Source organism: Rutidosis leptorrhynchoides, chromosome 4, assembly GCF_046630445.1.
Source record: "Rutidosis leptorrhynchoides isolate AG116_Rl617_1_P2 chromosome 4, CSIRO_AGI_Rlap_v1, whole genome shotgun sequence".
Classification (NCBI taxonomy): Eukaryota; Viridiplantae; Streptophyta; class Magnoliopsida; order Asterales; family Asteraceae; genus Rutidosis; species Rutidosis leptorrhynchoides.
In genome coordinates, this window is record NC_092336.1 from 480,835,096 (window position 1) to 480,907,184 (window position 72,089).

The 72,089-nt window shown below is 32.9% G+C and overlaps 2 protein-coding genes and 1 long non-coding RNA gene across 5 annotated transcripts; 2 read left to right on the plus strand and 1 right to left on the minus strand.

Moving 5' to 3' along the window:
• Positions 1-7,410: 7,410 nt before the first annotated feature.
• On the minus strand, positions 7,411-9,716 carry LOC139842338 (uncharacterized). Its single transcript, XM_071832489.1, has 3 exons — positions 9,675-9,716; positions 9,254-9,355; positions 7,411-8,390 (listed from the first exon to the last, which is right to left on the minus strand). Exons 1-3 carry the CDS (start codon positions 9,714-9,716, stop codon positions 7,428-7,430), a joined length of 1,107 nt encoding a protein of 368 aa, XP_071688590.1. The 3' UTR covers positions 7,411-7,427.
• A 16,970-nt stretch (positions 9,717-26,686) lies between these two features.
• Positions 26,687-29,831, plus strand: LOC139844566 (DNA N(6)-methyladenine demethylase ALKBH1A). Its single transcript, XM_071834791.1, has 7 exons — positions 26,687-26,830; positions 26,955-27,106; positions 27,736-28,088; positions 28,537-28,675; positions 29,210-29,276; positions 29,380-29,501; positions 29,579-29,831. Exons 1-7 carry the CDS (start codon positions 26,721-26,723, stop codon positions 29,716-29,718), a joined length of 1,083 nt encoding a protein of 360 aa, XP_071690892.1. The 5' UTR covers positions 26,687-26,720; the 3' UTR covers positions 29,719-29,831.
• A 7,458-nt stretch (positions 29,832-37,289) lies between these two features.
• On the plus strand, positions 37,290-39,508 carry LOC139844571 (uncharacterized). Of its 3 annotated transcripts, XR_011758011.1 has the most exons (3): positions 37,290-37,962; positions 38,276-38,359; positions 38,479-39,508. It is a non-coding gene; the product is annotated as an uncharacterized lncRNA (long non-coding RNA). The 3 variants fall into 3 exon arrangements; XR_011758010.1 differs by having other exon boundaries at positions 37,290-38,189; positions 38,276-39,508; XR_011758009.1 differs by having other exon boundaries at positions 38,276-39,508.
• Positions 39,509-72,089: the final 32,581 nt, after the last annotated feature.

Here is a 72,089-nt window from a genome sequence, read left to right on the forward strand (position 1 = left end):
AGTTATACTGTAATATATATTTTTTAGAACGGCAATTTTGACATCGAATCCTTTCATTTGCCACTCACACACCTGTTAAAAAGAAACTTCCCGCATCAATCGCGCGAAGCGTAACCGGAATGCTTTATTTTAACTGTTTGGTCCACACAGAGTAAAGGATAACAGATGCACAACCTTGGAGAAAACTTTCCCCAACATTTAAACCTGCACATATTTTTTTCAACGATACAAGCCCAGAACTAACTGAGACTTTTTACCACTAAACCTACCAATGTGTAATATTGTTTAATCAAGTTTTGGCCAAACCACCAATTTTTGTGGGCCAAGCAACAGAACTACGGAGAACTTTAAAATCAAGAGTGTCTTATATCATTAGACCATCCATAAAGTGCTTGTGGAAAACAAAAGTGACATCCAAAATGTGATCTGGCAATGTGGCATCGAGTTGGCAGGTGTGTTACTCCCCTAACGCCTTTAGCGGAACATTATCTGTGACGAAAAATAGACGTCAGTCAAGTGGGTGACGGAACTTTTTTGAGGGGTCCGATTTTTTTGATAAATCAGGATTTAAAAAACATATTTATATTTATATCGGGCTATTGACTAAAACGCTAATTTTTCAAATGAACTATAACGATTGGCCCTCAAAAAGAAAATTGTCAAAATGTCATCGCAAGTCGTAAGGTGCCCCTGCGACGTGGTCTTGTGACCTTTCGATCACCGGGTCGCAAGGTGGTTTTGCGACTGGGCGCTACCGTAGACGATCGATAATTTTTAAAACGCGATAACCTTTTTATCTGTAACTCATATTTAGGCATCATTTTTTCTGAAAGTGTGTAATTTTTAGAGATCTATATATTTTTATTTAAAAACAAAGTCCAAATTTTTATTAAAAAAACTATCGCATATTGCAAGTTGCGATCTATGTACAATTGTATGATTTCGAGTTGTGTAATATAGTTTAAATTGATTGAGCATATTCCTCTAGTTTAAATTGATTGTGTAATATGCTGTCGTAATGCCGCTTTGCATGTTGATGACATTTAAAGGAGCCATTGATTAAATAATAAAGAAAGCGAATTTTTGCAGAGGTCTAAGGTAGATGAGAATGAATTTAAGATCGGAGTAAATATGTAACAGTGAATTTGGGCTTTAAATAGAGGAGTAAAGATGAACAGTCGAGGTTAATCGGATGGACGATGTGTTACCACGTGTCGGGTTTACAAATATGCGGGAAAAGCAAATTTAATTGAAAATAAAATTCAAAATTCGAAAGGTTACTTTTTGCAGACAATGATCAAAAAGCAACTGTTACCGCAGAAAAACAGAACGGTTGTGACATATTCATGTTCCCGAGGAAAATGCACTCTTTATTTTTTAGTTTACGACTTTATTTTTTACAAAAATAAAGGCATTAAACTGGGGGGACTTAAAGGTGTATCCTAAGGGATACACGCATAAAAACATGGTTTTCGTACAGAAGAATGGATCAAAAAGCATAGAAGATAACAACACTTAGTAGTTTTTGGCATTTACCGTCCAGTGTTCAGCAGGCCGCGCAGCGTCATGCGTAAGCCCTGTAGGCAGCTTCAATGTTTAAGCCCTTTAATTAGGCGCGTGAACGGCACGCAGCCACGTCAGTCACGCCAAAGTCGGTTCCGGATATTTCGCATAACTGAATTAATCAGCGTTTGACACGTGTTTCCCGAGAATTTCGGACATTCTACGCCTATAAATAGACCTCCTGGGTCACCACATTTGATATCTGAACTTCAGTCAGAGAGAAGTACACTTTCTCTCTCACACAGTTCTTTCTTACTCTAAAACATTAACCGCTTAGCAACAGAACGCTACACGGATCAATTCCAGATTGGTCATAAGATTGATTGAGGTCACCCCACGGATTTCTCATCCGTCAACCGGGTCTGCAGGGATTATTTCCCGAGGTCAAACATCAATCGGCAACATATCACTCAACGCTGGGCTGTTATTGTACTGTACTGCTACCTTTCACCCGCTATACGGAAAATAGTATTAACAAGAGTGAATCGTTATACTCGTTTGAAAAATAGATTTTTTGGTCAATAGGCCCTTTATATATATTATTAATCTATTTTCTTTCCACAAAAATTTTAATCAAAATTGTCACTCACTTAAAATTTAACAAACACTATTATCTACGTTCAATATGTGACATTACCAGATTACTCAAAAAAATTCCTAATTTGCTCTCCACATCACATTATGAATTAAAAGTGGTATTATAGGCCCAATTGAATTTTTTAAGGAGGTATCCAATTGACTTTTTGTCATTCAAATTAATGACCGAGTCAAACGAAAATCATTACACTTACAATCATAATTATAATAATATAATATAATAATTGCCATCCTTTTAAACATTATTATTATCACCGTAAACTTTAATTTTATTTTCATACTCCAACATGAAATTTCAAACCAAGTAGGCTTGTCCGAGCGGTCATTGAATTGTCCAATAAAGCACATCATTCGGATTCAATTCATGGCTATGCCAAATTATTCAAAAAGGGAATGTGATAAGAGGGTGCTCATAATGCGCAATTCATCTAGTACCAGGTCTCGCGCTTGGGAGGCTTGATTACCCGAGATTTTACCTTTGGGGGAGCCAATGTGCTCGTTCATAGGAGAGTTTCCTCGTTTAAAAAAAAAAAAAAAAAAACATGAAATTTCAAATGATATTATCCCCACGGGCCACGTCCTATATTTGTTGTCTTGGGGCGAAAATATGAATGTATTAATATTTAAACGTGTGATATTTATATAAATTTCATTAAATAATATATAACATAAACAAAAATATTTTAATACAAATTTGATAAAAAAGAATACTTAAAATGTCATGGACTATTAAATTGAGACAGATGAAATACATTTTGAGAAATTAATCATTAAACTATGCTTTTCGTTTTCTTCACAATTTTATCTTTACTCTAGATAGGTATCTTTGGGTCTTCAATGCATAAAAAGGATATAAAGGAACTTTACATCGTTTTTCTTTTCTATTTATAGAAGTGAACAATTAATCTTGAACATTTCAAAATAAAATACTGGACAATTTATTAGGGAGGAAGGGAGTATTAATTTTTCTTAACTAAAATTTTTCTCCCGTGTTCATGGACGTGGAAGTGTGGATTTATATTTTAGTTCTGGAAAAATTGTTTTTTTTGTTTAATGTTTTGCATGTACCACACATTAGGAAAAACTTAACATTATCAAAACAAGATTTATTTGTTGGTCTTGGTTATTTGAGCAATGAAATGTTTAGACTTAACATTAATCATGTGAATATTGACATTGCTTGTATGACAACTGTTAGCATTAATGATTCTATTATTTGGCATGCTAGACTAGGACATGTATACTTTAAAAGAATGGAAGATATGTCTAAAGATGGTTTAATACATGTCTTTATGAATAATGAAAAGTGTAAAACTTGTGTGTTGACAAAGATCACTAAGAAATCATTTCAAAATGTTGAAATTTTGGAATTAATACATAATGATTTATGTGATTTGCATGCAACTCCTACTTCAGGGAATAAGAAATATTTTGTGACTTTTATTGATAATGCTTCTATATTTTGCTATGTTTATTTGTACATACTAAGGATGAAACATTAGATAAATTTAAAATATTTAAAACTGAAGTAGAATTGCAACAAAAGACTTTGATCAAAAGATTTAGAACGGATAGGGGAAGTGAATACATTGACCAACTTATTTCCAATCTGTTAGTATTATCCATGAGACTACATCTCCTTATACACCACAACAAAATGGTATATCTAAGAGGAAGAATAGGTATCTTAAAGAGATGGTTAATTTCATGCTATCCTATTCGAGTTTAAGTGAAGGATTTTGAGGAGAAGCTATGTTAACAACTTGTTATTTGCTTAATAGAGTTCTCAACAAAAGGAACAAGATTACACCTTATGAACTTTGAAACAAAAAGAAAACTAACTTGAATTATCTTTAGGTATGGGGTTGTGGGGTTGATGTAAGACTGCCTGATCCCAAAAAGAAAAGTTTGGGTGAAAGAGGTATAGATTGCATATTTATTGGATATGTTGAACATTCCAACGCATATAGGTTCTCTGTTATAGAACCTAATGAGTTTGTCTCAATCAATTATGTGATTGATTCATGAGATACAATCTTTGATGAAAATATAATTTCATTTATACCTAGACCAAATGATATGATTTAAAGTGACAATGGAATCAATGAGGATTGTAATAAAGAAGTGTTTGAAAAGGCTGTTGATCAGTCCCTTGAGCTTCAAAAAAGCAAAAGAGGAAGGAAACCTAAATCATTTGGACTAGATTTTCAATTATACTTAATCGAAGCTCAAGGGATGATGTTTCTACCCAAAAGAGGAAGGAAACCTAAATCATATGGACCAGATTTTCAATTATACTTAATTGAAGGTTCCAGCGATGATGTTACTACCCAATATTCATATTGCTTCAATGTTGAGGATGATCCTAAAACATATGATGAAGCAATGAAGTGTCATGATGTTGCTTTCTAAAAAGAAGCCATCAATTATGAGATGGATTCCATCATGGGTAACAACACTTGGGTGTTGAGTGATCTACCTCTTGGTTGCAAACCTTTGGATTGCAAATGGATCTTCAAAAAGAAGAAGAAGGTAGATGAAACTATTGAAAAGATCAAAGCAATGTTAGTCATTCAAGGCTTTAGACAAAAGTCTGGAATAGACTATTTTGATACTTATGCTCCAGTGGCTCGTATCACTACCATTAGTCTGCTGATTGCATTATATGCAATTCATAATCTGGTTGTTCGCCAGATGGATGTGAAGACAACATTCTTGAATGGTGATTTGGATGAGGAGGTTTATATGAACCAACCTCAGGGCTTTGTCATGCCAGATAATGAAAGCAAGGTGTGTAATCTTGTGAAGTCCTTATATGGATTGAAACAAGCACCTATGCAATGGCACCAGAAGTTTAATGAAGTGGTTTAATCTAGTGGTTTTAAATTAAACTAGGCTGATAAATGTGTATATAGCAAATTTGATGATTCTGGTAAAGGAGTTATCATTTGTCTATATGTTGATGAAGTGTTAATCTTTGTGACTAACTAAAGTCAAGTTGATTTAGCAAAAGAATTTTTGTCATCGAAATTCTCCATGAAAGATATGGGGGAAGCTGACGTTATCCTTGGTATTAGGATCAAACGTGAGAGTAATTGAATTTCGATTTATCAATCTCATTATATTGAAAAAGTGAACTTGCTTTAATTGTACTCCAGTGAGTACACATGTGGATCCAAGTGAGAAGTTTATGCCTAACCAAGGTGAATCTGTATAACAACTTGAGTGTACTCAGGTGATTGGTTGCTTGATGTATGCCATAACATGTACAAGGCCAGATATTGCTCTTACCATGTGAAAATTGAGTAAATATACTAGTAATCCTAGTACTCGTCATTGGTAAGCAATTAAGCGGGTACTGAAGTACTTGAAGAAAACTATGGACTATAGTTTTCTTCGGTAATAAAAGGATACACTGATGCGAGTTGGATAACCAATGCTGAAGATCATTCTTCAACAAGTGGTTGGTGTTCTTGATTGGGGGAGGTGGGATCTCATGGGCTTCCAAGAAGCAGGCATGTATTACCAACTCAACGATGAAATTTGAGTTTTTTGCATTAGCTGTTGCTGGTAAAGAAGTAGAATGGCTTAGAAACTTGATCCATGAAATACCATTATGACCAAAACTTATAGCACCCATGTCTATCCATTGTGATAGTGATTCTACATTAACAAAGGCTTATAGCCAGATGTACAATGGATATTCTAGACACTTAAGTGTCAAACATAGCATGATTCGTGAACTCATCACGAATGGGGTAGTTACTATAGTGTTTGTGAGGTCACAACATAATTTAGTTGATCACTTGACGAAGAGAATGACAAGAGACTTGGTTGACAAGTCTGCTGTGGGGATGGTTTAAAGTTCACATAAATTCCTAATTATAAAATACCAAATTCCTTTCTGAAGAAAATCTGAAGTTGAATTCAATGTGAAAGCTTATACTTAGAAATTGGAGTACGTAAAATTTTGTTTCATCTCAAGGTAAAGTATGTACTTTGACCAGCTGAAGGTAAGGTTGAAGTTTAGCTTCTTAATGGTTCGTTTGAAAAAGTTTAAGAGTTGGTGCATGATTGAAGTGAACTACCTGTGTGAATGTGAAATTTTGCTGCTTCAACATAGCTTGGACTTTAGCTGGGGACACATGGCTTGTAAAGTGTCAGGATAGCTTTAGAGTATTTGAAAACTTATGTGTATGTTATTATCCGTTATTCAAATGGGTTGACGGGTTCAATTCTTAGAATGCTCTGATTCTCGAATATTTGGAATGTGTAATATACTAACGTGAAAATTCAATCTTCAAGATCTTTTCATTTATGCATGAGTTTTGTTTTATTTGTTTAATTCTCATTAAACGAATTGCATTAAATTGGGGAGGATTGTTGAAAATTTAGTGTAATTGAGGGATTTAATTTACACTTGTTAATAGATTAGGGAGGTACGGAGTGTACACCCATTAGGTGATAGATTACCCGGACTCAAAAGTGATTTTCCTTTATTTACTAACTTGACTTGGTCTACTCGATTTTGAGTTTTAGCTTGCTGTCCAATTTAGTTTTAGCTTGCTGTCCAAGTTAGTTTTAGCTTGTTGTTCAAGTTGAGTTTTTGCTTGTTGTCCAAATTTTCGTAAATATGTAAAGGATAATTCTTATATATGGAAAAGATTATTATCTCATGGAAAAGATTATTATCCTAACCACTTTGACACTTATGATATATTTGCGGAAAGGATTATATATATATATATATATATATATATATATATATATATATATATATATATATATATATATATATATATATATATATATATATATAGAAAGGATTATTCTTATATATGGAAAAGATTATTATTTTAACCACTAAGAATATCATGGGAGATATTTATAGGGAGTCAATCGATCAATTGATTCGAATATATCTTTTTCTATAATTATGAGTGACTATAAATACATATATGATTATTCACGAAAAAATGACACAATACAGGTGTGAGTTCGGTTGATATAAAGGTGTCATATAATTACACATCAATGTTCCATTAAAGATGTCAATCTAATCTCTTATATACATATCAACGTTCCGTTAAAGGTGTCGAAATAATGGATCTAAATAAAGGTGTCAGTTAATTACATATCAACGTTCCATTATTATTTATTATACAGACATGATATTATGGTAACAAATATTATTTGATCAATACAACTCAAATCAAAGCATACACAAGTGGAAAAAACTTTTCCATACAAAATCATATAGATTAGTATCAAGAACCAAACATTAAAGGTTGAGCAGTCTCAAATGATTTTCTCCTGACCAAAAGACAAATGATTTTCGATGGTTGAGCATGCGTATTATCAACACTACAAATCACAAAATCAGGCCGATGAAGTGCCAACGTTAATCGCTCCTTTTTTGGGTCCAGTTCGGTTGCATCTAAAAGAACATGCCAAGAATTTCGATGCGCCTCAGAGATCCAGTGCATCGAGTAACTAGTCCCATTCATATAAGCCGGATACGCAAATAGCCCTTTTGGACTATACTTGCTCTTTCTCCTAAAATATTGACTAAGTTGTGACCCTTTGATTCGTAAATCTAACCATGATTCGGGAGCCGCGATTACTTTAGAGTCTTTAGTACTCACAAATTCTCTAACATAGTCTTCTTTTTCACTTATAATACTCATGTAATAATTTCCTCTAAAAAAAGGGTATGATTCTCCTATCATAACCATAGCTTCCTTAAAAGTTGGTGTAAATAAGACAAGATATTCATCTTCTTGTAGTCCACAATTTTGTAATGCCTTGTTTCTTGCTTGAATTTCGGGTATTGACATGAAATTACCTTGAAATGAGGATTTTTTGTTTAGGATTTCAAGTAATTTTGAAGGCTCTAATTGTGTACCATCAAGATCATTTGTGGGACTAAAAGAAGAAGGTGAAGATGAGTCTTTTATGGTGATAACACGCGGGGAGTACTTTCTTTTGTCATCGCTTGTACTTGCTTCTAAACTTGATTCGTCGTTGCTACATATATTGTATACATCATTAGTCTTGTAGCTGTCTTCAGCTACAAGGCCGTTGCAGTATTCAGGGTATTTTGCGAAAATATATTGTTTGACGTATTCCATTTCTTGTGGCGTGATAGGTCCTGACCATCTTAGATCGAGCCCATGGAGAGTCGAGATTGCTTCGGCCACCAAGTGTGCTGGAAACACTGTATGTGCTTTCTGTTTTGTCATTGCATATACAAATATGTTCATCAGTTAGAGGTTCAAATCCTTTTGTAGATTAAGAAATTAAAAGGACATTTTTTTTTTTTTGAGAACATCAACAATTTAAGATGGTCAATTCAACAATAAATATAACATTTTAGCTATAGTTGTGTTATAAAACCCCATGAACTTTTCTTTTGCTACCTTCTCGCTATTATATATATTTTGCTTTCAGCTGTTCAAAAAAAAGTTATAGCTATGTTTTATAAGGACAATTTAAGACATTTTTTTTAACGGCAGTATCGGCATCACACAGAGGAGATTTAACCTCTTTTGCGATCATATGCCACTCACACATGCGTTAGGAGGAAACTCAAATCGCAACAATCCTGACAGTACAGTTGAAGGTTGGAAAAACCCCCTCCGAGAAACTAATTGTTGGCAGTACCAATTAGATCCCGACCATTGGAATCGAACTTGCGCCTACTTGATGAGGGCAAACAGGCCGCCACTCATATACCACTCATGCAATACTTCGGTGGTACAATTTATTAAGTCATTATAACACAACTATAGCTATAATGCTATATTATTGTTGGATTGAAGCTTCTAATTAAGCTGATTCCAAATTTAAAACTTACAATTTTCTTTAAAAAAAAACTCTAAACATATTTAAACACAAAAAGTAAGTACTAAAAAGAGTAATAAAAGGAATATTAACAATATAATTAAACCAAATGAGTTTATAAATCTTAAACAATATAAACCTCAACCGAAGTTATAAGGACTATAATTAGCAAATTCAGTTAATAATAACAATAACATAACAATAACAATAACAATACTATTTAAATTGAAGAAATAAATTAAGAACTTGCCTTCATGACCATGCTTGTTGGTCTGCTACCATTGTAATGATTTGGTGAATTTGGCAAAGAAGCTAACAATGATTTTCCGTTTTCAATCTCACCCATCTCCTCCTGACCAACCATAAAACCGAAGTTCGTTTACACGAGTTATAAAATTAACACAAAAATCCCATTAGATCGGTACGAATTTTGAACCTCAACAAGTGTATGTTTAAGATTACCTATAGGTTCATTTGGTAGTTATATATAAATCTTTGTAGTAGCATAATTAAGCTTCACTTCACATGATTAAACCATTTTTGAAAAAGTGAACCTTTTGCTTTCTTGTAATTATGTTACGCAATCAAAGATAAAGAAAAAAAAAGCCATATACAAATGTAAATTTTTTTTATTAATCCAATATTAACAAAAGAATTTAGAGTTTAATTACCTTAAATTGTGATTGCAGGACAACTTGTTCTTCACTTCCCATGTTTAGTAGTGTTTTGAGTTAAGGAAAAAAGAGGACGCAATGAATAATGTTGCCGTCAATCATATGAACACAACAACTTGTCACCATTTTCAAATATATTTATATTACTCTAATATAATAGTCCAAGGAGACGAATATCGACAATGGCGTCAGCTGGGCCACTCTTTTTAATAATCAGAATACATATAAACCTTTATTTAATTATAAAAGAAATTTGATAACGTATTTAATAAGTTAGATATATTTTACTCCCTAATTCGTCTAATGGTTTAGTTAATGTCTAATAGCTAGTGATGTGATAATAGCTTATCAGTAAAAAAAAACACTACATATATACAACCAAAAGGGAATTTAAATTTATTTTTTATAATAATAACGACCAAGTTTGTGATGTTTTTGAAATAGATAAAAATGTCCATTTGTAACTTTCTTAGAGCATTCCCAACAATCATGTTAATGTAATGCGAATGTCTAGCTAATATCATGTTAATGTTATGCCACTGATGGGAGCACTTGTCAATGTCTAGTCAATATCATATTGTCTATCATATTGTGAATCTCTAGAATTGTGATTGGTTTGTGATGGAAAGTGGGTCCATGTGATGGTATATCATGGTTGAGAGTGAATTGTAGAGTTAGTGATGGAAAAGAAATTGTTGTGTGGTGCTGATGTGACAGTATGTTAATATGAAGAAGAGTGTCATGAATGAGAATGGTCTTAGAAAAGAGCTACATATAAAAGTTTGGTTCAGTAAAACTATGACAACTAAAAATATTATGAATGGGCCATTATTGTGATGTAAACTGGCTGCCTAATCCTCTAGTCCAAGTTGTTGACGGAGGGAACAACAATATAAATTAATAACGTTTATGTATTAGAAAATAAACCATTTCAAGATGACACAAGATTGGCGTACTGCTTTCTTAAAAAAATTTCGAATGTGACTTAACACAGCTGAAGACGTATCAACTTATATTCTTACTAATGTGATCCTCATTATTGATGAATAAATTTGTATGAAAACAGAACTCTTTTATCACGGTTAATGACTAAAACGTCCTCGTGTGCATATGTACCATCGTTAATGACTTAAACGCCCTCGTGTGCATCTTTTTTTTTTTTTTTAAAGCAAAAAAGATTTATTTTATTATTTAAAATATAACAATACAAGTCCCTATATGCTACTATACAATGCTATAAACAAACGGAACCGACAGGAAAGATATAAGGAATTAATTAAACTATAAAATCGGAAGAGACGTATACTAGATAACACTGTGAGGGACGAACTTGAGTAAGAAAACACAAGCAGGGAAGGAGGGGGCAACAGTACCGATCAAGCGGCGACAAAGTTGACACACAACCAACCCATTTAATCTAACCCACATAGGCTAAATAGCATAACGAACAATGTCCGATTTAAATAAGCCTTATTAGCCGATTCCCATGCGGTTTGGAGACGCGTAGAATGACGGATTGAGAAGCCATTGGTGCCACTCGATAGGTGTTTTCTTTTGTGATCGGTTTGAGATCCAGCTAAAGCTTTGAGATTGAATCTCGGAGATTATCGCTGCGGGGTTCCATATTTTTCCGGAAAAAATCTTTAAGTTTCTATGCTTCCAAATAATGTAACACGCAATCCATTTAGTGGCTTGCCATATGGAAGATCCGATGGGGTTATGTGTGAAACCTTGATTGGAGATGATGGCTTCATTGATGTTAGAGATTCTTATGTTGTTTTGATTCCACCAATCAAGTAATTGTGTCCAAATTGAAGTTATTTTTTGACAATTTACCAACGCATGTTCAATGGTTTCAATATGATGCTCGCATAAGGGACATAAGATGGTATGAAGGTCAATTCCTTTTTTATCTAGTTCGCTTCTGACCGGAATTTTTTGTTGAATGACCCTCCATGAGAAAATGTAGATCTTTTGTGGGACGTATTTGTTTTTAGGTAATGATAAGTTTCTAGAGTTTGTGCCGTATTTAAGCTTGTTGATCAGATTTGACATTGTTGATGTAGTATAGATGCCGGATGCGTCAAGGGAAAATTTCCATGAATCAGGACGATCTGAAATATTAACGGAGATTAATAAGTTGTTGAGCTCCGTGAGTTCATCTATTGCGCGACCACTTGGGGGGCGGGACCAGTCCCAATTACCAATCGATGTGGAGTTAACGTTCAGAATTCTTTCAGCAACAGTTACGTCTTTACGGGATTCCAACATGAATAATCTATGGAATGTAGATTTTAAGCACTCAGAACCGACCCATATATCATGCCAGAAACTTATTGATGTTCCATTTCCTATGCGCTTTGTAATCGATGATGTGAAGGATGTGCCAATATTGTCAGCAACCTTTCCGGCTTTAATAATCTCTTTCCATATGGTGCGACCTGAAATGTTCCTGCATAAAAAGTTAGTATCCAACCCCCCCCCCCCCCCGGCCCATAAATGCTTTTGATAATTTTTACCCATAACGCGTTGTCTTCGTTTTTAAAACGCCACCACCACTTGCATAATAATGATATGTTTTTGGCAAAGAGGGACCCCACATTTAAACCCCCACAATCGTATGGTAAAATAATTTGATCCCATTTAATCCAATTAATTTTATTATCGTTTGAAGAACCTCCCCAGAAGAATTTTCGTCTTTTAGATTCAAGTACCCTAAGGATAGCGGAAGGTGCATGAAATAGAGAGAAGTAGTATAATGGGATGCTACTAAGAATAGATTTGATGATCGTAAGTCGACCTCCGAAGGAGATAGATTTGGCAGCCCAATCCGAAAGCCTTTTGTCGAATTTTTCAACGATTGGTTGCCAAGAGGAAGCGTGAGAAGTGGGAACACCGATAGGAAGACCAAGATAGGTGAAAGGGGTAGATCCCGCAGAACAATTCATGTAGTAGGCCATTTGCTCGGTTTCGGTCATAGAAGTACCAATACCGTAAAGCTTGCTTTTGCGGAAGTTAACTTTTAGACCCGAGATATTTTCAAAACATTTTAGGAGTTTAGAGATATATTTGGCATTTCTTTTATTCCATTCACCGAAAAAGATTGTGTCATCAGCATATTGTAGATGTGTAATGATAAGGTTGTCATGTCCGATCTTTAACCCATGCAAATGACCATTGGTTAATGCTCTTTTGACCAGAATGTTAAGACCTTCGGCAACAATGATGAACAGGAACGGCGAAATGGGATCGCCTTGTCGAATTCCTCTTTCGGGGAAGAATTCTTTGGTGGGAGAGCCGTTGATTAGAACAGAAATAGACGATGAGCAAAGGCATGCTCGAATGAATCCAATCCATTTTGAACCAAAACCCATGAATTGCATGGTTTTAAATAGAAAGTCACACTCGATGCAGTCGAATGCCTTTTCAAAGTCAACTTTAAAGATTAAACCTTTTTGCTTTTTACGTTTTAATTCATCAATTATTTCATTTGCAATTAGGACGCTATCGAGGATATTTCGACCTTTAAGGAAAGCGGTTTGTTCAGTTCCGATGACTTTATGAATAACCTTGGCAAGGCGATTTGAGAGTATTTTAGTGAGGATTTTATAGTAGCTACCTATTAGGCAGATTGGGCGATATTCATTTAATCCAATTGGATTAGGCTTTTTAGGGATTAAAGTGAAGAAGGAAGCATTACAGCCTTTGGAAATTTCAGAGTTGTCCCAGAACCAATCTAGAGATTTAATGAGGTCGGTTTTTATCAATTCCCAGTGTTTTTTAAAGAATTTCATATTGAAACCGTCCGGCCCAGGAGCTTTAGAGCTATCGAAATTACATATGGCTTCCCATATTTCGTTTTCGCTAAATTTAGCTTCTAAGAGTTGATTGTCCAAGGAGGTAATGTATTCGAGGTGAGAGACATTGTCGAAAGGGCATTCATCACGTAAGTGTTTGGATTGGAAGATATTGTTAAAATAAGAGTATGCTTCTTGTTTTATTAGATTAGGATCTTCAGACCATGTACCATTAATGGATAGACCGTGGATATTGTTTTTACTTGTGCATCTCACGTGATGCACACCACCGACAGGAAAATGACGTTTGTTACCAGAGACTAACGACGCAACATTTTCAAGCATTAGAGTCTCAGGATAGTACTTTAAGTTAGTCCGTGAAACTTTGAGCAAAATAGTACTTTAAGTAGTCCATGAAACTTTGAGCGAATATTAAGGACCAATAACATAATTTAGTTGTAAAACAACACTTGAAATAGAAGAGCTCACTAATTTTTACCCGGTGGATTTGTATTTTGAAAAAGTCAAAGTTTCTAAAATTTCTGAAGAGATGGTGATATGTTAATTGTTGAGCATCCCTGAGATGATGGAGTGATTACCAAACCTCACATGGGATTTAATTAAACAAATATTTATATTTATATTTATATATGCACATTATTTAAATTGAATCTTTTGGCCATGAAAATGATTTTTCTTGGGGTATGTTGATTATACGATGCAAACATGGTCACAACTGATAACTTTTATTGTTAAATAAATTTATTATTATATCTTTAGAGATAGAGATATAATGTTAAAGAAATATATACTACGGAGTAGTAGTCTTTATGTCAATTAGTGAAAATGTCCCACATTTGCTCTTTAAAAATAGGGCACGGGCCAATAATCAAAATTAGTTAAGTATTTTGTGTGGAAAAATACTAGGATAAAAAAAGAATATACTTATTATTATATATTTTCTATATAACTACATGATCATTAGATGCTAGTTGCATAACTAACGATACTTTTATGTTGGTGTGTATCATATATAGTTTGCGAGTTTTAGTGACACGTAATTTCATGTATAAATTGTTTGTACTAATTTATTTGAGGTATTAAAAACAACAGAGTATGAGCTTGTTCAATCTTTTCATACGAAAAATACCGATTACTAACATATACACACACGTTACTATCTAGAACTAATATATTTATTTTGTCTCAAATGGGACTTGAACCCACGTCCCCTTTTGGTTAACCAGGCCACCTAGATACCTACAATTTATCATTATTATCTTTAGATTACTTATATTTGGGTTAACAGGCCGGGCCAAGAGATTATGACACCATTGAAATGAAGAAAATATTTGAGTCAAACAGGTGAGGTCATTGATGGTTAACTACATGTGCATACTTGTTCCTTCTTTGGAGTTTTGTTACAATGGCATCTAATAACTTATTCCCTTCTTTTTTTTTTTTTTTTAACGGCTAGTTAGATGGTTAGTCTCCCACACACGCTAGAAAGAACCCGCTCTCGAATCTTCGCACTTACGTGAACCGGTTCGATTTTATTATATACCTACACCTGCCAGTAGCAAAGTCGTAGGGACCACAGCACCATAGGATGACTGTGTATACATAATATGCGGTAAACCTCCTCCCTTGAAATCGAACCCGCACCAATCGCGATGAGAGAATGCGGATCCACAGTCCAAAGGCTTGGTACCACTCAGGCAATGCCTCGGTGGTAATAACTTATTCCCTTATACTTTCTTTTGTAAACTTCAAAAGACCATAACATTCAAAAACTTTTTACAAACTAACAAGAGGTTAAATACACGGAGGCGCAGACGGGGAGATGTATGTGGATGCTTTGCCACCCATAACTCTTCAAATATATGCCTATTATAATGTATTAAAAATTGTAAATTAATGACCATCCCCTAATTATAAATGATGGAAAAATAGTCACAACGGACAATCTACAAAGCGGAAACAAACCCGTTTGACCAATACTTTTCCGACCCGCATGAACCCGTGAGGAAACTAACAAACAAGCTATATCAAATCCAACCCAAATCAGTCCCCAAATCTGTTCCAAATCAGTAGCAAAACAATAATCAAGCACACACTAAAACACGAGACTTTTTACGTGGAAAACTCCTCAAAACCGAGAGTAAAAACCACGGGACTCGTAAGCCACTTAAATTCCACTATCATCAACAAAGAGAGCAATACAATAATCCTTCTCTAGATCAACTAGAGGTATACAACATCATCATACTCTTGAACAACAATAATCAACAAGTATATGAAACAATTAAAGACAAAAGAAGAATTTCATCACCCAAAATTCTGCTACTGTTCGACCTGCTGTAACTCGAGCTACAGACCACTTGAGACGAATTCAACGGTTGAAAATGTTGGCACTGATGTCAGGAAGACACAGCCTAAAAATGAAGAAGATTCAACGGTCGGATCTCCGGGGATCGAAGGTTTTCTGGCCTGCTGTCACTGTAGACGGGAATTGGGGTTTCACACAATTTCTTGATCTATCTCTCTGCACTCTTTTGTGAATACAGCTGCACAACTTCAAATTAAAGATGCCCTTTGATGGTTGACCAAGTCAAACAATCAATTGGGCTTAATTTGTTGGGCTTGGGCTAACCACATAATTGGAAACCAAATAAAAAACCCAACAAATCTCCCCCTTTCCAATTATGAGGAAGGGATCGCCATCCCGGCGATCGAGCAACATACCTTAAGCTTCTCACTTGCTAAAGCCTTTGTGAACATGTCGGAACCATTATCATCGGTATGAACTTTATCAAGTTCAAACGAACCATCTTCAAGACGTTCTCTAATCCAATGATACCGCACATCTATATGTTTTGTCCGCTTATGATACATAGAATTTCTAGCCAAATGAATCGCACTCTCATTATCACAAAGAACCACATATCGTGATTGCTTAAACCCAAGATCTTGTAGAAACCTTTTCATCCACAATAGTTCTTTGCACGCTTCTGTTGCTGCCATATACTCAGCCTCGGTTGTAGACAATGCAACACACTTTTGTAACCTTGATTGCCATGAAACTGCTCCCCCTGCGAAAGTCATCAAATATCCAGAAGTGGATTTCATGTTATCTTTGTTTCCTGCCATATCTGAGTCTGTATAACCAACAAGCACCGGCTCTCCATTTCCGAATCAAATTTCAAACAAACATCTCCAATACCAACGATCTTTGATAACCCGGCATTACCCATCCTAGCAAATCCATAGTCACCTGGAGTGTAAGATGAGAAGTGATCTCTACAAATTGCAACATGACATGTAGCACCACTATCAACAATCCAACTCGTGTCATCATGAGTAAGATTGATCATATCATAATCAATACAAACAAAGAACTCATCTGTGATAGCGTTAACTTCAACCTTATCATCATCACCACCATCACTTTTCTTTTGTTTATTCTTATCATATGCCTTTTTCTTCTCATTCTTCAACTTTGGACAATACCACTTTGTGTGCCCCTTTTCATGACAATTATAACACTCAACATTAGCAAATTTACCTTTGCGTGAGCTGCTACGATGATTGTCTCTTTTACCCTGACCTCTACTATGACTTCTCCCTCGCGTTTCTGTGACCAAGATATATGACTGTGAAGAGGAACCTTATGACTTTCTTCTCATCTCTTCATTCAAAATACTACCCTTAGCCAATTCCATGGTGATAGTACCATTCGGTGCAGAGTTTGACAAAGATGTCCTAAAAGTCTCCCAAGAGTCCGGTAATGTACCAAGTAACCAGAGACCCTGAATCTCATCCTCAAACTTGATACCCATACCTGCAAGCTGATTTATAATACCCTGATATGCATTTAGGTGATCTGTAATAGGAGTCCCATCATGATACTTCAAAGCCATCATCTGCTTAATTAAGAACAACTTGTTATTCCCAGTCTTTCGCTCATATAACTGCTCAAGCTTTTTCCATAAGCCTTTAGCATCAGTCTCCCCAGTAATATGATTCACAACATTATCATCAACCCACTGCTGAATATACTCACATACTTGTCTATGCAAATTTTTCCATTGAGCATCAGATTTTTCCTCATGTTTATCCTCAGTAAAAACAGGCAAATAATAATCTTTCACATAAAGAAGATCCTCCATCTTGCCTTTCCAAACATGATAATTTGAACCATTTAAACTAATCATTTTACTTGTATTAGCTTCCATCTTTCACACAAGTCAAATCAAATAACCTAGCTCTGATACCAATTTGATGGAAAAATAGTCACAACGGACAATCTACAAAGCGGAAACAAACCCGTTTGACCAATACTTTTCCGACCCGTATGAACCCGTGAGGAAACTAACAAACAAGCTATATCAAATCCAACCCAAATCAGTCCCCAAATCTGTTCCAAATCAGTAGCAAAACAATAATCAAGCACACACTAAAACACGAGACTTTTTACGTGGAAAACCCCTCAAAACCGAGAGTAAAAACCACGGGAGTCGTAAGCCACTTAAATTCCACTATCATCAACAAAGAGAGCAATACAATAATCCTTCTCTAGATCAACTAGAGGTATACAACATCATCATACTCTTGAACAACAATAATCAACAAGTATATGAAACAATTAAAGACAAAAGAAGAATTTCATCACCCAAAATTCTGCTACTGTTCGACCTGCTGTAACTCGAGCTACAGACCACTTGAGATGAATTCAACGGTTAAAAATGTTGGCACTGATGTCAGGAAGACACAGCCCAAAAATGAAGAAGATTCAACGGTCGGATCTCCGGGGATCGAAGGTTTTCTGGCCTGCTGTCACTGTAGACGGGAATTGGGGTTTCACACAATTTCTTGATCTATCTCTCTGCACTCTTTTGTGAATACAGCTGCACAACTTCAAATTAAAGATGCCCTTTGATGGTTGACCAAGTCAAACAATCAATTGGGTTTAATTTGTTGGGCTTGGGCTAACCACATAATTGGAAACCAAATAAAAAACCCAACAATAAATTCTAACATCCCCTAATCTTTATATTGATATATATATATAATTTTCGAGAAATGTCACCCTTATCCGTAAATCTTGGCTTCGTCTCTCTGTGTATAGTATTTGTTTTTTTTTTGTCTTATATCACATCGAGTGTACAAATGCACTACGTTTAAGCAATAGAGAGTTTTCAAACTTGAAAATGATGCGAAACAAGCAAACAAAGATGAGTCAAACAACCATATATTATCTAATCAAAATGATAACGAGAACACTTAATAATAAGGCGGTAAGCCTTTGGACCCAAGCAAAATGCTAATTTTGACTCATAATTAAGCAATTTATGGTACAACTTTAGAACAAATTTGCATACACAACAAGAAATGATTAGTCACTTATTCCATTTCAGATGAAATATACAAAAACACATGCAGTTCAATAACTACTCGACGTAATCAGCATTATATACATTTACAATACTTTCGTAGTTATATTTATCTTGTATATGTGTTCATCGTTTTCAAGTGATGTATGTTATAGGAAGAATTTCATTCGAACATCACTCCTCATAGCACTATATACAGCCTGCACCTGTAAGAAATTATTAATTTTTTCATGTCATCATGATTTACTCTCACTTTGGACACTACATTGCTATATGTTTTCCCATGTATATATAACAAAAAGAGTAGGATAAATATATAGATATATAAAGAAAGATAACATGTTCACTAGAAATGACACGAACAGGTCCAATGTTCACCGAAACATATTTCCCACCTGACGAAACTCTTTGCTTCACATCACCATGTGGGATCGAATGTTGTATGATCGATTCCACAGCAACTACCATGGATTTCACAAAATCATCACCTCCAGTCCCAATTGCTGTAAACTTTCGAACACTTGGATAGGCATTTACCTGTCAAGTGTGTAGTATGTTTGGTTTAGGGCATTGGGACTAATGCAATAAATGGTCCGGGGTTCGAATCTGTTCCCAAACAATGTCCCCTAATGTCACGTGTGACTGTCTGGCTCTGTTGGGTTTTTTATTTGGTTTCCAATTATGTGGTTAGCCCAAGCCCAACAAATTAAGCCCAATTGATTGTTTGACTTGGTCAACCATCAAAGGGCATCTTTAATTTGAAGTTGTGCAGCTGTATTCACAAAAGAGTGCAGAGAGATAGATCAAGAAATTGTGTGAAACCCCAATTCCCGTCTACAGTGACAGCAGGCCAGAAAACCTTCGATCCCCGGAGATCCGACCGTTGAATCTTCTTCATTTTTGGGCTGTGTCTTCCTGACATCAGTGCCAACATTTTCAACCATTGAATTCGTCTCAAGTGGTTTGTAGCTCGAGTTACAGTAGGTCGAACAGTAGCAGAATTTTGGGTGATGAAATTCTTCTTTTGTCTTTAATTGTTTCATATACTTGTTGATTATTGTTGTTCAAGAGTATGATGATGTTGTATACCTCTAGTTGATCTAGAGAAGGATTATTGTATTGTTCTCTTTGTTGATGATAGTGAAATTTAAGTGGCTTACGAGTCCCGTGGTTTTTACTCTCGATTTTGAGAGGTTTTCCACGTAAAAAGTCTCGTGTTTTAGTGTGTGCTTGATTATTGTTTTGCTACTGATTTGGAACAGATTTGGGGACTGATTTGGGTTGGTTTTGATATAGCTTGTTTGTTAGTTTTCTCACGGGTTCATACGGGTCGGGAAATGCTTGTCAAACGGGTTTGTTTCCGCTTTGTAGATTGCCCGTTGTGATTATTTTCCCATCAAATTGGTATCAAGAGCTAGGTTATTTGATTTGACTTGTGTGAAAGATGGAAGCTAATACAAGTAAAATGATTAGTTTAAATGGTTCAAATTATCATGTTTGGAAAGGTAAAATGGAGGATCTTCTTTATGTGAAAGATTATTATTTGCCTGTTTTTACTGAGGATAAACCTGAGGAAAAATCTGATGCTCAATGGAAAATTTTGCATAGACAAGTATGTGGGTATATTCGGCAGTGGGTTGATGATAATGTTGTGAATCATATTACTGGGGAGACTGATGCTAAAGCCTCATGGAAAAAGCTTGAGCAATTATATGAACGAAAGACTGGGAATAACAAGTTGTTCTTAATTAAGCAGATGATGGCTTTGAAGTATCATGATGGGACTCCTATTACAGATCACCTAAATGCATATCAGGGTATTATAAATCAGCTTGCAGGTATGGGTATCAAGTTTGAAGATGAAATTCAGGGTCTCTGGTTACTTGGTACATTACCGGACTCTTGGGAGACTTTTAGGACATCTTTGTCCAACTCTGCACCGAATGGTACTATCACCATGGAATTGGCTAAGGGTAGTATTTTGAATGAAGAGATGAGAAGAAAGTCACAAGGTTCCTCTTCACAGTCAGATATCTTGGTCACAGAAACGCGGGGGAGAAGTCATAGTAGAGGTCAGGGTAAAAGAAACAATCATCGTAGCAGCTCACGCAAAGGCAAATTTGCTAACGTTAAGTGTTATAATTGTCATGAAAAGGGGCACACAAAGTGGTATTGTCCAAAGTTGAAGAATGAGAAGAAAAAGGCATATGACAAGAATAAACAAAAGAAAAGTGATGGTGGTGATGATGATAAGGTTGAAGTTAACGCTATCACAGATGATTTCTTTGTTTGTATTGATTATGATATGATCAATCTTACTCATGATGACACGAGTTGGATTGTTGATAGTGGTGCTACATGTCATGTTGCAATTTGTAGAGATCACTTCTCATCTTACACTCCAGGTGACTATGGATTTGCTAGGATGGGTAATGCCGGGTTATCAAAGATCGTTGGTATTGGAGATGTTTGTTTGAAATTTGACACGGGAATGGAGTTAGTTTTGCATAATGTAAAACATGTTTCGGATATGAGACTTAATGTTATTTCAACAGGCATTCTTGATGATGATGGTTATTATAACGGTTTTGGTAATGGTATTTGGAAACTAACTCTTGGTTCTATAATAGTGGGAAGAGGCAAGAAAGACTCAAGATCATACATCACGCGTCCGAAGATCATCCAGAACATTGTTAACGCAGTGGACAATGTTGATTCTACTGAGTTGGGGCATAAAAGACTTGGCCACATGAGTGAAAAGGGATGTCTATCTTGTTCAAGAAGAATGTGTTGTCGGGTGTTAGTGGTATTGATTTGAGTAAGTGTTCTCACTGTTTGGCAGGGAAACAGACCAGAGTTGCGTTTAAGAGTCATTCTCCTTTTCGAATGGAGAACGTACTTGATCTAGTTCATTCGGATGTTTGTGGGCCTATGAAGACTAGGACACTTGGTGGATGTTCCTACTTTGTTACATTCATCGATGATCATTCCAGGAAGGTGTGGGTTTATACCTTAAAGTCAAAGGATCAAGTATTTCAAAAGTTTAAAGAATTTCATATACTAGTTGAAAGGCAAACGAGAAAGAAACTCAAGTGTATTCGGACTGATAATGGCGGTGAATACATTGGCAGATTTGATGCTTACTGTAAGGAGAATGGTATTCGGCATCAAAAGACTCCACCAAAGACACCTCAGTTGAATGGCTTAGCAGAGAGGATGAACAGAACTTTGGTTGAGAGAGTTAGATGTTTACTTTCACATGCAGGGTTGTCCGATTCCTTTTGGGGTGAGGCTTTAAATACGGCAGTTCATATTATTAATCTAACCCCTTGTGTTCCTTTGCGTTTTGATGTTCCTAACAGGGTTTGGAGCGGCAAAGATGTTTCTTACCATCATTTACGAGTTTTTGGATGTAAAGCTTTTGTTCATGTTCCCAAAGATGAGAGGTCAAAGCTTGATATGAAGACTAAGCCATGTGTATTCCTCGGCTATGGTGAAGATGATTTTGGGTACAGGTTATATGATCCAGTTCAGAAGAAACTTGTACGAAGCCGAGATGTTGTTTTTTTACAGAAGATCAGATGTTAAAAGATGTTGAGAAGACAGATTCAATTCCTCAAACTAGTGCTGATCTTGTTGATTTGGATCCAGTTACTCCACAACATGTTGGAGATGATGTTCATAATGATGACCATGGTACTGATGATGATTATGCTCCGGAGCAGGTAGAGATTCCAGTACCAGATGTGCCCCCATTTGTCCCACTTAGGTGGTCTACCCGAGACCGTCATCCTTCTGTTAGATATTCTGCTGATGAGTATGTATTAGTTACTGATGGGGGAGAGCCAGAATGTTATTCAGAAGCAATGAAAGATGAGCATAAGAAAGAGTGGGGTGAAGCTATGCAAGATGAGATGAATTCCTTGCATGAGAACAATACTTATGAGCTGGTGAAGTTACCTAAAGGCAAGAGAGCTTTGAGAAACAAATGGGTATTCAAAGTGAAGACAGATGAGCTTACTTCACAACCAAGGTACAAAGCTAGGTTAGTCGTTAAAGGATTCAGCCAGAAAAAGGGTATTGATTTTGATGAGATTTTCACACCGGTTGTGAAGATGGGATCTATTCAAGTGGTTCTTGGATTAGCTGCTAGTCTTGATCTTGAGGTTGAACAGATGGATGTCAAGACTGCTTTTCTTCACGGTGATTTGGATAAGGAAATCTACATGATGCAACCTGAAGGTTTTCGGGTTAAGGGTAAAGAAAATTATGTTTGTAGACTTCAGAAAAGTTTATATGGGTTGAAGCAAGCACCGAGACAGTGGTATAAGAAGTTTGAGTCGGTTATAGGAAAGCAAGGCTACCGAAAGACAACTTCAGATCATTGTGTTTTCTTTCAGAGGTTTGGTGATGATGATTTCATCATATTGTTGTTATACGTTGATGATATGTTAATTGTTGGTAAAAATATTAAAAGAATTGCGCAGTTGAAGCGAGAATTGAGCAAGTCTTTTGCTATGAAAGACTTGGGGCCAGCAAAACAGATTCTTGGCATTCGGATTTCTAGAGATAGAGGTGCTAAGACGTTACATATATCACAAGAGCAATACATTGAAAAGGTGCTAAGTAGATTCAACATGAAGAACGCTAAAGTGGTTAGTTCCCCTCTTACAAACAACTTTAAGCTAACAGAAAGAGATTGTCCTACTTCAAAGGAGGATGTTGAGGAGATGGATATAGTTCCATATGCGTCAGTAGTTGGTAGCTTGATGTATGCTATGGTGTGTACTGGGCCAGATATAGCTCATGCGGTAAGTGTTGTTAGTCGGTTTATGTCAAATTCGGGTAAGAAGCATTGGGAAGCGGTTAAATGGATTATGAGATACTTACGAGGTACTTCAAAGTTAGGTATCACATTCGAAAATGGAGAGCCGGTGCTTGTTGGTTATACAGACTCAGATATGGCAGGAAACAAAGATAACATGAAATCCACTTCTGGATATTTGATGACTTTCGCATGGGGAGCAGTTTCATGGCAATCAAGGTTACAAAAGTGTGTTGCATTGTCTACAACCGAGGCTGAGTATATGGCAGCAAAAGAAGCGTGCAAAGAACTATTGTGGATGAAAAGGTTTCTACAAGATCTTGGTTTAAGCAATCACGATATGTGGTTCTTTGTGATAATGAGAGTGCGATTCATTTGGCTAGAAATTCTATGTATCATAAGCGGACAAAACATATAGATGTGCGGTATCATTGGATTAGAGAACGTCTTGAAGATGGTTCGTTTGAACTTGATAAAGTTCATACCGATGATAATGGTTCCGACATGTTCACAAAGGCTTTAGCAAGTGAGAAGCTTAAGGTATGTTGCTCGATCGCCGGGATGGCGATCCCTTCCTCATAATTGGAAAGGGGGAGATTTGTTGGGTTTTTTATTTGGTTTCCAATTATGTGGTTAGCCCAAGCCCAACAAATTAAGCCCAATTGATTGTTTGACTTGGTCAACCATCAAAGGGCATCTTTAATTTGAAGTTGTGCAGCTGTATTCACAAAAGAGTGCAGAGAGATAGATCAAGAAATTGTGTGAAACCCCAATTCCCGTCTACAGTGACAGCAGGCCAGAAAACCTTCGATCCCCGGAGATCCGACCGTTGAATCTTCTTCATTTTTGGGCTGTGTCTTCCTGACATCAGTGCCAACATTTTCAACCGTTGAATTCGTCTCAAGTGGTCTGTAGCTCGAGTTACAGCAGGTCGAACAGTAGCAGAATTTTGGGTGATGAAATTCTTCTTTTGTCTTTAATTGTTTCATATACTTGTTGATTATTGTTGTTCAAGAGTATGATGATGTTGTATACCTCTAGTTGATCTAGAGAAGGATTATTGTATTGCTCTCTTTGTTGATGATAGTGGAATTTAAGTGGCTTACGAGTCCCGTGGTTTTTACTCTCGGTTTTGAGGGGTTTTCCACGTAAAAAGTCTCGTGTTTTAGTGTGTGCTTGATTATTGTTTTGCTACTGATTTGGAACAGATTTGGGGACTGATTTGGGTTGGTTTTGATATAGCTTGTTTGTTAGTTTCCTCACGGGTTCATACGGGTCGGGAAATGCTTGTCAAACGGGTTTGTTTCCGCTTTGTAGATTGCCCGTTGTGATTATTTTCCCATCAGGCTCGTGATTGTCTGACGTCTACCGGCTAAGGTTTTTAAAACTAAACCTTTTAAAATACATACATCAAACCACTTATATTTCCTAAAAATTAAAATGCACATTAACTAACTAAGAACAATGCCATTTAACTTAGGAAGGATGCTAATTAGTTAATCGATTAATGATATTATATGATAAATCCACTCATATCATGCATTAGACACTTGCACTGTACATACATATTAAACATGATTGTGAGTAGATTTAACAAGAGTATAAGTGAATTTATCATCTCCCCTTGTTTTAAATATTGTTAGGTTACCTATTACATTAGTGCAACTAGTTTCGGATGGAAGGTTTTGTGTATACTAAAAAAAAAAAACTGGTTAACAATCAATACCTTTTGATTAAGTGTGAGCCACTCACCGGTTGAACCATCGATCACAGTACTTCCAAAAATCATATTTGTGGTTTTTCCAACTTCCCTTTCGGACTTTGAAGCGTCTATAATCAATCAAACTCAACAGTGAGTATCAACATGTTTTTAGGGACATATACATAATACTCACAACTATCTATTATGTTATTAGTGAACTTGCGGGCATAGCCCAACGGTTCTCCCCATGTACTTTGTGTCATGGAATAGGGAGAGGTCATGGGTTAGATTCTTAGGGATGACATGATTTTCTTTAAATCAATTGAACACCAATAATGGTGGTATACATTGACTCTATAGGGAGGTATTACCGGATTCGTTCACGGACCTCTACCCGGAACCACTGCCCGAATGGATGTGTTCCCGGGTACTGTCGATCGGGTTCAGGTTACCGCCAGAACGTGTGTGTTACGTGCAAATGATGAGGGTCGTTGAAATTAATGATCTACTTATGTCAAAAAAATCGTCGTTAAAAAAAAATCTATTTTGTTACTAGTTTATTGATGTTATTCGTGTGTAATTGCTAGAATGACTAATCAAATTAACGAATAGTTGAATCTAACGAGTTAGAATTTTGCATCTCATAATTTTTTTTTAAATTGATAATATTAGTGTCAAGTATAAGATATTAATAGGCTAGATTAACACCAACGTATAACCGTAACTATCATAGACCTAATGGTAAAAAAAGAAGTATCAAATTATCATAGGACCTGCAATTGTCAAATTTTCTTTTCGAAGCGGTTCCTTTAAACTATCGTTAACAAAAGAATGCGATGATGATATATTTTCATCACAAGAGCTTCCTTTGGAATCATTCCGTCTTCCTGAGCAGAAATATCTAACGTTTGTAATACTTCTACACCAACATTTCGAACTTGAAATACATTTTCGACAATTCTGTTGGCTGCATAACAAAGAAAAGGATCGCCATGAATCCCTTTGAATCAAAGCTTCAATCACCGCCCTAAGAGCCATTTTTACCAGATTCGTTTAAAATTTAATTGAATGAAATGTTTTTAACTGTTTATAACAACCTTTGGCGCCAAAGGATGGTGCAGAGGCTTTGCAGGAAGTTTGTTTTCTACATATTTGGTTTATGTAGGAACTGAAAAGACAAAATTACCCTTTAACTATGTTTTAAGGGCATATTTGGATAAATGCAATTGGAGCCGGGGATACCCAATTTCTATAAACTCATAAACCCTAATTTCGTGATCCATAAATAATTTTTTTTTGTTCAATTCAAATTCAATTATACCTCAAATGTACAGATCAGATAGTGTAAAAGACGACGATGCCGAGCGAACCGCCTTTCGGAAAACGGAGAAACAGTACAAACTGTATTACAATACCAATGCTAAATCGTCAAAAAAGTAAGAAATTAAGTAATTAATTTTGATATTAATATGCTACTTCTTTTTATTATTCTTAGTTATTAGTTATTACTTATTATTTAATTGATGTTTAAATTTGGTGCAATTTTTTGCTTGATTTTAGGAAGAAGCTACCGATACCAGTAGATTTATCAGAGGTTATTGATTTTAAATCTATTTTGGAATCGTATGCTAGTGACGGAGAGCTTCCGATTGGTGTTTCGAAGCTCGAATGTAACTTCGATAGGCCTGTATTTTGCTTAGTTGATTGCCCTGGTATGTATATAAATATATAATGATATAGTGAATTGTGATTTATGTACTCGTTCATAGGTTCATAGCGAGAAAACACCCTACGAACCTATGAACGAGTACATTGACTACCCCATAGAGGGTAAACCTCGGGTGATCAAGCCTCTGAGCGCGAGACCTGGTCCCGGGGTGAATAGCGCACAAGGCGCACTCTCTGGTCACACTCCCTTTTTGAACGAAATGACTTTGCCAAGATTCGAACCCGGGCGGGGTGCGTCATCGGGCAACTCAGTGGCCACTCAGGCAAGTATGTGTGGTTAATTTGTCATTGTATCTCATGATCAATACTTTTTACCTTTTATTAAAACAACATTTTATTCTATTATCGAAGTATGTCATGTACCTCTAATTTCAGGTTAGGTCAAAGGTGACTTAGCAGGTTAGGTTAACGGAAAAAAGTGTATTCTACATTAAAAGATGAAATAAATTTAATCACTTTATACAATGATGAATTTGATCAAAGTTCGTTGCATTTTGGTGAAGAGATTAAAAGATGAATCTATCGTATATGTTGCATATAGATGAATGTTTCATTGTTTATGCGGTTAAGGTGATTATTCATGCAAGTGATCATGATGTGGTTTCAAGTGCAGGTTTTTACTTCATTGCTGCAGCATTGAGTATTGAGGAACAATGCAGATGGATTAAGGAAAGTTTAGTGAGTTTCCCTCAGCCACCAAACAGAACAAATCACAATGCTATGTATGGAGCCGTGCACGATTTATTTGATGCCGCAAAAGATAGAAAACTGTTAGTTGAAGAGGAGAAAATAGTTGGTGGAGATAGTTTGACTGGTGTTAATGATAATGTTTGTAGTCGTAGGTGGGCTTGTTCTGAAGAACTTGATTCATCATTAGGTGGAAAGACTTGTAAATCGATACCAGCATCTGTATTGCTACGGAAGTTGAGATGGAGTACGCTCGGTTTGCAATTTGATTGGTCAAAGGTAATGAAACGTATCACCCTTCGAATTATACAATTGTTTACATCTTTCGAAATAAATCGAACTTCTTTATACATAGTGCAATAAAGAGTTCGCAGAAGAAATTATCAGTGGATGTTAGAATCCAGTTCTGTTGAAATTCATAGGCCTGGTTTCTAATTACATGGAGTGACGTTTTCGAGTGAAATTATCTTAATTGTTTTGTTCGTGTGACTCTGGCTTTATTATGAACTACGCTATCTTGTAATGTGCTACCGGGCCTTCGTGTTCGCTGCTCATGCATGAACATGCCTTTGCACATGATGATTGCGAATGTACTGCCTTTCTGTGTTTACTCTTTGCCCCAGTTCATTTAATTAACATCAATTTCAAAAATATCATAGTTTTACCTAGAAACACCATTAGCATTGGTAATTAATTTTCAACTTTGTCAACGTGTATCTTTATGTAGAGGAGCTATAATGTTTCACTCCCTCACAACAAGATCCCGGATGCACTTTGTCAACTAGCTAAGAAAATGGCTGCTCCCGCAATGCCGGTTGGAGAAGAATTTAAACCAGAAGCTGCAATTGTTAATTACTTTGGATCAGGTATTATATCTGCATTAACCATAATCCATATCTATGTCAACTTCAAACAGATAAATACATCCATAGACTGTGTTTTACATCTTTTTCTGTTAATCAATATTACATAATCACTTCAACAACAACAACAAAACCCAAAACCACATAAGTGGTGTATGGGGAGGTGAGATATAGACAATCCTTCCCCTATCCGAGAATAAAGACAAGTCATTTCTCTACCCAGAGTAAAACTCTCAAAAGTAGAGAAAGTCATCCCTCTCTCTATTCATCGAATAGAGAGATTGCTTCCGCGTGGACCTCCGGCCAATAGGTAGGAAAAAATTTATAAAAAAATTGAATAAAATTAAAAATAAAGTTGAGACGCCATGAAAATGGTAAAATCAAATTTCCGTGGGTTTTAAATCATGCCTGAAATTTAATTTAGGCTCTAAGAGTTAGTCAAGTCGCCAATAAATCGACGCTTGCTCTCGACTCAATAACTAGAGCCGTGATTACATAATCACTTCGAAACAGTATATAAATCTACTCGTTTCTCAGGTGATATGTTGGGTGGCCATCTTGATGATATGGAGGCAGATTGGAATAAACCTATTGTCAGCATGAGGTGTGTCTTGGTGGTATCTTACATCATCAAAATCATTTTCAATTTTTAATGTATGTTTGACCTGACACTGACACTGAGTCTTAATTTTGTTTTCGGAATTTAGTTTGGGATGCAAAGCTATTTTTCTTCTTGGAGGGAAGTCCAGAAATGATCAACCATTAGCTATGTTCCTTCGCAGTGGCGATATTGTACTAATGTCTGGTGAAGCAAGGGAGCGTTTTCATGGTCCGTAAATAAAAGTATTCATTTTTTATCTTTCAATTCATTTACGTCTTCAGAGTTTGATTTTTTATATTTTACAGGTGTGCCTCGGATTTTTACTGATACAGAAAATGCAGAAATCACTGCATTAGAAAAGCGGCTCTCGGATGAAAATGATATTTGTTACTTGGACTACATAAAAACTTCAAGAATTAACATCAATATTAGACAAGTCTTCTGAATTCTGATCACTTAGTTGTCTTCACTTGAAAATGTTATAGCTTCGAGGTTTGTTGTCATCGGCTCGCTCTTGTACTAGAACAAAATTTCTAATTTTGGGCTGGATTATAAGTGAAAATTTCTGTTAAATATGGTTTTGAAAATCACAGATTTATTTATAGTTGTTGATTGGATACATCTGATTATTATTAGTAACAGTTTAATGATCTAGTGTATTCAATTGAAAAAGTTATGTTAGTGAAGTGTGGTTCTTAAAAGTCAACATTTTTTTTTTTTTTTTTTTTTTACCCGAGTTTCCAACTCGCTTTGTGAGCCGACTATCTTGGGACGACTACTCGCTTTGCGAGTAGCCCAGAAACTGTTGAATACGAAACATTTACATCTTGGTTTGTTGATTTATGTCTGGATTCGACTTATTGGGTTAGCTAAAATATATCCTTCTTCCGACTTTCAATTGCAGCTGACTAACTTCAGGTGTAAGATAGTCGGGATGCACGCGAGCTATTATACTCGAGTGCTTCACTCATTAAAATTTTTAGGTCGAGCTAAAACTCAGCTCGTTTATTATTAAGCTCTGCCCGGAGATTTAAACGTTAAGCTACTATACTTGAGTGCAACGTTAAGCTACTATACTCGAGTGCTTGACTCATTAAAACCCATCTCCACGTTCACACTGTTATACATGTACGCAGGGGCGGATGACTTAAGGGTCAAGGGGTGTCATATGACACCTATGGCCCATCATATTTTAGTGTTAAAATTTTTAATTTCATACTTTGACCCCGACCCAAAATGCTTATGACCCATTAAAATAGTAAACTCAATCCCCATTAATATTTTGGCCCAAAAAGGATTCTTTTTCTTCTAAAAAACACGCAGGTTTTGATTTTTGTTCCCGTTCTTATTATTCAAAATCAAAAGTGACTAAGAGATAAGCGACTAAGCACTAGTGTTTATTCTTCATCTTCAATACTAATAATTATTTGCGTCTCAACAACCTTCTTTTGACTTAATCAAGTAATTTTAGTACTTAGTTAATTTAGGGTTTGCAGAATCTTTGTTTAAAATTAGCTTGTGTAATCTTCTATAGATTCTATTATAATGCTAAAATAATAACATCATAAAAAAACAATTTTCTTTGTTAAAAAAAATTAAAATAAAAAAGAAAAAAATCTAGACACTCTAGATGATGTCATAATTGTATTTATACTAATTAATTTTATTTATAATTAAAAATAAATTATAAAAAAACACGCATTGTTATAATTCAGTAGGCTTATAACTACCTTTAATGGTTATAAGAACAAAGAGAGAAAAAAGAGAGAAAAAATATTGATATTGATATTTCAAGAGAAATGGTACACCTTAAATGGCTATCATACATGTCTATTTATAGCATAAAATATTACTATGCAAGAAATATAATAATAATAAAATTAACATCCAATCTAGATATTTTATAACACTCCCCCTTGGATGACAATTTTATTAGAGAATAACTAGTACTGCCTCGTTAAAAACCTTGCTAAAGAAAACCCATTGGGATAAAACTTTAGCTAAGGGAAAAAGAGTGCAGCATAGAGTTGACTCCCCCTCAAGTAGGCAACGTCTGAGTTGTTACATCTTCTGAACATGCCTCATGTCAATATTATGAACGTGTGTTCTGAAAATAGCAGTTGGCAGTGCTTTGGTATAAAGATCAGCAGAGTTGTTGATTGAACGTATCTCATTTTAATCTGGTTGTCTTTTACGAGATCTTGAGTATATGAGAAGAATCTGAGGTTTTCATCTGAAACTGTATCATCTAAATCTTTTATGTACAAGTTTAGCCCCTGTGATTTGTCTACAGTCTCCTTCATGGTTTGCTCAAACCCTTGTTTCAATTCCTATTCTCTTGTAGTCTTTTCTGAGCCTTACCAACATACCATTCTTTTCTATCAAACTTATGACCGTTAAGATCGTCTATGGTTTTGGCGCCTCATCAACATTTATATTTTGTTCTGTCACTTTTGATACTCTTCTTTCATTTGTATTATGCAAGCTGCATTATCTTCATATATAGTTATTGGTGAAGATAGTTGTTGGTCTTTTATAGCGTTCTAGTCCACAAGAATCATTAATGATTTGTGTCATTGATCTCAACCAAACACATTTTCGAGTAGTTTCGTATAATACAATCACTTCGTCATGATTTGATGATGTTGCAACAAGTGTTTATTTTAAGAACGCCATGATTTTGTGGTACCTCCATTTAAGAATACATATCGAGTTTGAGATTTATCTTTATGAGGATTTGATGAATGACCTGCATATACATAATCAACCAAATCTTGTTTTGAAGCGTTAGAATAAAATAATTTTAAATAAGCAGTTCCTCAAGGGTATCAAAATATGTGTTTGATCCCGCTCCATTGTCATTTGAGCTGAATCTTGCCAACAAATTAACTGCAAGAGAAATGTCAGGTCTTGTACAATCTATAAGATACATAAGAACCTCAATTGCACTAAAAAAAATGGAACTTCCGATCTGTTAAGATTTTCATGATCTTCGCAGGGATGGAATAGATCAATGTCAATATTGAGTGATCTAACAACAATGAGTTTGTCTTTAAAAAAAATGTTTTAAAATCTTTTCGGTATAAGTTGTTTGATGTACAAGTAAACCATTAGGCATATGCTGAATTTGCAATCCAAGGTAATACTTAGTTTTTTTTTAAGATCTTTCATTTCAAAATAATTCTTTAGAAGTTGAATGATTTCATAGATTTCTTTATTTGTTCATATGATGTTAAGAACATTGACATAAACAACTACGATCACATATCCGAACATTGTTTTTATAAAACATACGTGCAAAATAAGTTTATATTTATACCCTTTTTTTTTTATCAAGTAGTCATTTAATCGGTTATACCACATACGTCCCATTTGTATAAACCCATTTAGAAATCTTTGTGATTTAATGGAATATATTCCCTTGGGTTTTACATTAGATGCTTATGATACCTTAACCCTTTAGGTATATTCATATATATCACTATTAAGTGATCCATACAGATAAGTAGTAACAACATTCATGAGATGCATTTAAATAACTACCGGGTTGATTAAGTATCTAATAAGTAATTGTATCCATTACAGGAGGATAAGTTTTCCTCCTAATTCATTTCTGGTCTTTGTGGAAAATATTGAGTTACAAGTCTAGTTTTGCCTTGTAACTTCATTTGCACATTTCTTTTCGGATAAAAATTCATTTGTATCCCATACGTTTCACATCTTTAAAAGTGATAACGATTGATCCGAAAACTTTTCTTTTATCGAGCGATTCTAATTCAGCTCGTATTGCCCCTTTCCATTGAGCTCAATCATGTCCATTTTGTATATTCAATGACAGATTTTAGTTCCAGATCATCATCTTTATTCATGATGTCATTGTAACATTATATGAAAATATCTCATAGAGATTTTAATTTCATTTCAGTTCCATAATATTGCATAATTTATCGCAATTTTAGTATTTACATTTATCAATATCCTCTGCAGAAGGAATATTGATTTGTGGCTGTTCTTGAACACTTTCTTTTACCTCATTATTAGCTGATTTTCTTTTTCGAGGATTTTTATCTTCGGAACCAATTGATCTTCCACGTTTGATGCGTGGCAAAGACTCAACAGTGACATTATTGTCAGCTTTTGGAATTTCAGTTCGAGCTGGAGCATTTATCACTGGTATATATGATTTAGTCACTTTTTTTATATCTGTAAATGCATAAAGTAATTAATTTGCAAGTTCTTTCATATGCATTATTTTTGAACTTTCGTTTCACATTCTTTTGTGCGAGTTCAATATACCTTAATTGATGTTCACATCATGAAGCATCATTTTATTTTTTATTTTTTTTTCTCCCCCTAATCTAGGGAACAATGTTTTATTAAAATGACAATCAGCAAAACGTGCTGTAAAAACATCACCCATCATGGGTTCAATATATCTTATGATTGAAGATGTTTTATATCCAAAATATATTACCATCTTTCTTTGAAGAACCATTTTATTGTGTTGTGATGATACAATTGGAACATACACTGCACAACCAATGTTCTAAGGTGAAAAATATTTGGCTCTTGGCCAAAATCAAGTATTAAGTGAAAATATTTATGACTTCCACATGGTATAATGTGAATTAATGTCGCAGCATGTAAATTTACATGTTCACATATAAATATTGAGAGATTTGTACTCATTATCAATTGTCTAGTTATTAGCTGCAAGCGTTTATCTATTGATTTAGCTAAACCAATTTTGTGTATGCACATGAGCAACTGGATGTTCAATAACAATCCCTGTAGATATATAATGATCATTAAATGCTTGAGATGTTAACTCACCAGCATTATCAAGTCTCATCCTTTTAATGGTGTAATCAGAATAATGTGTTCTCAATTTAATAATTTGTGCAAGAAACTTTGCAAATGCCATATTACGGCTTGATAACATATAAATATGAGACCATCCGCTAGATGCGTCTATTAGAACCATGAAATATCAAAATGGTTCATATGATGGATGAATTGGTTCATATATCTTACCTTGAATTCTTTCAAGAAACATTTGTGATTCTTTTTCACAATATACTTTTCATTAATCACCATATGTGCTTTCCATTAATCACCATATGTGTTTTTTTTTTTCATAAATCACCATATGTGCTTTTTCATCATATATCCTTTTCACCATATACGCTTTTAATCATATGCGCTGTGTTTTTCACCATATGCGCTTTTAATCATATGCGCTTTTCATCATATACGCTATGCTTTTCATCATATTCGCTTTTTATCATATGCGCTTATCATATGCGATGCGCTTTTCATCATATGCGCTTTTTATCATATGCGCTTTTATAATATGCGCTTTTTATCATATGCGTTTTTATAATATGCGCTTTTTATCATATGCGCTTTTTATGTGAATAGTAAATTAATTAATTTCGTTTTACTATTCATATGAATTAATTTCGATTTACTATTTTGTTAATTGAGTAATATATATACATCATATACTTGTGACTCCGAAGGCTCAAATGAATTTGACCATATAGTTATATGTTGTACCTTGCACATTAATTTTCAGTAGAAGCTTCAGATGCATATTATTTTCAGTAGAAGCTTTAGATGCACTTTTTTTTAATCACCAAATACCACAAACACTTTGTTTGCGTTTGTTCATAGTCATCAATGAAAACCATTTTCTTTAATTTTATTTTATACAATAAAATTAACGCATCATTATTCTTTTAAAAAAAAAACAATAATCTATTGTTATTGTTCACTTGTGCCATGTTTAACAACAAAGGTCAACAACCTCTGTCTTGTTTGTTGTGGCAACCAAAAATAACCTTTGCTTTTGTTACCGAGAATCCAAGACCAAAAAACAATTAATTTTCAATTAATCTTTTATCAAAACCATAAATGATTTTGTTGATCTACGTTGATATGGCCATAAAGAATTGACGGCTGACCTACTTTTGTAAGTGTATTTCGGCTATCATCCAGAAAACGCACGACGACTTTTTTTTTTTTTTTGATGAACTATTTGTTTCATATCTAGCTTAGGCAATTATTGTGAACATTTGGTCCCTATAAGAGCATTTATCTTTTAGACTTTTAGTTGATTTGTACTCGTCACAATTAGGGATGGCACCCGCGGGTCGTGGATGCGGATCCATTGGATCCATCACCCGTACCCGCGGAAATTTTTTTTTAAAATCAAATAACTGGAAATTTGGATTATTTTTTTTAAGAAACATCCAATTGAACCCTTGTTCGTTGAAACAATTTGACTATCTTTTTAACTCCCCATTATTAAACGGGCCATTTTGATGCACACTCTTAAAAAAAATAATTTGTTTTTTAAGTTTTATTATTCAACCTCCTTTTTTCAACGGTCACGTTTTTAACAAAACATTTGACAAGTTTTGAAAAAAAAAAGTTTTTTTTTTACTTTGCTTTCCCCCTTTCTGTAAAACTCATTTAAACACTTTCTTTGTTTTTTTTTTTTAAAAAAAAACTTCCTTTTTTTTACGTTACCCGTAAATTATAAATATATAAAAAAAACTTTTTGTTTAAAAAAAAAACTTTCTAGTTTTTTTAAAAAAAAGGCCACTTGACCAATTTTTAATTCTTTCACAACACCCGATATCGTGATCGTGACCTTTCACCAAAGCAAGAGATATTCTTGATAAACTAAACACTGACTCGTGTTTGGAATTGTCGGCCACAAAAAAAATTCATTTGATGAAAGTATATATTTTTTTATTATAGAAGGAGACCACTTCATTTCCAATACTTCATTTTTGACAAAAAGCTACTCCATTTTACCATTCTTTTTTTTATTTTAACTTTTAAGATTTATTTTTAATAAAAATACAAACTATTTTTTTTTTATTTTAACTTTTAAGATTTACTTTTAATAAAAATACAAACTACTTTTTGTATTTTAACTTTTAAGATTTACTTTTAATAAAAGTACAAACTACTTTTTCTTATTTTAACTTTTAAGATTTACTTTTAATAAAAATACAAACTACTTTTTGTATTTTAACTTTTAAGATTTACTTTTAATAAAAGTACAAACTACTTTTTCTTATTTTAACTTTTAAGATTTACTTTTAATAAAAATACAAACTACTTTTTGTATTTTAACTTTTAAGATTTACTTTTAATAAAAGTACAAACTACTTTTTCTTATTTTAACTTTTAAGATTTACTTTTAATAAAAATACAAACTACTTTTTTTTATTTTAACTTTTAAAATTATAAATTTAAGAATAAATATTAGTATGCATGAAATAAATAATGATTAATTGCATAAGTAATCATAAATGTTAGATAACATATAAAGACCCCATCGTATTCGTATTGATCGGAATTAATCTCGACCCATGGTACCGTGTTGTCAAATGACGTGTTGCGTACATAAAGTACCGTGTTGTCAAATGACGTGTTGCGTACAATCATGAGGTCTTATTAACATAAATATAAATGTTAGTGAAGTTAATAAGAGTTAGATTACAGAAAATATAATTCAGGCGGTATAACCGACCATATATAACTTAAATAACATAAATATAAATGTTAGTGAAGTTAATAAGAGTTAGATTACAGAAAATATAATTCAGGCGGTATAACCGACCATATATAACTTAACATAAATATAAATGTTAGTGAAGTTAATAAGAGTTAGATTATTTTTTACCTTGATCAGTGACGTGTGCTTGCTTAGATAAACCTTGATTATACGGAGCACTTCGTGCTGATAATGTGTTATAATTCAGTAGGCTTATAACTACCTTTAATGGTTATAAGAACAAATAGAGAAAAAAGAGAGAAGAAATATTGATATTGATATTTCAAGAGAAATGGTACACCTTAAATGACTATCATACATGTCTATTTATAGCATAAAATATTACTATGCAAGAAATATAATAATAATAAAATTAACCTCCAATCTAGATATTTTATAACACTCGTGATTTTTAAACCGCACAATTTTTTGAGGCACAAAATTACAAGCACGCTTCTAGGGTTTCTCCTTCTTCTCTTCATCTGCTATTTCATCTTCATCTCTTTCTTTCTTAAAAAAAAAATCCATTCTCTCTGCTATCATCAAAAACCCTAACCTATCAACCAATTTCATCTTCGTCTAGATCTCCATTGCTATTCCTGTCTTCCTTACTCGGTTTCACCAATCGTCGTTGTCTGCGCCGTCACTGGTGTCGCTAGAATCAGAAAGAAACTGTAAGAAGGTGATGTTATCGGTGTAGTTTGAGATCGAGATCAGGTAGTTTTTCATTATTATTTGCTGTAAATTTTGGCTTAAGTTTGAATCTAATAGTTGATTTCGATTTTGTTTTTGTTTTTGCATACAAGTTAACGTTTTTTTGTTTGTATTTGAAATGGGTTTCTCAGATCTTGAATGGTTCTCTTTGATTGCTGATTTGTGGGTTATTGATTTCTAGGGTTTGTATTAATCATTTGAAGGATTAGTGGTTTACGATTTTATTTGTGTAATTTTGGAAACATGGTTGTTGTCATTATATTTAGGTACAAAAGCTAATTTATGTAATTTTCTTGTGGCTATGATTCAGTATAGCACGTCTTATGTGGAAAACAAGGTAAATATAATGAAGCGTAGAAGAAGCTGCAAGATGGTTGGCATAGCAATGGAGTTAAAGTGAAGGTTTGCGAAATATCTTCTCTTATTTTTTTTTTTTTTACTCTTACAGTTATATGTAGTTGCTGGTAATTTTGGTAAATCCGTTTACATGTCACTTAGTTTATTTGGCAGACATATTACGATTCCTAATGGTTATGGTTGCAAAATATTTTTTGAGATTCCCAATGGTATAGGTGCATCTATAGTATTGATGTTTTGCAACCATGAATCAAACTCTACTGTCATGGATTGTAGGTTTTGAATATTTAAATCACATACTGAGATAAAGCATGTAGCTGATATGGATGTTGTAACTATTTATTTGTGTCATATGCAGGTGCACAAAGTTAGCGTTGAATGGTGGGTTTTTAGTGCATTTGAAGGTGTTTGATGAAATGTCTTAGACAAAAAGAGTAACATGGTATGATTTTTGTTATACATGGCTTTTTTTGTGTTGACACTACAATTTTTTATTGAACTAATGGTGTGTTGTCAATTGAATCTTCAACGCCCCTTGATGCAACTATTAATGTTGCGTAGGTGGGAAAAGAGGTTTTTTTGTCCAAAATGTAGGCAGGGAGATTAGTAACAGAAACGACATATAGCTAGAGCTCGAGTAGTAAATGATTCTTTTATGATTGATGAAGTATCTTTACAAATGCAGAAGATTTAAGTTTTTCTCATGGGTTTTTGGATAGCTACTGCTTAATGTGAATGTATGTACTGATTGTTTTATGATCCTACATTTTTTTTTTGTCTACTGTAAGTAATACTTTTTACGGAGTCTTTTAGTTCTAATGATCTATTGTCACCGTCACCTATTTTTTTTTATTTAGCACTAAACTGTTGTCGATTCAAGAAAGCATAAATACGATTATGCATCAAAACCGGAGGATACCGAAAGCCATCCTGTAGACTTTGTTCCAGAGAGTTGATCCGTTTAGTTTAAAGGTAATACTATCTATAGTTTTTTGCGCTGCTTAACTATTGTACTACTATCTTGATACATCTTCCCTTTGAAGCATTTTTGACCTATTGTATCTTACTTATGTAATTGTTATACTTGATAACTATATAAGGTAATCGTATGAGTATATAGTTTGGAGATGAAACTTTATTAGAGTAGTTGTGGAATTTGGTACTTAAACATAATTGCATGTTTTGTAGCTGTTATCATAGAAATTTTAAAATATAACCTGTAGTTTTTTTATTTTTTAAATGTTCAAGTTCAATGGGTGAATTAAGTGTGCAAGATACGATACGAATACATCTTTCAAACTGAAAGTTAGAAGCATCATTTGTTCCATAACTTTCTTCTTGGCTGCACTATATCTTGCTTTTTCTGGAGCTGTTGTCAATGGGTAACACTTCTGTACGTAATGTCATGGTCTTCCGGGAACGAACACAGAGTTTTGTATATAATGTTGTATTTAAAAGCCTACAATAATTTTGTTGTCACTTCAAGTTTTGTATATAGTGTTGTATTTACTTTTCAATGAATTACACTTTTTGAGATGACAATGATGTTTGTAATTTAAATCGCATTATACATATACATTAGGTTTGGAAAGTAATGTGTTCATCATGTTGTAATTTTGACCGAAATGGAGCTTATATTTGGGATGAAGCTAGGAACTTTCTGTTTTAATGGATTATGAAGTAGGAAACTGTGTGCTGGCTATGTTGTGCTGGCTTAACCGATTTGAGTACACACTCAATTACGATTTTGAAGATGTATTTTAAATATTTTTCTTGAATGATTTCACGGGTCATTAAACTAAATGACTTTAACATTTAGGTTCACTTAATACATAATATATATAATTAAACTGTTTCGTTTAAACAAACCCGTGATTTCACGGGTCATTTCACTAGTTGTGTATGTGTGTAATTGTGTTTATGTTGTTGCTGCTTGTTCTTATTTTGAAATAATAAATAAATAGTCAATTAGCGTCCATTTTGCTACCGTTTTTAGGTTGCTTTTTGTGCACGTTTGCTGCTATATTTAAGCTGTTTGTTTGTTCATATGTCAATAGTGAATTTAATTTTCTATAGTTATTGTTGCAAATTTTTTTGACCCCGGTGCTATAGATTCTTGGATCCGCCACTGCATGTACGTAGTCATAACCACTTCAATTCTCAAGTATCGTTTAAACCAAATAACCTAAACTACATAAAAAAAAAAAAAAAAAAAAAAACTCATCTTTCATCCAATTATCTCAATTCTTCGAATATTCATCATGGGGCCGTTAATAATGACTCAGTTAGCCAACAGCTATCAGCAATTCAGCATGTTAGCTGGTGTAGCCCTGTTTAAAGTCAGTGATGGGCTAAAACCCCATGATGAATTGATGAGCCGGGCTCTGACCAGTTTTGAAAGTGTTCTCGTTGCAACGGTATTGGTAGATTTAATTGTCTATGTAACCGATGGTCGGATGAAGACTGTGGATGTGGGACGTGTGCAGATTTGGGCCGGATGGTTATTAGTAGTTGTGGTGGAACCGGCATGAGTAGATAGATCCAGTGGTTCATGATGAAAATTCAATAGGGTTGTATTTTCTTTTTTAAAGCTAATTATATTTAAAATGTATTTTAGTAATTGTTTACTTCTAAAAAATATAAATTTTAAAGATATATGAAGTTCTATAGTTATATTTAATGGTGTCATATACAATTTAAAGAATACATACATTAGATATATGATAACAAGTTGTAAATATATATAATTTTTCTCAATCTACACAATAAATATTAATCCTAGATTATTTTTAGAAAAAATATCTGATTTTTAATTCTAAAGGAATCAAAAAATCAAATTTGCTTATCCCGAAAGAGTAACTTAGTGTTGGATATATATATATATATATATATATATATATATATATATATATATATATATATATATATATATATATATATATAGGGTGAGGAAGTGGCGGATCTATGAATGGTAGTTACATGTGTCACTAGTTAAAAGATAAAAATAGTTACACTTATCTAATGGTGTCACACAAAAAAATTTACAGTATCCAATGATATCACTAGTTAAAAGCCCAAAATATTCTACTAGATTGCGTATTTTAGTGGTAGCTCGTGCTACCACTAGTAGTAAAGTAAATTCGCCCCTGGGGTGAGGATCCCATGAGAAATCAATTAAGGAGAAAATCATGAGGACTCAACGTTCGCACAAAAAAGGAGTAAGAGCGCACAATTTGGGCCGTGTTAGAACAATTTTCGTTCTACTACACAAAATGTCCTAACACACACAAAATTGTTCTTACATACATAAAATTATTCCAATTCACCTTTTTTTTTTCGAATTTGACGTTCGCACAAAAAAGTGGTGAGGGCGCACAATTTGGGCCGTGTTAGAACAATTTTCGTTCCACAACAAAAAATGTTCTAACAAACACAAAATTGTTCTAACACACACAAAATGTTCTAACACCTTTTCTGTTCGAATTCAATTTTTCTTTCTTTCTAAATTTAATCCGATTTAGAGTTTATGGATCAACGTTTATGGTTTAGTGTTTTTGGTTTAGCTACCTAAACTCAAAACCCTAAACACTAAACTCCAAACCGTTCGTATTAAACCCTAAATCTAAACTCTGAACATTAATATAAACACTAAACCATTTTACCCGAAAAAATCCCTAAACTCTAAATTAGGTTAAATTTTGAAAGAAAAAACTAAATTAAAACAAAAAAATGTGGATAAGAACAATTTTATGTGTTAGAATAATTTTGTGTTGTAAAAAGAAAATTGTTCTAACAGAGCGTAAATTGTGCGTCTTTCCCCTTTTTTGTGCGAACGTGAGTTCTAATAGTTCTCTAGCCTAAAAAGGTTCTCATTTGATTCTTTGACTATATATATATATATATATATATATATATATATATATATATATATATATATATATATATATATATATATATATATATATATATATACTTAATCAAGAGTGAAACTCTTTTTAAGGGGAAGTAATTTTTTTTTAGTTTTTTTAAAAATTATTATTTTACAAAAAATAAGATCACGTGAAAATATGAACATTTAAAAAAGACACTTTGTGATAAATGTTATTATTTTGACCGAAAAAAGCTCGAAAAAATAACATTCATCGATAAATGTTCCTGATAACATTCATCGCGATGCATGTTATTTTTCGAGCGTCTTTTTTAGAGTTTACAAATTAGAGTTTAGAAATTAGGGTTTAGAAATTAAGGTTTAGGGTTTTGATTGAATTTTTAGCACGAGCGGTTTAGAGTTTTGGGTTTTGGGTTTTGGGACTAAACCCAAAACTCTAAATCGAGCAAAATTTTGAAAAAAAACTTCACAGAAGATGGAAAAGAAACGCTCATTTAATAACATGCATCACGATGAATGTTATTAGAAACATTTATTGATGAATGTTATTTATTCGAGCGTTTTCTGGTCAAAATAATAACAGTAATCACAAAGTTTCTTTTTAAATATTCATATTTTCACCTAATTATAATGTTTGTGAAAAAAATTTAAAAAAAATGAAAAAAATTAAAATTTACTTCCCCTTTCACCTAACTAATACAATATATATATATATATATATATATATATATATATATATATATATATATATATATATATATATATATATATATATATATATATATATATATATATTAATTTTATTCTATTATTCACCTGACTACCAATCATATTTTATTACATCACTCAAAAAATTTTCTACACAAATTTACCCTGTATGAGAGAGTCAATGTGCTCGTTCATAGAGGAGTTTCCTCGGTAACAAAAAAAAATTTAACACTCAACACTATTTAACTTCACTCAATGACATTTGCCACGTCACATTTAAAAACTTAATTTTCAACAAAAGTGTACCAATTAACTCCGCGTCACAGTCAGTGTTATTTGTGGTCCCAAAAAACTTCTTTTTGTTATAAATCTCAAAAGTCAAGCAAGTGGATGACCAACTTATTTCACCAAATCCATTCACTATTTTCATGTTGAATTTTGAGGCTTTTGCATAGTAACATTAGTACTATAAATATGATGCAAATGTAAGTCTATTGTGTACCAATTTTCATAAAATATCATTCTTACTTCTTCTATACTTTCTCTCTATTACACTTAGCATACTATTATAATTTATATAATAGATTAGGCCACTATAGGTAACTATAAACTAACGATATTACAACACGTTATCAGCACGAAGTGCTCCGTATAATCAAGGTTTATATAAGCAAGCACAAGTCACTAATCAAGGTAAGAAATTCTTTAACGATATCTTCTATTATTTATTAGTAAGGTAAATATTATTATCATCATAAGTAAAATTATATTTCTGTAATCTAACTTTTATTAACTTCACTAACATTTATATTTATGTTATTTAAGTTATATATGGTCGATTATACCGCCTGAATAATATTTATGTAATCTAACTTTTATTAACTTCACTAACATTTATATTTATGTTATTTAAGTTATATATGGTCGGTTATACCGCCTGAATTATATTTCTGTAATCTAACTCTTATTAACTTCACTAACATTTATATTTATGTTATCTAACATTTATGATTACTTATGCAATTAATCATTATTTATTTCATGTATACTAATGTTTATTCTTAAAATTTATTATTTATGCATAATATGTTTATTCTCTTAATCTTCATATTTATACTAAACGTATTTATACTAAATGTATTTATACTAAATTTTTTTTTACTATCATCATTTATTTATTTATTTTTAATTACGACTCTATTAAGTGAGGCAATAGCAAGCGTCGATTTACTGGCGACTTGACTGACGCTTAGAGTCCAAATCGAACTCCAGGCATGTTAAAACCCATGAAAATTTGATTCTACCATTTTCATGACGTATTTTATTTTATTTTATTTTTAGTTTTTATTATACATACATACATATATATATATATATATATATATATATATTATTTTTATTATTATTTTTTCTATTATTTATTTATTTATTTATTCATTTATTTATTTTATTTTATTTTTTTTCCTATTTTTTGGCCGGAGGTCCGCTTGGAAGCAATCTCTTTATTCGTAGAATCGGGAGAGGGAGGACTCTCTTCACTCTTGTGAGTGTTTCACTCGGGGTGGAGAAATGACTTCTCTTTATTCAAGGATAGAGGAAGGATTGTCTACGTCTCACCTCCCCCATACCCCACACATATGGGATTGGGTTTTGTTGTTGTTGTTGTTGTTGTTGTATTTATAGTAATCGTATTTGTACTAATAAAATTCTTTTATTAAAATTATTATTAATACAACGAGTACATAACAGTCGTTAACGTCAACTAACGACGTTACAACGGTCATATATACATAACGGTTGTTAACGTCAACTGAGGACGTTACAACGACTATATTTTTCAAATATAAAATAAACATCTCCGTTTTCACAAACCAATCTTCATTTTCTCAGATTACCACTCTCAAAAGTTTTTTTTGTAAAGATGATTCATACAAGGATGATTTTTCCTATTGTATTGGTCATACTAACTATCATCATTGTTGCTAATATACCACCGGGTGAACCTATATTCTATCATGCTCTTGTGATTTTATCATTTGTAATCATGCCATTATTCTGTTATTTGCTACTTATGAATTTAAAATGATTCTGATTTCATTTTATTATTTGTCTATGAATAGAAGTTGATTATGATTATGATTTATGTTGTTCATCTTTTGATAATAGAAAATATCGAATTTGAAAAGGCTTAAATTTGCTCTTTTAGAATCAAGTGGGAACAACTACTTAACATGTGTTATGAATGTAGAAAAACATCTCGAATCAATCGGTATTTTAGAAACCCTGAATGAAAATAACAATTGTTACGAACAAGAAAAAGCAATAGCAAGTATTTTTCTTAGCAAACATATTGACGAGTCCTTAGAATCTACATATTATATGATCGAAGATCCAAGTTTATTATGGAAAATACTCAAAGATATATACGATATTAATTATCAAAAAATAACGGTGATCCATGAAAGAATAAAATTGAAGATGTTAGTAGACGCTCTTATAAGAATCCCGGAGATTCTTATTAATGATCTGGTAACGTGGATCATCAGTCTAGTATTTCTTGAATACATGAACATCTTGTTTATCTCTACAAATAAGTCCCAAAAGAAAAGAAAACGAGAGTGAATCTGTTGAAAAATCTTGATTAAATAAACCATGAGCTACCTTGAGACTTGAATGGTTTGAATTTTTCTAAGATGCCTAGCTTGTTATGTATCACTCATAATAAATGGTTTTAGACCATAACGCATATGTTTATTAAGTGTTATCGTTTATGTACTTCAGAGTGTAACTTGTTTGCAGGTAATATAATTTGGTTATCTTGCTGAAATATAACTCATTATTTGCTTATCTTATTTGAAGTTTTAGTATGAATCCTGCTGAAATACAACATCAATTAAATGGTAAAGACCTATGTATTGCAGATAGTGGTAACATACACACTATGATAAAATCTAAGAAATATTTCATTGATTTAAATCAAAATGAACGAATTATAAATACTATATCAGGTCTTGCAAACTTAATATAAGGAACGAAAAAGGCAAAGATTCTTATTACCAAATGGTACGAATTTTCTGATAAACAAAGCTTTGTTTTCTCCCAAATCAAAGAGAAATTTGTTAAGTTTCTCTGATATGTATCATAATGGATATGATTATCAGTCAATGATAACTGAAAATGAGAAATGCCTATGTAGCAACGAAAAGCGCATATGATAAAAAGCGCGGCGCATATGATTAAAAGCGCATATGATAAAAAGCGCAGCGCATATGATTAAAAGCGCAGCGCATATGATAAAAAGCGCATATGATGAAAAGCGCATATGATGAAAAGCGCAGCGCATATGATTAAAAGCGCAGCACATATGGTGAAAATGATATATGATGAAAAGCGCATATGGTGATTAATGAAAAAGCACATATGGTGATTAATGAAAAGCACATATGGTGATTAATGAAAAGCACATATGGTGATTAATGAAAAGAATATTGAGAAAGAATCACCAATGTTTCTTGAAAAGAATTCAAGGTTATATATATGGACCAATTCATCCATCATGTGAACCATTTTGATATTTCATGGTTCCAATAGACGCATCTAGCGGATGGTCTCATGTTTGTGTGTTATCAAGCCGTAATATGGCATTTGCAAAATTTCTTGCACAAATTATTAAATTGAGAATACATTATTCTAATTACACCATTAAAAGGATGAGACTTGATAATGCTGGTGAGTTAACATCTCAAGCATTTAATGATTATTATATGTCTACAGGGATTGTTGTTGAACATTGAGTTGCTCATATGCATACACAAAATTGGTTTAGCTGAATCAATAGATAAACGCTTGCAGCTAATAACTAGACAATTGGAAATGAGTACAAAACTCTCAATATTTATATGGAGACATGCAAATTTACATGATGCGACATTAATTCGCATTAAACCAAGTGCAAGTCATAAATATTCTCCATTATCAACTTAATTTTGGTCGAGAGCCAAATATTTTCCATCTTAGAACATTTGGTTGTGCAGTGTATTTTTAATTGCACCACCACAACAAATGGTTCCTCAAAGAAGGATGGAAATATATGTTGGATATGAAACATCTTCAATTATAAGATATATTGAATCTATGACGGGTGATATTTTTACAACACATTTTGCTGGTTGTCCTTATAATGAAAAATTGCTCCCTATATTAGGGAGAAGAAATGAAAAATAAAGAAGAAGATGTTTCATGGTGTGAACATAAATTAATGTATCTTGATCATCACACAAAAGAATGTGAAATAAAAGTTCAAAAATAATGCATATACAAGAACTTGCAAATAAATTACCCGATGCATTTACAGATACAAAAAAGGAGTGACTAAATCATATATACCAGCAGTAAATGCTTAAGCTAGAATTGAAATTCCAAAAGCTGGTAATAATGTCACTCATGAATCTTCGCCACGCCAGAAACGTGGGAGACCAATTGGTTCAAATGATAAAAATCTTTGAAAAATAAAATCAGCTGATAATGAGGTAAAAGAAAAAGTTCAAGAAGAACCACAAATCAATACTCTTTCTGCAGAGGAGATTGATGATGTCAATACAGAATTTTCAATCAATTATGTACATTCAAAAAATATTATGGAACCGAAATGAAATGAAAAATCTTGATGAGATATTTTCATATAATGTTGCATATGACATCATGAATGATGATGATGATGATCCAGAACCAAAATCTGTCATGGAATGTCAAAATAGACATGATTGGGATCATTGGAAAGAAGCAATGCGAGCTAAATTTGAATCGCTCAATAAAAAGAAAAGTTTCCGGATCAATAGTTATCACTTTTAAAAATGTGAAACGTATGTGATACAAATGAATTTTAATTCAAAAAAAAAAAAAAAAAAAAAAATAAGAAAAATGAACTTACAAGGTCAAGCCAGACTTGTAACTCACGATTTCTCTTAAAGACCAGGAATGGATTATGAGGAAAACTTATCCTTCTGTAATAGATGCAATTACTTTTAGATACTTAATCCACATGGCAGTTTCTTAAAAAATGCATCTCATGGATATTGTTACTACTTATATATATGGATCACTTAATAGTGATATATATATATATATATATATATATATATATATATATATATATATATATATATATATATATATATATATATATATATATATATATATATATATATATATATATATATATATATATATATATACCTAAAGGGTTTAAGGTATCAAAAGCATTTAATGAACCAAGGAAATGTATTCCATTAAATCATAAAGGTTTTTATATGAGTTGAAACAATCGGGTCGCATGTGGTATACCCGATTAAGTGATTACTTGATAAGCTAAGGGTATACAAATAATCTTATTTGCCCATGTATTTTCATTAAGAAAATAACATCCGAATATGTGATTATAGCTGTTTATGTCGATGATCTTAATATCATAGGTACAAATAAAGAGATTCATGAAATCATTCAACTTCTAAAGAAAGAATTTGAAATAAAAGATCTCGGAAAAATCAAGTATTGCTTTGGTTTATAGATTGAACATATGCCTAATGGTTTACTTGTACATCAAACAAATTATACCAAAAAAGTTTTAAAACGCTTCAATATGGACAAGTCAAAGCCATTAAGTACTCCTATGGTGGTTAGATCACTCAATGTTGACACTGATCCATTTCGTCCCCGAGAAGAACATGAAGATGTTCTTAGTTCAGAAGTTCCATATCTTAGTGCAATTGGAGCTCTTATGTACCTTACAAATTGTACGAGACTTGACATTTCTTTTGCAGTTAATTTGTTGACAAGGTTCAGCTCAACCCCTACAAAAGACATTGAAATGGGATCCAGCAGATATTTTGATACCCTTAAGGAACTGCTGATTTAAAATTATTTTATTCTAACGCTTCAAAACAAGATTTGGTTGATTATGTATATGCAGGTCATTCATCAAATCCTCATAAAGATAAATCTCAAACTCGATATGTATTCCTAAATTGAGGTACCACAAAATCATGGCGTTCTTAAAACAAACACTTGTTGCTACATCATCAAATCATGACGAAGTGATTGCATTATATGAAACTACTCGAAAATGTGTTTGGTTGAGATCAATGACACAAATCATTATTGATTCTTGTGGACTAGAACGCTATAAAAGAACAACAACTATCTTCACCAACAACTATATATGAAGATAATGCAGCTTGCATAATACAAATGAAAGAAGAGTATCAAAAGTGACAGAACAAAATATAGATGCTGACGAGGCGCCAAAGCCATAGACGGTCTTAATTGTCATAAGTTTGATGGAAAAGAATGGTATGTTGGTAAGGCTCAGAAAAGACTAAAAGGGAATAGGAATTGAAACAAGGGTTTGAGCAAACCATGAAGGAGACTGTAGACAAATCACAGGGGCTAAACTTGTACATAAAAGATTTAGATGATACAGTTTCAGATGAAAACCTCATATTCTTCTCATATACTCAAGATCTCGTAAAAGACAACCAGATTGAAATGAGATATGTTCAATCCAGCAAAAACTCTGCCGATCTTTTCACTAAAGCATTTCCAACTGCTATTTTCAGAACGCATGTTCACAATATTGGCATGATACATGTTAAAAGGATTTAATACCTCAGCGATGTCTACTTGAGGGGGAGTCAACTCTATGCTGCACTCTTTTTCCCTTAGCTAAAGTTTTTTTCCACTGAGTTTTCTTTAGTAAGATTTTTAACGAGGCAGTACTAGTTGATCTCTAATGAAATAGAATTGTCATCCAAGGGGGAGTGTTATAAATCTCAAAAGTCAAGCAAGTGGATGACCAACTTATTTCACCAAATCCATTCACTATTTTCATGTTGAATTTTGAGACTTTTGTATAGTAACATTAGTACTATAAATATGATGCAAATGTAAGTCTATTGTGTACCAATTTTCATAAAATATCATTCTTACTTCTTCTATACTTTCTCTCTATTATACTTAGCATACTATTATAATTTATATAATAGATTAGGCTACTATAGGTAACTATAAACTAACGATATTACAACACCTTTTAACTTTTAAAGTTATTATCACCTTTTTTTCTTTTTTCTTTTTTCTTTTTTTTTGGAAGACTGATATGTTATAAAACACCAACAAATCCAAAATAGAGATACATCAAGAAGTGAAGCCTGCAAGTAATAGGCTAACACAAAACACAAATGAAAATAGTTGTATTACATCTCCGTTTAGGAACAAAACAAAAGATCAACGGCCAATGATTAATACTCCTGGAATTGTGCAAGCTTCGTTTAGAAACCAGTCTCCTTGGATCTTCTTTCCATTGCTCCAAAGTAATAAACTATCTTAAAGGTCGTCCTTTAAGATAGCAACCCGACGATCAGCTGCATTATGCACCAGTTTATTCCGCCATTTCAAAATAGACCAAAGCAAAACGTATTTGGATGTGAGGCATGCCGTGTTAAAAAGATCTGAACTCGTTTGCAAATTGACTCCACTTATAGCATTTGATACACCATTAGGAACCATGCTAGTCATACCCCCACCAAGTACTGAAGGATCTCCATAGTGGAACCATGAAACTACACGCGGTAAATAAATGATCTGAGTCGTCGCCCACTCTATGACAGAAGGACAGAGAGAGCTGCAGACATTCACCCATTTTGCAGAAAGATTAGCGAATGTGGTATCTTATTTAAGCTAAGCCTCCAAATAAAAATGTTTAATTTTTTCGGCAAACATGGGAGCCATCTGAAGGAGCTTATTGTCGAGTCTAAGCAAGTAACTTATCATCAATGACTTTGGAGAGCTCAAATACGGTAAACATACCTTTACAGCTTAAATTCCACCACCAACTATCAATTTCATTCGAGCGCAATTGCTCCGCCGACTGTAAAATGGTTTCCAGTGCGTGTAATTCATCTAATGACCTGCCTCGAATTCTAGAATTCCAATCCCAAACACCTTTTAAACCGGTGGGATCACTGGTAACATAATCCACAACTTTGGCCAATTTATGGGATTCTAAAGTGTATAACCTTGGGATGGAATCAGCTAGACAAACATGTAAATTAGGGACCCATGGATCAGACCAGAAGGAAATGTCATTACCTTGCCCAATATTTCGGATTATTGAGTTCGAAAAGCTCACTCCGATCTTTTCTACCAATTCACCGGCCTTTATAATGCGTTTCCATATCTGCCTGAATGATCTTTGACCTGCACCAGATTGCATTCCACCATCATTACCATATAAAGAGACAATCACTTTTCGCCAAAGAAACTCCTTTTCAACCTTAAACCGCTACCACCATTTACAAAGCAAACTCAGATTCTTCGACTTTAAGCTCCCAATACCTAAACCCCCTCGATTCTTGGCAGCTATTGTATTGTTCCAACTGATCCATGTAAGTGCTTTATTATCATATCGATCCCAAAAGAACTTTCTTATTAAAACTTCCAAGGAATTAAGAATTGAAGTGGGAGTTATGAACAAAGACATATAATAGAGGGGTAAACTCCCTAATACCGATTTAACAAGCGTAGGCCTTCCGCCTATTGAGAGGAGCTTTGATTTCTATGGGTTCAATTTGGCTATGAATCTGTTTATAACCTTGTCCCAAGTAGCCACAAAGGTCATTCTTTTGCTCATAGGAAGACCCAAAGAAACGAATGATACTATGCCGTTAAAAAAAGAGGATGATACTATACGAAGTAATATTTAATCAAATACTTATGTATATAAAGAAATGATGAGTGAGATTATGATTGATGTTTTGAAATGAGATACTCCGTATATATTATAGTAACAGTTGCAACTTTTGATTATGTTTCTTCATAATTATAAAGATGTAAATAAAAGGCTAAGGCACCCATGGTTTGCCTAGATCTTGTCTGTCCCTTTGTATACAGCCAACATATATAATAATTATCTACATCCATTTCCACAGCATCCATTTCCACAGCAATTATTTCACTTATATGATCCTTCTATACATATTTTTTTCACATTTATTTATTTATTTATTTTTTATTTTTTGAAGAGCATGTAAACTTTATTATTATCAGCAAAAGTTACAACAAAATTTGGGAACCAAGAACCCAAACAACAAGAGATTCAATGATAGATTGCAAAGTGAGCAATCTATCAACTACAACAAATATATACACGATACACGAATAATGTTTACATTTTTAAATACACACTTGGGTCATTCATCCAAGATAGCCAATCTAACTTGTTTCTTTTTAGATGATGCGATATACACTCGAATGTCTTGATTTGGACCTCGTTAAATGCCACCGGAGTGCTCCAATTTTTTTTCACGAAAAACCTTATTATTCCTATTTTTTCAAATTAGGTAGCTGCATACCCATTCTACCGCTTGCCAAATCATTTTGCCTAGACTTGACATCCCAACCGAACTATTACCACGAAGGATCTCACTTATACTAAGGTTTGACACGTTACCAACACCCCACCATGAGAATAATCGCACCCAAAAATCATAAGCATGTTTACAAAAATTTAAAGTATTTTTCACGGATTCAAGATTATCATCACACAACGGGCATCTAGTACTATGTAAATCAATACCTCGTTTGTCACGTCATTAACATGTATAAAAGTGTTTTATATAGCGATTATATATTTAAACTGATACTTACTTAAATTTTCACCACCTTTATGCCCATTTATATTTACATGAGATCTTTTTGGAAAGATATTTACTTAGCAAATTTTTAGTTACAATTAATTACGAGTATTGTGTATATAGATCATTTATATGTACGAATCGGATATTCTTTTTATATATATTAGTATATACTACGTATATATATAACTAAACTATTTTTAAGTTTAAAAATGTTAGATAAAACAAGCTAGAGCGACTGTAGGTAAATATAAAAGAATCCTACGATTTGGTAATATGTTGTTAAGGTTAGATACCGACCAAGCATCAAGGATGTAGATCTATCAAAACTTTATTTTCCTAATACAATAATTAAAATTAGGGTTTTTGAAATTAATGCAGCCGAAGTTGTTATTTTTATATGCAAAAAATAATATATATATATATATATATATATATATATATATATATATATATATATATATATATATATATATATATATATATATATATATATATATATATATATATATATATATATATATATATATATATATATATATAAGAAGTAACCAATCGGGGGGAAGCCAAAAGTTTTTTTTTTTCCGTTTTTTGAAAAAACTTTGTTCACGAACATTATAGATGAGATGAAAATATGAACATTTAGTAGAGACATTTTGTGATAAATGTTTTTATTTTGGCGGGAAAACGCTCGAAGAAGTAATATATAACAATTATCGTGTTTTTCGAGCGTATTTTGAGGTTTTAGCTATTGGGGTTTAGATATTAGGGTTTATAGGGTTTAGATATTAGGGTTTAGAAGTTTAGGGTTTAGAGTTTAGATTTAGGGTTTAGATTTAGAATTTAGATTGAGTTTTTAACACGAACGGTTTAGAGTTTAGGGTTTAGGGTTTATGGAATAAACCCAAAACACCAAACACCAAACCCTAAACCCTAAACTCTAAATCGGGCTAAATTTTACTTTACAAAACATGAAAAAAAATGTTCATATTCTTCACGAACAAAATTATCTTGAATGTTATTTTTGTCGATCGTTTTCCCGCCTAAATAATAACATTCATCACGAAGTGTCTCTTCTAAATGTTCATATATTAATAATAACATTCCCCCCGCTTCCCCCCGCTTGGTGTAGTGACCCGAACTTTTTCATGTTTATATATATATGAATTGAGATTGATATTTACATGACTAAATGTTTCCAACGTGTTAAGCAATCAAACTTGTTAAGACTTGATTAAATGAAATAAGTTTTATATAGACAATTGATCACCCAAGTTGACCGGCGATTCACGAACGTTACAAATTTGTAAAAACTACATGTTGTGGTATATATAGACATATATATATGGTTGACATGAGATTATGATGAGTAAGTATCTCACTAAGTATATTAACAATGTGTGATATACATAAGAAATGAGATTACTAAGTTAAGAAACTCGAAATGATATATATAACGATTATCGTTATGATAACGTCTACTAAATACTTATGTATCATATTAAGATATTGATACACTATATTTAACATGATAAAATGATATTTAAATATATCATTAAGTGTGTTAACAATGAACGACATATGTAAAAAAACAAGACTACTAACTCAAGAATTACGAAACGAGACTTATACGTAACGATTATCGTTGTAACGATATTTTAATGTATATATCATATTAAGAGATATTCATGTGATGACCCGGAAATTTCCGACCAAATTTAAACTTTAATCTTTATATGTTTCCGACAAGATAAGCAAAGTCTGTAATGTTGGGTTACAAAATTTTGAAACTATTTCATGATAACATTTGACCTTTGACCATTTCCGACGATTCACGAATAATTATGTGTAAACAAAAATATATATAATATAAATATATGTATAGGAAGAAATATAACTATAAGTATATATATTTGAAATAATAAAATACAAGTAAACATTAGAACTACGTATGTAAAAATATACAAGATGATAAGGTTGTTAAAATGAGTATATATATTATATAATATTACATAATTAATAAATTTAATTACAAGTTGAAAATATAATCGTTATAGCAATATTATCATTACTTTCATTATTATTATTAATATTAATATCACTACTAGTATTACTAATATTATTATTATTGTTATATGTAAAAGGCTATGATTATAAAAAATAAAGATGATAAATACAAATATTATTTTAAGCATGATTAAAACTAAAATTTTAATTATTATTATAATTATTAATAAGATGATTACTAAAAATTATTAACTTTATTTAAAAATTATTATTACGTTTATCATTATTACTCGTATCATGATTTATGTTATTATTAGTATTATTACATATTATATCATTAACAATATTAGAATCTCTTTTATTAGTATTTGTATTATTAAAAATCAGTATGTTTTATATATAATTAATTGGAATTATTATTATTACTTATATTTATTAAAACTAATTATATAAATAAGAATTTTACATATATTGTCCAAATTTCAGTTGTAAATCACTTTCAATCTTTATTTCCTTGTCTCTAAATTGGTACAATCAGATTCTAAACTCAGATAACAAAACAAAATCTGTTAGGAGTCAAGATCAAGCTTTATTATTTTTTATTCATTTTTATTTCCTGCCTAGTCATGTCGACACCACAATTGCATTAGATAACAAACGATAAATTCAAGTTGTGAAGGGAATTCAATCAACTCTCTCTCATCCTCTATCACTTCTATTTTTTCCATTTTTGGAACAACTCGCGTAAACCCATGTAACCACTATCGAGAGCCTGCTGCAGTTTTGTTCAAGGTTCCTATTGAAACGATAGTGATGAAATGATGTATATTGAGAAGAAGAAATGATCACGATTATGGGTCTGTGATTATGTTAATGACGTGATGATGAATCCTTGATCATGAATAAACGAACGATGATGGTTATGGGTACGAACAGTAGATGACGATTGATTATGATAATGATGATTCACGCTGATGGAAGAAACCGTGAGGTATGGTTATGATGATGATTGATGACGAAGAAGAATGAAGTTGATGATGTTAGTAAGACGATGATAGGTAACGGGTTTCGTTCTTGAATTCTTTTGATCAATTTAAGAACGATGATAAACTTGACTATGCTTATGATTATAATTATGATTATGATTATGTTATTTCATACCATCGTAAACTATCTCAAAAGAAGAAGGCTGATACTCTTGAACTCTGGTTACCAAAAAGAAAGAAAAAAAACCCATTAGTTTCTTTTCGGTTTACTGCCATTCGCTGACTACTACTACTCTGTGTTGATCGAACTACACGCCAACCCAACCATCACAATTACCACCGCCACTCTAGGACAATCAAACAACCACTATTCGACCACCATAAAAACATTTTGTTTGCAGCTATTGTTACTGTTACTCACCTTTTATACTTTCTATTTTCTGTAATATTCGAAAACCACCCTTACAACTCACCACCCATGAGAACCTAGCAACTGCCACTTTTAGCTTTTGTTGCCAACCGAAACTACTGCTATTCTTGCTATCGTCAACTCATTAAACCACCACCTTCAACCTTGAACATACACCATAAACGAATCATTGTCACGCTAATATTTTTTTTCTTGAGAAACAACCCACAAACCACAATTCTTGAACACTTAACGAAATGAAATGGGATAAGTACATAATTACAGCTGGTTCACATTGGATACAGTTAGTGATATATATAGTTTTTTTTAATAATCAAGTGGAACAATGTATTCACTCATGGCCGACACTTTATATATACTCAAACCCCACTTGACGTTTTGATATTGATGATGATATTAAACTAACGAAAAGTAATAATAAAGATAAAGATGTTGGCTGCATTCTTTTTGAGTGGGCCGTGATTCTTGGCCAAGAACCAACGAATCTTTTCTATTTGAGCCGTAAAGAATTAGTAACTTGAGCTGTACTTCGGAGTTCTTGTTAGTAAGAGAAACGAGTGATAATTGATGATGATGACGATGATTAGATTAAATGATACGGTAACAAGAATAATTATATTGATGATGAATGATGATGATTACAATTGATGAAGATGATCGTAAATATGACAGGCGATGATAAAGATCGATGATAATAAGAATGATAAGGATGATTGTTAAGCGATAATGATCATGAAGAAAAAGATGTTGAGTTGATGATGATATCGAGTGTGAATGATGAAGATGGATGACACGATTATGATATGATATCATGATGATGATGATCGAGAGATTAGTAAGATGATGATGATTAATGGATTTTGATTTGATTTCCTGATGATGAAAAAGAAAATATAAACAGAAATATATACGGTTCATATTTAATTCATTAGGTATTAAAACAGAAAAACAAGGATGGTGGGATGGTTTGAAGGTGTTATGAGGGAACTAGAGGTCACAAGTTCGAACCCCGTTTGGTGCATTTATTTTTAGAACAAGCTCTTGAGGTAGTTATTAGAAAAACTTTATTTATTATTATCATTTCATTATTATTATTATTATTTATTATTGTTATTATTATTATTATTATTATTATTATTATTATTATTATTATTATTATTATTATTATTATTATTATTATTATTATTATTATTATTATTATTATTATTATTAATAGTATTAGGGTTACTATTATTATAATTATCATTATTGTTATTATTACTTTTATTAACATCAATATAATTATTAACAAGTAGTATTATTAAGTATATTTAGTATTAAGAAATTTTACCAAAAATTAGTATTTTTATTGTAAAAAGAATACAACCTTTTTATTTAAATTATTTTATATATGGTATTATTATTATTATTTTTATTAACATAACTATATTAGTATTTTTTTTAATAAATAATAATTATCTACCTAAAATAAATAAAGTAAATATATCATTAAGGAAACTTATAAATTATTAAATGTAATAATTATATCACTAAGAATAATACACAAATTTATTCGATTTCAATTATAGGTGTTAATATATATATAAATGATATAGGTTCGTGAATCCGAGGTCAACCTTGCATTGTTCATTTCGTCGTATGAATATTTTTACTACAAAATATTGTAGGGTGAGTTCATTTGATTCCCTTTTACTCTTTACATTTTTGGGACTGAGAATACATGCGCTACTTATACATCTGCTTTATTAAATGCTTTTGAAATATATTTTGAACTGCGAATACATGAAATGCTTTTATAAATGTTTGACGAGATAGACACAAGCAAAACATTCCTCAAATGAATTATGTGGACATGAAAATTGCCACCATTGAATTATGTGGACATGATAATTGCCACCGTTGAATTATGTGGACATGATAATTGCCACCGTTGAATTATGTGGACATGATAATTGCCACCGTTGAATTATGTGGACATGATAATTGCCACCATTTGATATGAATGTTATGTATCGAGAGAATGATTTTTATACACAGGTTATGTGTATGTTATTTTTGTGCACGAGATATGTGTACAGTTACTAAGATTTATGAAAGATGATTTCGTACACGAGAAAGGTGTACTGTATTTAAAAGATATCGCATGTACATTACAGGTGGGTATAGGATTCGGGCCCATTTGTACCATGCAGCATTTAAATCTTGTGGTCTATCAAAATGATGAATTTTATTGTTTTATGATAAACTTATGAACTCACCAACCTTTTGGTTGACACTTGAAAGCATGTTTATTCTCAGGTATGAAAGAAACCTTCCGCTGTGCATTAGCTCATTTTAGAGACATTACATGGAGTCGTTCAAGGCATATAGAGGTCCGTTCATCGCGATGGTACCATATGTTATTGTATTCGTTCGAAAGATTTTGGATGGGGTATGACATGTGGTATCAGAGCGGTGGTCTTAGCGAACCAGTTCTGCATTAGTGTGTCTAAGAAGTAGTTGTTAGGATGCATTAGTGAAGTCTGGACTTCGACCTAGTAGTTGTTAGGTTATATTATTAAGTCTGGACTTGAACCTGGTCTGCATGTTAAAAGTTTTTGCTTACCACCATTTTTCGAAAAATATCTACTTATCATTTTCAGTCTCGACACGTCTTATGGCATTTATTGCATAAATGGTGTACAGACAAAGATTCATAGCTTAGCGTATCTGCTAATTCATATCTTAGCGTATCTATTACCATAGACTTAATCTGACATGTTTCCTTAATTCCCTTCGTAATCTACGGGATCTTCTGTACTGTACATAAATATTCTATGTAATTGGAATATCATCCGATATCCAGAAATCGTTTCATATCGAAAAATTCTTTATTCAATCGTACGCAATGGAACTCACCACTAGTTCAAGTCCTCGGATTCCGATATGGAGTCCCACTTCAGCTCCGAAAGCAGCGTCACCAGAATGAATCAATCAATCAGCCATCCCCAATTTATCCGATGAATTCGTAGCCTCCTCAATCATTGGAGACAAGAAGAAGGTAATCCCTTCCGTCCACCACATTCCTCTCTTGGCAAGAAACCTGAATCACTTACCGGTGAACCTATTAGAAACACCATTTTTATACTCATTTCCCGAATATCTCGCCATGATTATATTCTAGCTAAAGTTCTAAACCTTATTCATTCACTCGTTCCTACCGAAAATCATCCCGGAATAATAGAAGAAGTCAACGAGCTTTGCACCCGAGTTGTAGCCTTGAAAAATATGGTGCAAAATGTACCAGCTTCAGCAGCATCAACAGTACCACCATCACCAACAACAACATCTGCATCCCACACCTCAACATCACAATCTGTTCCACGAACATCAACATCATACGTACCATAGATACCAAGGAGTACCAACAGCAATTAACAATGAAGTATTGAACCATAACTTCATTAATATTCTGTGAAGAATATGTGGATCCTGATAACTAACGATGAAGTATTGATCCATAACTTCATCAATATTCTGTGAAGAATATGTGGATCCTAATAGTTTTAGAGATTACTTATTCTAGTTCAAACCGAAAATCAAATGAGTCTAATATTATATTGACTCGTTAAATCCATAAATATATCTGAAGAAAATATATGTGTATATATATTTTCATAAAGATTGTGATTAAAAATTCTTTCGTACAAACTGTTAATGATGAAAATATTTTAACGGGTAAGTAATACCCGAGGAATATTTAAGATTTCACCTCAATAAGTTACACTGTACATTCTTCAAATCTGATTCAACAGTCATTTCCTATCCTACTTACATCCACAGATATACGAATCCGTTCACCACAGAATAACCATTTCCATTCAAATTTCATATTTGGATTTTGACCTATCAGAATCCAACAAGTGGCATAATGAAGAAAACATTTGACGGAATAAAATTTGTTAGAAACAAACAAATTAACTATGAGAAATTTTGTTAAGAATCCACGCTAACAAAATCCTAGCTAACTGTTCTCAGCTAACTGTGGACTAATCAACTGAGGACTACCAACCGTGGACAAATAAAATGAATTAAAATATTGATTATAACATATGAAACTAAACAATTCTTCAAGTTTGCCACTTGATTTTCATCTTAAACCTCATTTGTATCTTGACGATTACAATCTGCGTTCAAACCTTTCATCATTCTTGAAAACATCTCAATCGGGAGGATGAATCAACCGCACTTCATCTACAGAAAAGAAGATTTACGCATAAAGTTATGCACCTGAAAAATTCTCGGAATCTATATAAATGTTTAACACGTATCTGTGCTAGCTTCTTGGCATTGTTATTCCAAAAATCACAACGCAATTTCTTTTCAAATTAGCCAATTTTGTGATAGCTCTAGCAAATCAACTTCATTTGTTTAATACGAATCAACCTTACTATAACAATTATTCCTTCATCATTGTTACCGGGAAACCATTTATATCTTACCACATTAACAGTAAATTTACCAACAACTCCGTTGACCTTTGACTTTCCGAAAAATCACTATATTCAGTGAAACCCTATCATATACTCATCCACATCTTATAACGAGAATTGCCATACCAATTATCGAAAATCCGCAATCAGTATTTCGAATCTCGCAACGTTTCTACATCAACAGTTATATGTATACATATAACCTTTAGAATTATGATCTTCCATTCTGAAATTCTGAAAAGCACTCTAGCCTACGAATCAGCTCTTTGAGTTTTGAAAAAGCTGAATACAGCAGCAAAAACTGTACACGACCTTAACCGTCAAAAGTTTGATGATAAAGAATGGAGTATTGGAAACACTCAATAGAAAATTTAGTACCGAAAATCGGATTATGCGAAACTATGAAGGAAGCCGTGGACAAAGCACAAAGAATAAGTTTGGCTTCAAAGAATCCAAATAATTCAATGCCTGCTGAAGTCTTTAGCGAATATCTTGCTCCTTACTCTAAACCCTTGCGAACAATAGTCTCCATCATCCCCTGATCTTAGATATTCAAAGATATTATCGTATCTTTCATTATAAATATCCTCAATTTTTTCTGAATATATTTTCATAACTAATCTTATCTGAAATCATTTATCTCTTGAACTATCAATGTTACATCATATGAGAAACTATTAGTTTCCATATTCTGTAAACTTTCGAGTTTAAAATATGAATGTTTTTGAAGTAGTGTTGGGAACTGATGCATGAGTTAGTATAATATAATGACACTTGATCAACGTGATTATATTACAGTAATTCATGCTGAGTTTCTAATGGAACGTGATGATTCTCAGTACCATCATCATGTGCCATTTACACGACTCTTACATTCTACCCAATCTCTAAACATATTAAGAACATATCTCATTGATAGTTCTATCTTTTCGGATATTCTGGTAATTTGTCAAATCAAGATCATGCCATTACGATTTATTCCTTAAGAACATTAACTATGTTCATTTCAAAATCCATAACTATGAATTCCGGATCATTATTCGCTTGACTTGTAGTCGGGAAGAGGAGACAAAAGTATAGAACCCTTGAATATAAAAGGAAATAAAAAGCTCGACAACATCATATAAATTACAAACCGTACATATCAATACGTATTGCCACGTAAAGGCACGGGAGAATTAAAAACACTATAACCCCAAGGTAATAGTAAAAGTAAATAAAATCCTCCAGTGGTAACTGAAAAAGAAGAATGACAGATATGAAAGTTAAGAGGATATCAAGGATCAGAATGGGATGGAGCATATTAACGAATGTTTTAAAGTATGAATTGAGGAGAAAGGATAGAAGGTGTGAGTTGTAAGGAAACGAAGATGGTGGATTTATAGTGAGGTATCCGACAAAGCAATCAAAACAGATGATCGCATTTAAAGCGGATCCTAATTCCCTTGATTACCGAAGAATCAAATCTTATTTCGAAGATTTTCTCTAAATCCCTTGAACTCCGGAAATCAACCATATCTACGTCAAAGGATATGATGAAATAATATTTTCTCATTTCACTCTTTTGTGATAGCTTCACTTATACTCTTCGTGTAATCGAATTGTTTCATCCATATTACTCAATGAAGATAGAACTATAATTTCTAGCTCGTATGCGTCATGAAAACATACTTATTGTCAGCCATGACCATCTCAATCAAATTTCGGGACGAAATTTCTTTTAACGGGTAGGTACTGTGATGACCCGGAAATTTCCGACCAAATTTAAACTTTAATCTTTATATGTTTCCGACAAGATAAGCAAAGTCTTTAATGTTGGGTTACAAAATTTTGAAACTATTTCATGATAACATTTGACCTTTGACCATTTTCGACGATTCACGAATAATTATGTGTAAACAAAAATATATATAAATATAAATATATGTATAGGAAGAAATATAACTATAAGTATATATATTTGAAATAATAAAATACAAGTAAACATTAGAACTACGTATGTAAAAATATACAAGATGATAAGGTTTTTAAAATGAGTATATATATTATATAATATTACATAATTAATAAATTTAATTACAAGTTGAAAATATAATCGTTATAGCAATATTATCATTACTTTCATTATTATTATTAATATTAATATCACTACTAGTATTACTAATATTATTATTATTGTTATATGTAAAAGGCTATGATTATAAAAAATAAAGATGATAAATACAAATATTATTATAAGCATGATTAAAACTAAAATTTTAATTATTATTATAATTATTAATAAGATGATTACTAAAAATTATTAATTTTTTTTAAAAATTATTATTACGTTTATCATTATTACTCGTATCAAGATTTATGTTAATATTAGTATTATTACATATTATATCATTAACAATATTAGAATCTCTTTTATTAGTATTTGTATTATTAAAAATCAGTATTTTTTATATATAATTAATTGGAATTATTATTATTACTTATATTTATTAAAACTAATTATATAAATAAGAATTTTACATATATTGTCCAAATTTCAGTTGTAAATCACTTTCAATCTTTATTTCCTTATCTCTAAATTGGTACAATCAGATTCTAAACTCAGATAACAAAACAAAATCTGTTAGGAGTCAAGATCAAGCTTTATTATTTTTTCTTCATTTTTGTTTCCTGCCTAGTCATGTCGACACCACAATTGCATTAGATAACAAACGATAAATTCAAGTTGTGAAGGGAATTCAATCAACTCTCTCACATCCCCTCTCACTTCTATTTTTTCCATTTTTGGAACAACTCGCGTAAACCCATGTAACCACTATCGAGAGCCTGCTGCAGTTTTGTTCAAGGTTCCTATTGAAACGATAGTGATGAAATGATGTGTATTGAGAAGAAGAAATGATCACGATTATGGGTCTGTGATTATGTTAATGACGTGATGATGAATCCTTGATCATGAATAAACGAACGATGATGGTTATGGGTACGAACAGTAGATGACGATTGATTATGATAATGATGATTCACGGTGATGGAAGAAACCGTGAGGTATGGTTATGATGATGATTGATGACGAAGAAGAATGAAGTTGATGATGTTAGTAAGACGATGATAGGTAACGGGTTTCGTTCTTGAATTCTTTTGATCAATTTAAGAACGATGATAAACTTGACTATGCTTATGATTATAATTATGATTATGATTATGTTATTTCATACCATCGTAAACTATCTCAAAAGAAGAAGGCTGATACTCTTGAACTCCGGTTACCAAAAAGAAAGAAAAAAAACCCATTAGATTCTTTTCGGTTTACTGCCATTCGCTGACTACTACTACTCTGTGTTGATCGAACTACACGCCAACCCAACCATCATAATTACCACCGCCACTCTAGGACAATCAAACAACCACTATTCGACCACCATAAAAACATTTTGTTTGCAGCTATTGTTACTTTTACTCACCTTTTATACTTTCTATTTTCTGTAATATTCGAAAACCACCCTTACAACTCACCACCCATGAGAACCTAGCAACCGCCACTTTTAGCTTTTGTTGCCAACCGAAACTACTGCTATTCTTGCTATCGTCAACTCATTAAACCACCACCTTCAACCTTGAACATACACCATAAACGAATCATTGTCATGCTAATATTTTTTTTCTTGAGAAACAACCCACAAACCACAATTCTTGAACACTTAACGAAATGAAATGGGATAAGTACATAATTATAGCTGGTTCACATTGGATACAGTTAGTGATATATATAGTTTTTTTAATAATCAAGTGGAACAATGTATTCACTCATGGCCGACACTTTATATATACTCAAACCCCACTTGACGTTTTGATATTGATGATGATATTAAACTAACGAAAAGTAATAATAAAGATAAAGATGTTGGCTGCATTCTTTTTGAGTGGGCCGTGATTCTTGGCCAAGAACCAACGAATCTTTTCTATTTGAGCCGTAAAGAATTAGTAACTTGAGCTGTACTTCAGAGTTCTTATTAGTAAGAGAAACGAGTGATAATTGATGACGATGACGATGATTAGATTAAATGATACGGTAACAAGAATAATTATATTGATGATGAATGATGATGATTACAATTGATGAAGATGATCGTGAATATGACAGGCGATGATAAAGATCGATGATAATAAGAATGATAAGGATGATTGTTAAGCGATAATGATCATGAAGAAAAATATTTCGAGTTGATGATGATATCGAGTGTGAATGATGATGATGGATGACACGATTATGATATGATATCATGATGATGATGATCGAGAGATTAGTAAGATGATGATGATTAATGGATTCTGATTCGATTTCCTGATGATGAAAAAGAAAATACAAACAGAAATATATACGGTTCATATTTAATTCATTAGGTATTAAAACAGAAAAACAAGGATGGTGGGATGGTTTGAAGGTGTTATGAGGGAACTAGAGGTCACGGGTTCGAACCCCGTTTGGTGCATTTATTTTTAGAACAAGCTCTTGAGGTAGTTATAACAAAAACTTTATTTATTATTATCATTTCATTATTATTATTATTATTTATTATTGTTATTATTATTATTATTATTATTATTATTATTATTATTATTAATAGTATTAGGGTTACTATTATTATAATTATCATTATTGTTATTATTACTTTTATTAACATCAATATAATTATTAACAAGTAGTATTATTAAGTATATTTAGTATTAAGAAATTTTACCAAAAATTAGTATTTTTATTGTAAAAAGAATACAACCTTTTTATTTAAATTTTTTTATATATGGTATTATTATTATTATTTTTATTAACATAACTATATTAGTATTTTTTTAATAAATAATAATTATCTACCTAAAATAAATAAAGTAAATATATCATTAAGGAAACTTATAAATTATTAAATGTAATAATTATATCACTAAGAATAATACACAAATTTATTCGATTTCAATTATAGGTGTTAATATATATATATAAATGATATAGGTTCGTGAATCCGAGGTCAACCCTGCATTGTTCATTTCGTCGTATGAATATTTTTACTACAAAATATTGTAGGGTGAGTTCATTTGATTCCCTTTTACTCTTTACATTTTTGGGACTGAGAATACATGTGCTACTTATACATCTGCTTTATTAAATGCTTTTGAAATATATTTTGAACTGCGAATACATGAAATGCTTTTATAAATGTTTGACGAGATAGACACAAGCAAAACATTCCTCAAATGAATTATGTGGACATGAAAATTGCCACCATTGAATTATGTGGACATGATAATTGCCACCGTTGAATTATGTGGACATGATAATTGCCACCGTTGAATTATGTGGACATGATAATTTCCACCGTTGAATTATGTGGACATGATAATTGCCACCATTTGATATGAATGTTATGTATCGAGAGAATGATTTTTATACACAGGTTATGTGTATGTTATTTTTGTGCACGAGATATGTGTACAGTTACTAAGATTTATGAAAGATGATTTCGTACACGAGAAAGGTGTACTGTATTTAAAAGATATCGCATGTACATTACAGGTGGGTATAGGATTCGGGCCCATTTGTACCATGCAGCATTTAAATCTTGTGGTCTATCAAAATGATGAATTTTATTGTTTTATGATAAACTTATGAACTCACCAACCTTTTGGTTGACACTTGAAAGCATGTTTATTCTCAGGTATGAAAGAAACCTTCGGCTGTGCATTAGCTCATTTTAGAGACATTACATGGAGTCGTTCAAGGCATATAGAGGTCCGTTCATCGCATTGGTACCATATGTTATTGTATTCGTTCGGAAGATTTTGGACGGGTATGACAATTCATACATCATAATATCATGATAACATAATAATTTAACATCTCATTTCATATAATAAACATTGGGTTAACAACATTAATTGGGATCGTTAACTTAATGGTTTCAAAACAACACTTACATGTAACGACTAACGAAGACTTAACGACTCCATTAGAATGTATATACATGTTGTGTTTTGATATGTATTCTTACACTTTTGAAAGACTTCAAGACATATATCAAAGTACTTCTATTTAACAAAAATGCTTACAATTACATTCTCGTTCAGTTTCATCAACAATTCTACTCGTATGCACCCGTATTCGTACTCGTACAATACACAGCTTTTAGATGTATGTACTATTGGTATATACACTCCAATGATCAGCTCTTAGCAACTATATGAGTCACCTAACACATGTGGGAACCATCATTTGGAAACTAGCATGAAATATCTCATAAAATTACAAAAATATTAGTAATCATTCATGACTTATTTACATGAAAACAAAATTACATATCCTTTATATCTAATCCATATACCAACGATCAAAAACACCTACAAACACTTTCATTCTTCAATTTTATTCATCTAATTAATCTCTCTCAAGTTCCATCTTCAATTTCTAAGTGTTCTTCATAAATTCCATAAGTATAGTTTCATAAAAATCAAGAATACTTCCAAGTTTTCAAGTCTACTTCCAAGCTTTCTAATCCATTCCAAGTAATCATCTAAGATCAAGGAACCTTTGTTATTTAAAGTAGGTTATATTTCTAATTCAAGGTAATATTCATATTCAAACTTTGATTCAATTTCTATAACTATAACAATCTTATTTCGAGTGAAAATCTTACTTGCACTGTTTTCGTGTCATGATTCTGCTTCAAGAACTTTCAAGCCATCCAAGGATCCTTTGAAGCTAGATCCATTTTTCTCATTTCCAGTAGTTTTATCCAGAAAACTTGAGGTAGTAATGATGTTCATAACATCATTCGATTCATACATATAAAGCTATCTTATTCGAAGGTTTAAACTTGTAATCACTAGAACATAGTTTAGTTAATTCTAAACTTGTTCGCAAACAAAAGTTAATCCTTCTAACTTGACTTTTAAAATCAACTAAACACATGTTCTATATCTATATGATATGCTAACTTAATGATTTAAAACTTGGAAACACGATGAACACCATAAAATCGGATATACGCCGTCGTAGTAAAACCGGGGGCAGTTTTGGTTTGGATAATTAAAAACTATGATAAACTTTGATTTAAAAGTTGTTCTTCTGGGAAAATGGTTTTTCATATGAACATAAAACTATATCCAAAAATCTTGGTTAAACTCAAAGTGAAAGTATGTTTTTCAAAATGGTCATCAAGATGTCGTTCTTTCGACGGAAATGACTACCTCTTTAGTAATTGACATGTAACTTAAATTTCTGACTATAAACCTATACTTTTTATGTTTGGATTCTTAAATTAGAGTTCAATATGAAACCATAGCAATTTTATTCACTCAAAACGGATTTAAAATGAAGAAGTTATGGGTAAAACAAGATTGGATATTTTTTAGCTACGGGAAATGTTTAACAAATCTATACAAATCATATCCTAGCTAACTTATATTGTATTATACATGTATTCTAATATATTATGTAATCTTGGGATACCATAGACACGTATGCAAATGTTTTGACATATCATATCGACCCATGTATATATATTATTTGGAACAACCATAGACACTCTATATGCAGTAATGTTGGAGTTAGCTATACAGGGTTGAGGTTGATTCCAAAAATATATATACTTTGAGTTGTGATTTAGCCTGAGATGTGTATACACTGGGTCGTGGATTGATTCAAGATAATATATATCAATTTATTTCTGTACATCTAACTGTGGATAACTAGTTGTAGGTTATTAACGAGGACAGCTGACTTAATACACTCAAATCTTTAAAACATAATAAAAATGGTTGTAATTATATTTTGATCATACTTTGATATATATATGTACATATTTGTATAGGTTCGTGAATCGATCCGTGGCCAAGTCTTATTTCCGAGGAAGGAAATATCTGTGAAAGTGAGTTATAGTCCCACTTTTAAAATCTAATATTTTTGGGATGAGAATACATGCAGGTTTTATAAATGATTTACAAAATAGACACAAGTACGTGAAACTACATTCTATGGTTGAATTATCGAAATCGAATATGCCCCTTTTTATTAAGTTTGGTAATTTAAGAATTAGGGAACAGACACCCTAATTGACGCGAATCCTAAAGATAGATCTATTGGGCCTAACAAACCCCATCCAAAGTACCGGATGCTTTAGTACTTCGAAATTTATATCATATCCGAAGGGTGTCCCGGAATGATGGGGATATTCTTATATATGAATCTTATTAATGATGGGGAATGATGGGGATATTCTTATATATGAATCTTATTTATATCATACCAGGTGTTCACCATATGAATGATTTTTATCTCTATGTATGGGATGTATATTGAAATATGAAATCTTGTGGTCTATTGTTACGATTTGATATATATAGGTTAAACCTATAACTCACCAACATTTTTGTTGACGTTTAAAGCATGTTTATTCTCAGGTGAATACTAAGAGCTTCCGCTGATGCATACTAAAATAAGGACAAGATTTGGAGTCCATGTTTGTATGATATTGTGTAAAAACTGCATTCAAGAAACATATGTCGATGTAATATATTTCTATTGTAAACCATTATGTAATTGTCATGTGTAAACAGTATATTTTAGATTATCATTATTTGATAATCTACGTAACGCTTTTAAAACCTTTATTGATAAAATAAAGGTTATGGTTGTTTTAAAAATGAATGTAGTCTTTCAAAAACGTCTCATATAGAGGTCAAAACCTCGCAACGAAATCAATTAATATGGAACGTTTATAATCAATATGATCGGGACATTTCAGTTGGTATCCGAGCGGTGGTCTTAGAGAACCAGAAAATTTGCATTAGTGTGTCTTATCGAGTTTGTTAGGATGCATTAGTGAGTCTGGACTTCGACCGTGTTTTCTTTAAAAATGATTGCTTAACATTTTTGTTGGAAGCTATATAATATTAACATGTAAATATTATGTGATATATTAATCTCTTAACATGTTTGATATTGTGTGATAGATGTTTACCTCTAGCACAAATTCCATTGACTCACCTAATAATAACGAAAAGTCAAATATATATTGGCAAGATTCACAAGTTCCCGAAGAACCAGAAGAAGAGGAAACGGAACCGGAAGAAGAGGAACCGGAAGAAGAGGAACCAGAAGAAGAGGAACCGGAAGATGAAGAGGTTCCGGAGGGGGGAATAGTATTAACCACAGAAAACCGGTCAAATAAAAGAAAATCCTCAACCAATGGACCAAAGTTAATAATGGTCAATGGTGTTTCCGCTAAGGAAGCAAAATATTGGGAAAATTACCAATTTTCCGATGAATCGGATCCTGATGAGGATTCTGATGATGTTATAGAAATTACCCCGACCCAATTTAATGAGGCAAAAGAAAATAATAAGGGAAAAGGCATCAAAATAGAGAAATCTGATTCCGACCTCGATGAACTTTATATGTACCGTCAACACCCGTATTTTCAATATCGTGACAATAACCCGGGAACCTCTAAACCACCAAGTTTTTCTAAACCAATGTGGAAAACGACGACTCGTATTAGAGGAACATCATATATCCCTAGAAGATTAGGAAAAAGAACCAAGTCCGAAGAAGAAGAAACCAGTGATTCAGATTAGAGGGGTGTGAGCATGTTGTGTAATAAATGTATTGTAGTGTGCTTGTACTTTTATGTTCTATGTAAAAATTGCTTGTATTGTTTGTTATTACGAATCTAATCCTTGTCTATTTTACAGTATAAAAACAAAATGGACGTTAAGGTTAGACAACCGAATATTTTAGAAGACCTACCAGAGGATATGATTGAGGAAATCTTGTCTAGAGTCGGTCAGAATTCATCAGCACATTTAGTTATGGCGAAATTAACTTGTCAAACATTTGAAAGACTTTCCAGAAATGCCTTAGTTTATAAAAGGCTTTCCTTTGATAGGTGGGGTATATCACATTGGGGAGACTTTAAGTTACGCCGTGTTTTCTTTAAAGCGTTAAATGCGGGGAACCCAAATGCAATTTTACGCGACGGGTTAAGAACCTATTTTGACTCAACATATCCCAACATAGGATTTCGTGAATTAGAAAGAGCTTCTAACATGCAACATAAAGATTCATGTTATGCTTACGGGTTAGTGATGTTCAATTCTTACCAAAGTGAGAAAAAGAACATCGGATTGCAGCTTTTAAATAAAACTTTCCCACAAGTGACGGATTCAGTAGTTGGGGTGAGAAACAAGGTTTTTAGATTATTACGGGGCTGTTGGACATTACGAAACCCTCGTCCTTTTGACGACATTACAACATGCTGCCTAGCCAATGGTCATAATGGTTATTTTCCACAAGACCAAGGATGGGAAGTCGTCTTAGTAAAACCAAAATGCATGACTTGTTTATGGACTTATGAATTACATGTCTTTATTTCCTTTGCTGAACAACTTGCGTATTAACTAGATTTATCTTCAAAACTGTCCTGTATCATAGTGTACTATATTTCATGTTATATGTAATATAGCGAAGTTGTAAGTTTGAAGAATATTTGTATGTGATATATTATTATAATCAGTTTTTCATATGGAATTGTAGTAGTTGAATTGTATATTAGCTACTAAGTATGAACTTAACGGGTAGGTAGTACCCGAATTTAAACTTATAAAACGCTAATATGAAGAAAAAGCTTTTATAAATGAGTTCATATTATGCTGCGAGATACTATTGACTACTCTTAATATTCTGTATGATTAACTTGTTTCATTTGACTATTCTGAAGGAAATGGCACCGACTACTCGACACACCTTGAATATGAGCGAAGAGGAATTTCGTGCCTTTCTTGCTTCAAACATAGCTGCAGTACAGGCCGCGCTACATACCAACAATAACTCTGAATCTAGCAATACAACTAACGGAGCAAGAAATCGTGTAGGATGCTCTTACAAGGAATTCACTGCCTGCAAACCTTCAAAATTTGATGGGAACGAAGGACCAATCGGATTGAAACGGTGGACCGAGAAAGTTGAATCGGTGTTTGCCATAAGTAAGTGTGCTAAAGGAGACAAAGTGAAGTACGCTATGCATACCTTCACAGGTATTGCATTAACATGGTGGAATACCTATCTAGAGCAAGTGGGACAAGATGCTGCTTACGCGCTACCGTGGTCAGCATTCAAACACTTGATGAACGAGAAGTACCGTCCCAGAACCGAGGTCAATAAGCTCAAGTCAGAACTTAGAGGGTTACGAACACAGGGATTTGATATTACTTCGTACGAAAGACGATTCACAGAATTGTGCCTCTTCTGTCCGAGAGCGTTCGAAGATGAGGAAGAGAAGATCGACGCGTTTGTGAAAGGGTTACCGGAGAGAATCCAAGAAGATATAAGTTCACACGAGCCTGCCTCCATACAAAAGGCATGTAGAATGGCTCACAAACTAGTGAACCAGATTGAGGGAAGAATTAAAGAACATGCGGCCGAAGAGGCTAACGTGAAGCTAGTCAAAAGAAAGTGGGAGGAAAACGGTGATAAGAGTCACCAAAACAACAACAACTATCCCAACAATCGCAACATCAATCGCAACTACAACAAACGGCACAACAACAACAACAACAACAACAACAAAAACAACAACAACAACAATCATCCCAACAACAATAACAACCGCAATAACAACAACAATCAGAAGCAGCTATGCCAAAGGTGTGAAAAGTATCACTCGGGGTTCTGTACCAAATTTTGCAACAAGTGTAAAAGAAATGGTCATAGCGCGGCGAAGTGTGAGGTCTATGGACCAGGGGTTAACAAAATGAAAGGAACAAATGGTGTCGGAACGAGTAATGGCGGAGCAAGTAGTGTCGGAGCAAGTTATGCCAATATAGTTTGTTATAAATGTAGAAAACCGGGCCACATTATTAGAAATTGCCCGAACCAGGAGAACACAAATGGACAAGGCCGCGGAAGAGTTTTCAATATTAATGCGGCAGAGGCACAGGAAGACC

What these genes read in the sequence shown, in the direction of transcription:
- LOC139844566 (XM_071834791.1), top strand. Translation starts at nt 26,721, where the DNA reads ATGTACAGATCAGATAGTGTAAAAGACGACGATGCCGAGCGAACCGCC. An exon ending in TGCAATTTGATTGGTCAAAG is followed by an intron (nt 28,089 to 28,536) that starts GTAATGAAACGT and finishes ATCTTTATGTAG; the next exon opens with AGGAGCTATAATGTTTCACT. An exon ending in TGTTAATTACTTTGGATCAG is followed by an intron (nt 28,676 to 29,209) that starts GTATTATATCTG and finishes CTCGTTTCTCAG; the next exon opens with GTGATATGTTGGGTGGCCAT.
- LOC139842338 (XM_071832489.1), bottom strand. Translation starts at nt 9,716, where the DNA reads ATGGGAAGTGAAGAACAAGTTGTCCTGCAATCACAATTTAAG. An exon ending in TCCTGCAATCACAATTTAAG is followed by an intron (nt 9,356 to 9,674) that starts GTAATTAAACTC and finishes ATGGTTGGTCAG; the next exon opens with GAGGAGATGGGTGAGATTGA. An exon ending in CAACAAGCATGGTCATGAAG is followed by an intron (nt 8,391 to 9,253) that starts GCAAGTTCTTAA and finishes ATGACAAAACAG; the next exon opens with AAAGCACATACAGTGTTTCC.